This window comes from Meriones unguiculatus, chromosome 3 (assembly GCF_030254825.1).
Source record: "Meriones unguiculatus strain TT.TT164.6M chromosome 3, Bangor_MerUng_6.1, whole genome shotgun sequence".
NCBI lineage: Eukaryota > Metazoa > Chordata > Mammalia > Rodentia > Muridae > Meriones > Meriones unguiculatus.
Window position 1 is genome coordinate 182,109,558 of NC_083351.1, and position 72,089 is coordinate 182,181,646.

General features: G+C 41.7%; 1 protein-coding gene across 1 annotated transcript; it reads right to left on the reverse strand.

The window, feature by feature from the left end:
- Positions 1-23,665: 23,665 nt before the first annotated feature.
- On the reverse strand, positions 23,666-50,141 carry Tnfsf8 (TNF superfamily member 8). Its single transcript, XM_021660588.2, has 4 exons — positions 49,697-50,141; positions 39,720-39,762; positions 28,424-28,495; positions 23,666-26,135 (listed from the first exon to the last, which is right to left on the reverse strand). Exons 1-4 carry the CDS (start codon positions 49,904-49,906, stop codon positions 25,741-25,743), a joined length of 720 nt encoding a protein of 239 aa, XP_021516263.1. The 5' UTR covers positions 49,907-50,141; the 3' UTR covers positions 23,666-25,740.
- Positions 50,142-72,089: the final 21,948 nt, after the last annotated feature.

The following is a 72,089-nucleotide window of genomic DNA, read 5'->3' on the forward strand; positions in this document are numbered from 1 at the left end:
CATATTTAGACTTAAAACTACCCAAATAGGTACATTTCTTCAATGAGAATACTCCTCAAAGTATCTGAACCACTGGAACATAGTGTCAGTTTTACAGTCATGCTTGTGTGTGTGTGTGTGTGTGTGTGTGTGTACACTGACTTTTGAATTGACAACTGCTGCAAAGAATGCAAACCAATTACCAAAGACAATTCTCTACAGACACTAACAGTTTGGGTGGAGTGGAGTTAAGAATAGACATAAAATTTGAAAAGCTACAATAATCACAGAGTGAAAATCAGTTCTATTGCCTAGCACATAAATTATGTTCTTATATGTATGTGTATACTTATGTGTATGGCTATCAATTCTCTAAAATTTTCATAATTAGAACAAGTTAGAGGCAGTGGAAGACTGAAATAACCTAAATTCATGAAGCAATACTCTCAGTAACCTCCTGTCTCAGAATTTCCTTCTTTACCACACATTTCTGCAAATAGAACATCATTCTTGATCATCCTTTTGTAAGAGGAGAAAAGAATCAATATAGAAAGTTTTTGATTATAAGTGGAAGCAGCTTCTATTCAACTCACCGTGTGATTCAGAGAGAGACAGTGCTGGCAGCTTGTGTTTCCTGGTTGCACTGTGTTTCCCCGCTCAGGGATGTTTGAACAGGTTCTTGTGTTTGATATTATAATTTTGGAGGTCTGAACAGTGCAATCAAAAACTTAAAACATAGGGACAATTTTTAAATCTTCATAGGCTTCATTAAAAGCCCCTTACTAGTGTAAATGGATTTTTTTTTTTTCATTTTAATCTAAGTCACTATCTGCTTTCCGCTTCCTTGGTTAGGTAGGTACCTGAAAACCAAGACAATGGCTCGTGGACCAAAAAGCATTGTCTTCTTTATATCTTCTTAAAAGAGACTTTTATTTAAATCCATTGTTTTTGTTTTCCTTGGATGTTTGAGATGAGTTCTTAACATGTGGCCTAGGCTGGCCTTGAATTTACTGTATCTTCAAGTTCTTCTTCTGCCTTTATGCCCCACCCTACACCCAGTGCTGCCATCATAGCATTTCTTTCTCCTTCCTCCTTCTCTCCCTCCCTCCCTCTCCCTCCTTTTCTTCCTTGCCTCTCACTCTTCTCAATTTCTTCACATTTTGAAGATGATTATTACCAAGCATGTGGTTAAGGCCTATGGATTACACTCAACAATAGCAGACAGAATTGTAAAATACTTCGATGCATCCCTATCACAGCAGGCAGTCTTGAGGGGTTCAGGTAGTGATGGTGGAGTACAATTATCCTTGTGGGCAAATTTGTGGGTCTGAGTGTGTACTCTGAGCATACAAGGCACCAGCAATACGAACCGGGTAGGCTGAATTTTGTTGTTGTTGTTTAGATCAGAATAGTTAGCTTTTCAGGAATGTAGGAGTACTTGCATTCTGGGATAGCCACTTCCCTCACCACAGTTGCACAAAACTGGGCATGGATTCTGAGTAATGACAGATGAAGTTGTGTTCCTTTGACACTTTGTGGTCAGCCATTAGCAGAGGCTGCCTCTTGCTGGCCCCTAAACATAGCATACTGCTGGGTAAAAAAACAAAAACAAAACAAAAACAAAAACAAAAAAGTCTTTATCAGTGGACAGTATTGCTTAGTTCTCTCATCTGTCACTTGAAAGAATAGTTTCATAAACCTAAAAGTGTTTTGTAGGCATCTAAGATGGCATTTTCTCCATCACATTAAATACCCACTGTGTGTCAACAGCCTTCCTAGAATAACAATGATGCTAGGTACAGATGAGTAACATAAAATTTGCAAAAGGTACTAATACTGGAGTCTTGGATGTTTGTCAGTTTGGGCTCATAGCACTAGATGACAACCTGAAGGTGGGGGTGGGGTTTTACCCCAGAGGGAATTAGTTCTCAAACAGGCCCTCATGAAGAGAAGTGGTTTGTTTTGTGCAGGAAATGAGTACACACTTTGGGAAGGGGGTGGCCAAACTTCTTCCTCTCTCTGGAGCCCAGAAAAGTTGTACCAAGACTCCAAATTACAGAAAGATCTGAGTGATTCTGTATGGGGGTGTGAGCTATTTCCTGGCTTTGCCTGGGTTTGACTTAGGGTAAATGGTACTATTAACTTCATAATTTTCCACTCCGCAGTGTCAGTGGCAAAGAGGAGAGGTTCTACATTCCTAGAACAACCAGCATCAAAGCTCAAGATTCTGTAGAGGATCAAAGGAGCAAGTCCTTTTCTGGATCCCAGAGTAGAGTGTGAGTGCAGGGGGATCAGGCCAGAATAACTAGAATGTCTTTACTTTGTATACACAGGAGGGAGTGTATTCTGTATTTCAATGTCATTCTTAGAGAAGAAAGGCATATTCTGTAGGGTACAGAATATGAGTGGGTGGTGGTGAGACCATCAAGGCTCATGTTAAATATCTTAATTTAGTCTGAGAACGGTTCTTGAGAAATGATGTCTGATTTGAAATTTTATGAAAGACGTCAAGTTAACTAAGCAGAAAGGGTAGAGGTGGGGCAAAATCCTTGTGGATGACGCTTGCACAAGGTCAAGTGGCCTCCAGGCTGCTCTTCGAATTGTGGAGATAAATGACACTCTGGAGCCAGATGGAAAATGTTTATATCTACTTCTTCAGCTAAGAGGTTGTTTACCCTTGGAGAAGCTTTTTCACTTCTTTAAACTTCTGTTTCTCCAGTAATCTCATGTGACTGTTGGGAGGGCGAAATGACCTGTAGTGTCTGTAAGCCTTAGTGGGGTGCCTGGAACCTGGTGAACAAGGATTCAGTAAGCATTAGCAATCATGTGTTTACACTACAGAGCGGATTAAGTCAATACACCATGAATTACTTCAGAGGAACCTGAAAAGATCACAAATGAGGTCTGTGTATTTGTCAATATGCATCATTAGGAGGAAGGGAATCTCCTTCAGCATTGTCCATCCTGAAATGGATTAGGACTTTTCTCTATTGACCCCAGATATTCTGCTGACTGTATGAGGACAGCTGGCAAAAGGAAGCCAGAGAGACAGAATCGGGCAGAGTCAGAAGGTCACCACAGTTACGTCGTCTGTGGTCTTAGCTATGGGAATGGAATGGTGAATTACTTAGGCTGGTGTTTCTTGGAGGAAAACTGACCTTCAGCTTAGTGTTCCCAGAGACTCTTTTAGTCAACAACTCAGACTGGTAGTTCCCTCATCCTACTGATGGTGAAATCCTATCTCCAGAATCCCATCTGTGCCAGGGACCTGTTTCTGTGCTGCGTCAGAGGTGGATTCTTGCTTCATTTCCATATAGACAAGGAGCTCATCTGTGACATGTCTGGGGCTCCCTCAGGGAGACTTATGGAGAGGGCCCTTGGTGCTCCACCACGTAGTAGCAAGAAGCTGTTCTTGCTGTAGGGCTCATGAACAGACTTGCCCTTTGAGCGTTTTCTTCATAAAGATCTTGGCTGAGCCAATGGCTATTTTCTCCTGTTGCAGAGGGGAGCACTTTTGCACTTGCGTAACAATCTGTTCTTCCCACATCAAAGACATCATCCACCATGACCAAGTAGGCTTCATCCCAGGCGTGCAGGGGTGGTCCAACACACGGAAATCCATCCATGTGATCCACCACATAAACAAACTGAAGGAGAAAAACCACAGGGTCATCTCCTTAGACGCCGAAAAAGCATTTGACAAAGTCCAACACCCATTCATGTTTAAAGTCCTGGAGAGATCAGGGATACAAGGCACATATCTAAACATAGTAAAGGCAATATATAGCAAGCCTATAGCTAACATCAAACTCAATGGAGAGAAACTTAAATCAATCCCACTGAAATCAGGGACAAGACAAGGCTGCCCATTGTCCCCATATCTCTTCAACATAGTACTTGAAGTCCTAGCCAGAGCAATAAGACAACTAAAGGAGATCAAGAGGATACAAATCGGAAAGGAAGAGGTCAAAGTGTCACTATTTGCAGATGATATGATAGTATACATGAGCGACCCCAAAAATTCAACCAGAGAACTCCTTCAGCTGATAAACACCTTCAGCAAAGTGGCAGGATACAAAATCAACTCAAAAAAATCAGAAGCCCTCCTATATACCAAAGACAAAAAGGCTGAGAAAGAAATTAGGGAAACAACACCCTTCACAATAGCCACTAATAACATAAAGTACCTTGGTGTGACTCTAACCAAGCAAGTGAAAGACCTGTTTGAGAAAAACTTCAAGTCTCTGAAGAAAGAAATCGAAGAAGATATCAGAAGATGGAAAGATCTCCCGTGCTCATGGATTGGTAGGATTAACATTGTGAAAATGGCCATACTGCCAGAAGCAATCTACAGATTCAATGCAATTCCCATCAAAATACCAACTCAATTCTTTACAGACCTTGAAAAAAAGATTCTCAGCTTCATATGGAGAAACAAAAAACCCAGAATCTCCAAAATGATCCTGTACAACAACAGATCATCTGGAGGTATCTCCATTCCTGATCTCAAGCTGTACTACAGGGCAAAAAACTGCATGGTATTGGCATAGAAACAGAAAGGAGGATCAATGGAACCGCATAGAAGACCCAGAAATAAATCCACACACCTATGAATACTCGATATTTGACAAAGAAGCCAAATCCATTCAATGGAAAAAAGACAGCATCTTCAACAAATGGTGCTGGACCAACTGGATGTCTACATGCAGAAAAATGAAAATAGATCCATATTTATCACCCTGCACAAAACTAAAGTCAAAGTGGATCAAGGACCTCAACATAAAACCAGATACCCTAAATCAATTGGAAAAAAAAGTGGAGAACAGCCTAGAATTCATTGGCACAGGAGACAACTTCCTGAACAGAACACCAACAGCACAGGCTCTAAGAGCAACAATCAATAAATGGGACCTCATGAAACTGAAAAGTTTCTGTAAAGCAAAGGATACCGTCATCAAAACAAAACGACTGCCTACAGATTGGGAAAGAATCTTCACTAACCCTTTATCTGACAGAGGACTAATATCCAGTATATACAAAGAACTAAAGAAGCTGAAAAGCAGCAATCCAAGTAATCCAATTAAAAAATGGGGAACAGAGCTAAACAGAGAATTCTCGACAGAGGAATATTGAATGGCAGAAAAACACTTAAAGAAATGCTCATCTTCATTAGCCATCAGGGAAATACAAATCAAAACGACCCTGAGATATCACCTTACACCCATCAGAATGGCCAAGATGAAAAACTCAAGCGATAACACATGCTGGAGAGGTTGTGGAGAAAGGGGAACCCTCCTCCACTGCTGGTGGGAATGTAAACTGGTACAACCACTCTGGAAAGCTATCTGGCGCTTTCTAAGACAAATAGGAATAGTGCTTCCTCCAGACCCAGCTATACCACTGCTAGGTATATACCCAAAGTTTGTTCAAGTACAAAAAAAGGACACTTGCTCAACCATGTTTATAGCAGCTCTATTTGTAATAGCCAGAACCTGGAAACAACCCAGATGTCCATCAACGGTGGAATGGGTACAGAAATTGTGGTATTTTTATACAATGGAATACTACTCAGCAATCAAAAAGGAGGAAATCATGAAATTTGCAGGCAAATGGTGGGATCTAGAAAAGATCATTCTGAGTGAAATATCCCAGAAGGAGAAAGACAAACATGGGATATACTCACTTATATAGACCTATAAGATATGATAAACATAATGAAATCTATACACCTAAAAAAGATAATCAATTGAGCGGACATGGGGTAAGATGATCAATCCTCGTTTAGAAGGACAGATGGGATGTGCATTGAATGTATGACAGGAGTCTACTGAGCGCATCTGAAAGACTCTAACTAGCAGTGTTTTCAAAGCAAAGACTCATGACCAAACCTTTGGCAGAGTACAGGGAATCATAAGAAAGAAGGGGAGTTAGTCTGATGGGGAAAGGATAGGAGCTCCACAAGGACCAAATATATCTGGGCACAGGGTCTTTTCTGAGACTGACATTCAACCAAGGACCATGTATGGATATAACCTAGAACCTCCACTCAGATGTAGCCTGTGGTAGCTCAGTAACCAATTGGTTTCCCAAAGTGAGGGGAACAAGGACTATTTCTAACAGGAACTTTAATGACTGGCTCTTTGGTCTCCCCACCCCCTAAGGGAGGAGCAGTCCTGTTAGGCCACAAAGGAGGGCTTTGCAGCCAGTCCTGAAGATACCTGATAAAACAGGATCAGATGAATGGGGAGGAGGTCCCCCCTATCAGTGGACTTGGAAAGGGGCACAGTGGAGATGAGGGAGGGAGGGAGGGACTGGGAGGGAATGAGGGATCGGGACACGGCTGGGATACAGAGTTAATAAAATGTAACTGATAAAAAAAAAAAAAAAAACAATCCGTTCTTCCTTTCTTCGAAACCCGCCTTGACTCATTTTCTCCTGCTTTGCTCTCTACGTGTCGAGGTCTTCAGAGAAAGCAGCCATAGTAAAGTGCTCCCAGCTGCATAGTTGTCAAGCTTAGTACGTATGTTCTCCTGATGGCTTTAAAAATGATTCTTCTCATTTTAAAGCAACTGAACAATGAGTCCTTGAGGCTTGGCGAGATTGGAAGATTAGAAGCTGCTTGAATTAGGACTTACACACAAGCATGCTGATGCTGTAGCACCCATCCTTTTCTACTGGCCACCTCTATATGTTTCTCCCCTTTCTTTGCCACAGGGAAAGCACAGTCCTCACTGGAGCATCTGGATGGTGTCCAAGGTGTCACCACAATGGGTAGACTCTTATCCTAGCTCTAGCTCTTGTCCAAGAGTCCCACAGGAGAGAGCAGGCAAAAAGGTAAGGTTTAAAACTGATAATTATTAATGAATAATAGCATCATGTTGACTCACTGAAGCGTTCACTAAAGTCTAGACTATCATTTTTTCCTAGATGCAGAAAGGGAAGGAAGCCTCTGCTTCCCAAAGGCAGAGAAAGCAGGAGGAACAGAGACACAGTGGATTCTAAGCCATCTTCTTTACTGGAGAAGCCAGTATTCTCCAGACAGCATGATACTTGGGGATAGTCCATGATCCTTAACAAAAATTCACATTCTGTTTCATCTCTGTAAGATATGTTCCTTTTCCTACAAGTTGCCTGGTGATGCCAACACCAGGACATAATTTGAATGGTAAGCATGTCAACCATTAACTTTAACAAATTAATTAATTAATTAATTAATTAATTAATTTTAGTACACATTAACATTTTTTACTTAAATATTTCTATTTATTTTTTATAATTTTTTTTATAAATGTATCTTACTCATGGCATATTCCATTCACCTTCACCTGCTCTTCTTTTCTTGTTTTAATGACCCACTGAGTCCAATTTGTTTTGCCTGAATGTGTACAGGCCATCTACCGGAAGCTGCACCCACAAAGGGAAGGGCACTGCTCACTGTCAACTGCCAATAGTTCCTCAGCTAGGGTAAAGCCTCACAAGCCCTTCCCCTGTCCATACTGGATAAGCACACATTTGGCTTTTATGTACATGAGAATAAGTCAGGGGGATTCTCAGGCAGATACCGTCTGATTCTTTAAATGATGCCAAGAATTATTTTATGTTTAAAAAGCCTTAGTCATCATCTCATCAGAGATGAGAGAGAGAGAAAGGTGACTCCCAAGGGCTTTGTACATAGCTCTTTATGTTTTTCTAATAACCCCAGGAAATCATGTATTGTCTCAGGTACTGGAGTCAGGAAGTGGAGTGGGCAGGGTTTGAACTTAGCACAGTTGTTTCTTTCCAATTCTGGGCATCCAGAGTGACTACAATAACCTCACTTCATCATGGCATCTCCTTCCTTCCTGAAACACATGCGGAAGATCTAACAAAACACAAATGTTGTAAGACAGTACTGCACACTGCAAGCTGTCCCATGTAGAATTTTTAAATTAAAATTTTTATTAACTTTCTGAGAATTTTATATAGCTCATTTTAATCATATTTACCCTCTTCTTTAACTAATTCCGGATCCACTCCCTTTCCTACCCACCCAACTTTGTGTCCTCTAGGATCATTGACTCTTTTTGAACAATGTTTTATCTATTCTTTGGAAATTGCATACATACATAAAGTCTATTTGGTTGTTGCCGATTCCCCTCTCCAACTCTCCCAACCCATTTTCACGTCTCCTACTCTCTCCTCTTCCTCCTTCTCCCTTTCCATGTCTTTCTATCTCTGTTTCTTTGTAATATCCCATTGAGTACACTTAGTGCCATCCAAGCGTGGGGCATGGGGCCATACACTGAAGCATGGGTAACCAACTAGTGGCCACACCCCCAAAGAAAAACTACTTTTTCATTCCCATCAACGGACAATAGCTTCTCAGCTAGAAGTATGGACTTGTGAGTCTCTCCTCCATCCATGTTGGAATTTCGATTGGCTTGGTCTTGCACAGGTCTTGTGCAGGTCACCACAGTTACTGTGAGTTCATAAGCACAATAGCCATGTGTTGTGGACCTTTTGTTTTATGATATGTAAGCATGTTTTTGTCATAATCCCAAGTGGAGGATTTTAGTATGTTCATACCTGTTAATTGTCTCCTGCAGAGTGTAGTCTTTGGCCAGCTGGAATTAGTTGAATTTTGAGGACTTTGAGGGGTATAAATATGATAGCCCAGAGGAAGAAGATGTGGTGGCTTGGAGGAGACAGAGGAGGACTGCTTGCTGCTCTTGCTACTCTTGCTGCTCTTGCTGGTTCCCTGGACTTCTGGATTTCCTGATGATGAAAATCCTATGACCCTACCAAGTAGGAAGAAGGAAAGAAGGCTATGCCCCTTTTTCCTTGCAACTTTCTGTTCCCCCTGCCTGGGGTTGGGGGTTGGAAGGGAGGTATAAGCTTTAAGGGACCCTTAAATAAAGTATCATTTGAAAACCTAGCACCTACAGCTGTCACCCCAACATGGATAGGCACAATGGGTAACTTCACTTGTAATGTAGTAGAGAAATGATCATGTTTTGATGGTTGACAATGTTGTTTAAGGAGGTTGGCAAAATAGTGGCTATGGCCACTGGTAGCCTTCTGTCTTACTCCCAGAGGGGTTTTTATGGTTTTATTTTGCAGCCTTTATATATTCCATTTTGAAAACAGTTGGGAGGAAAGCTGAAAACAGAAGATTCACTCAATTCTCTGTATTGTAAAAAATTGCAGAATTGGATTTGCATCTAGAGAGTTTGGGAATAAAAGTTGAAGTGCATGGAAAGCAAAAAGTGCCAGTGGAAGGAGAACAAAAAGGTTCAGGCCTGGCGTCTGAGAGTGGAAATTTCCTACAGGATGGAAGAGGAAAGCAAATTAGTGTGGAAAGCACATTGCAGCACTGCCTTGCTCCATGTACTTTTGCTGCCAGGTGTCCAGAGCACCTGTGTGGGGCAAGAGGCCAGGAAGAGTTGCACAGAGAAAACAGGTTACTGTCGAGCTAAGTGCACCATAAGAGGAATCATTTGGGGGTGTGCAAGCATCTTCAGCTTTCCCAGCCTTTGTGCAACACTGCCTGCTAACGACGGTAGTGAGGCTTAGGATGAGAGGACATGACACCCAATAAAAATGACATATGTAAAGCATTTTGAAGAGTCTGTGGTAAAGTATGGAATGCATTCATATTTCGTCAAGCAGATGTTAAGTTACTGGACTACCCCAAATAGACTTATTTCCCAAGACTGGAAGGGATAGATGTCAGCCGTGTTTGAAGCTGGTTAGCAGTTATGATGGTTATCGTTGTGGAGAAATGAAGCCATGAAAATAAAACAGTGGAATATAGCAGGGTAAATAAATGTTGTTAAAGATCAATTGCTTGGTGAAGGGTGTTATGCTGATTTACAAGAACAAATCCAATCTGATGATGTCCTTAAATTTGGTGAATAAAGTACATTTACTCATAGATGGGAACAAGCAGATTCTGGCTTCCATGAAATACAAGTGCTCCCAGGGTTTTGTAGCTGTTGTGGCAAGGGAAAGCATTGGTCTAGGGATTGCTGTTCCAAGAGGGACATACAAGGTAAGCTCTTGCCATCAGGAAACAAACTGAGGGGCCTTTCAGCTCCAGGCCCCACAACAAACAATGTGAGCAGTCTTCCATTGGACAGAAAGGAGGTAATGCGCAGGCAGGAAAACCAAACTAAGAATCTTGGATTTGATACATGGTACTGAAGGTAGCACAGTTTTGGATCTGGCTACAGATAAACCTCTTATCCTACCCCCAACAGCTGAATGTTACAAATTAACCGCATGTGTTTATGGTCCTTTGCCTTCAGGGACAGTAGGGACAACTGTGGGAAGAAGTGGACTAACTTCTCCATGATTTATTGTGCATTCAGGTATTGTAGATGGGGGTTGCAAAGAAGAAGTTAAAATTATGGTCTATGTAAAAAAGGACATGCAAATTTAGGCAGAGGATAGCATCTCTCAGGTGTTACTGTTTCCCACTCTGGTAGAAAGAACAGGGGCATTGGAAGTACTGAAAAGCGTGTTTTCTGGCAAACAGTGGTTAAAGATCAGAGACCCATATCAATGGTACAAATGATTGGTGTTGAAATACAAGGTTTGGTAGATACAGGAGCTGACATCAGGATTGTTTCCCAAAAGTTGTGGAATCCAAAATAGCCACTTTAGAAGGTTTATACAGTTTATAGAAGTTGGTAAATTATCTCAAATAAGACAAAGTGTAACGGTGGATTAAATGTGTAGGACCAGAAGGGCAAACAGCAAAATTGAGACAGTATTGAGAGTGACACACCCATAAATTTATGGGAAAGGGATCTTTTACAACAATGGGGTATTAATATTTCTACAATTCCAGAGACAGTAAATGATGAAATTAGGGATGAAGTGGTAGGGAAGGCATTGAGTACTTATGAGTTTCAAACACTATAAGGAGACTCAAATTTAAACAGTCCAAGATGTCTAACAGCTAAAGCAGAAAAAGAGTTATTTCTGGTAGAACAAAGACTGCAAGACACATGTGTGGATCAAATTGATCCTAAACGTCATTGAATTTTGGTCATTTTGCCTTCAACTCATTCTCCTGCTGGGCTCATTTTGCACACGGAAGATAGTATTATGGAATGGATAGTTTGTTTTTTTTTTAGCACATAAACAAAGACAAAAATTAAAGATGTACACAGAAAAAAATTCTGAATTAATTATAAATGGTAGAATAAGACTATGTCAATTGTCAGGAACAGATCCAGCTGAAATTGTAGTGCCTCTTACTAATGCTGAAATTATGTCATTGTGGGTAATCAATGAAGATTGGCAAAGAGCTTGTAGTAAGTACTTGGGAGAAATTAATAACAAATGTCCTAAAAGCAAATGTACACAGTTTATAAAATAACTAATTGGATTCTTCCACGTATTGTAAAGGGAACACCAATTCCTGAGGCTCCAGCATTCTATCCTGATGCAAACAACCAAGGTGATCAAAAAGCTCACAGACCTCAGTTCAAAAGTTAGAATTGTATACAATCCTTGTGATATTATTAGAGTTTCCTAAATCTCTTGCTACAAGTGCTGACTCTCAGTTTGCAGAAAGAGTTCTTTTGCATATAGAAACTGCTGAATCTATTCCTGATGACTCAGAACTGACTTTATTTATTATTTATGCAACTGCAGCAGGCCATCGGAAGTAGAAACTATCCATTATATATTACTCATATTTTGTCTCATACAGGTTTGCCAAGCCCATTGGCACAAGGAAATGAGGAAATTGATCGGCCACTAATAGGAAATGTGTCAGAAGGCTCAAAATTTCGTGAAAAACACCATGTTAATAGTAAAGATTTAAAGAAAAATATTTCTATCACTTGGCAACAAGCCAAAGAAATAATTAAAACTGTCCTATATGTTCTCTCTCTAACCAAACTCCATTACCTGCTGTAAGTAACCCTAGAGGTACCTCCCCCTTCCCTCCAAAAAGGAAATCTGGCAGATGGATGTGTTTCATTTTGCAGAATTTGGGAAACAAAGGTATTTGCATGATACTATTGATACATTCTTAGGGGTTCAATGGGCAACTGCTCTAACTTCAGAAAAGGCAGACTGTGTAATTACACATTAATTTGGAAATAATGGCAGTTATGTGTATACCTGCACAAATTAAGATTGATAATGCACCCTCCTATGTACCCAGGAAGATGAAGCAACTCTTTGCGTATTATAATATAAGGCTCATCATTGGTATTCCATAAAATCCTATAGGACAGGCAGTTGTAGGAAGAGCCAATCGTACTTTAAAAGAGATGCTTAGTAAACAAAAAGGAAGGGCAAATACATCATGGACTGATTAAATTGTTAACTCTAAATCTTCTTTTTTTATAATACTTTTTTATTTTTTACACTTTATTCACTTTGTATCCCCCATAAGCCCCTCCCTTCTCCCCTCCCGATTCCACCCCCCTCCCCCTTGATCACGCATGCCCCTCCCCAAGTCCACTGATGGGGGGTCCTCTTCTCCTTCCTTCTGATCTTAGTCTATCAGGTCTCATCAGGAGTGGCTGCATTGTCATCTTCTGTGGCCTGGTAAGACTGCTCTCCCCTCAGGGGGAGGTGATCAAAGAGCAGCCCTATCAGATTGTGTCAGAGGAATTCTCTCTTCCCATTACTAAATGGCCACTAAATTGCCATGGATTACATCTGCACAGGGGTTCTAGGTTATCTCCATGCCTGGTACTTGGTTGAAGTATGGGTCTCTGGGAAGACCCCTGTGTTCAAATCTTCTAGTTCTGTTGCTCTCCTTGTGGGGTTCCTGTCCTCTCCATAACCTACTATTTCCCACTTCCTACATAAGATTCCATGCACTCTGCCCAACAGTTGGTCATAAAGTTGGTGAAAAAGCCGAGAGACACTGGGTTATGGAAAAAACTGTAGAACCAAATCAACCCCTTTACTATAAGGACATGTTGTCATTAGAATGGAAACCTGCAAAAGTTTTGAGATGGAGACCTTGCTATGTTTATGTGTCTACAGGGAATGAAAATATTTGGTTACCAACAAAACTTATAAAGATTACATTTGACCAGGAAATACCTCCTACTAGCTGAGACTAATGTTTTCTCATGGTAAATTGGCTACCTGGTCCTCATGATACAAAAATGTACTTGTAATTTAAAAGTTTATTTTCAGAGCAAAAGACCAGATAATAATAAAGATGAAGCAAGAAACCCAAGTGATTGGCCTCACAGAATGCTTCAGTTATGGTTTCCTCAAGAATCTACTCCCAGGTCAACTTCAAAAGGGCCAGATGATAAACAGCACAGAGACTGGACAGAAAACTCAGAAAATTGACAGAAAATTACAGAGACTGGACAGGAAAAGATACAGCTAGCTTTTCCAGTACTTGGCCAATATTCTAATTTATTAATAAATATTCTAATTTATTAAAAAAGATGTTTTCTCCCCAGACAACAAAAAATAATTTTAAGAACACAATGTTTCCATTCTCAAGAGGTAGGGTGTGTGTTGTTGGTTGTTTGATGGGTTATGGATTGGTCATGGTAAGGGAGAAAACAAAGTAAAAGTTAAAATCAGGGTTCTCTTTCTTTTTCTCCTCTATCGTTGTTTTCTCTTATCTTTCTTAGCTAGTTTTAGGGGGAAGAAGGGAAAAGGGGGGCATATAGGATTATAGAATAAAAGGTAGATTATTAAAGGTACAGTGTCAAATATTATGTGTTGGTATGGATTATTGCATATTGACAGAGATATAAGATTGTTTTGTTCAACTTCCGCTTAATGTATTGCACATGTGCAATTCATTTATGATATATTGACAGGAATTTAAGGTGATTTTGATCAACTTTTGCCTGACGTGTTGTGCATATACAACTCATTTGAAAATGTGGTGTGAAATTCTAGCCCCGAGAGCCAACTACTGCCAGCTCGTAAGGGTGAGTGGAGATACAAATTACTAGTCACCTATAGACAACCTTACTTGTAGCTTTGTTAGGTACTAGTTTTCCTTCATTACAGAAATAAGCGTTATTTAGTCTCTTAGATATGTTTTCAAAGTTAGCGAGATAGTACGTAGATAGAAACAAGCAATGCTGCTTAATAGATAGATGGTCTTCAAACACTTCAGAGATCTACAGAATGAGGCATTTAAAGATATTTTAATAATAAAAGGCTTTTCTGACAGACACATCTGCTCCTGACAGCACCTCCAATCTACTTCAAAGAAGTAAAAAACAGAAGAAAAAAAAGTTACCAGTTAGCCACTGGAGAAACAAACAAACAAACAAACAGCTGTCTGAGCATACTGTGAACAAGCACGATGCTGGAAAATTGACTGTTCAGATAAGGTCAACTAAAAGAGTAAGTGGTCAATCCTTCAAAATTCCTGCTTCACAGAAAAGCCTCTCAGATATTTTTGGCTGGTAGGCTGAAGATTGGGTGCCCCACAACACAGAGAAACCTCTGGCGACTGTCCCAGCAGTCAACTGTCTTTGTTGTTTCTATAGTTCTGGAAGCTGTTTCCTCTATGCTTCCTATATACTTAGATAATATTATTTTCTTCTAAGGTCTCAGATGAGGTTGAAAACTAAGTAGTCATAGTTTTACTACAATTAAGCTTGAGACAATGGACTTCTGGATTTTCTGATGATGGGTGGATATTCACACCACACCAACTCAGCAGGAAGAGGTACCGAAGGCTATGTCTCCTTTCCCTTACTTTTTCTCTCCCTGAGTTTAGGGGGTTGGAAGGGAAGTATAAGCTTTAAGGAACCCCCAAATAAAGTAGCATTTGAAAAATGTCATATGTAGAAGAAAGTATGCACATAATTTCTGCCATCCTCTGGCTCTTATATATTTTTCTTCCTCTCCTTTTGGTAAGTGATGGGGAGAGTCATTTAGAGCTGAACACTTATACTCACTTATTCCTAGACCAATTATAGTTGATTGTGCCCTCTGCAAAATGGAGTTTCTCTGACTAGTGTTGAGTGTAATACAGCTCTATGGGCATAAAAATAAATATTTAAAAGGCAGTTCGATAAGCTGACATTCAGTAAAATAACAATGATAGGCTCCTCCATAGGGCCAATGATCTCCTTAGCTATGGACTTTTGACTATGTTTACAGCATTGATGTGAGTTTCACCACATGGAGCAGAACCCAAATTCAATCAGAGAATGATTTCTATCCCCATAACAGTCACACCACCATTACACCAGCGGGCACATTTTAATGGAAGATAAGTATTGTAGCCTGCAGGGCCCAAGAACAGGTAAGATCAGTGATGTCTTCCTGCCACCCCCTGTGGCAGGTAAGGCACCTTTTGGCCCTGTGAAAGCTAGCCAGTGTAGAGGAAGGTTCCCGGTTAATTTGACACTGATTTCTTTGCATTCTGTAGCTAAAGTGTGTGATGTCTTCATTAATAGGGTCTTACCATTTAATTATGATGGGAAGCTAAGAACAATGACAATAAATTGTTGTTTGGAGACTGCTGGGGCCTCCCTGACAAATAACTCATAAAGAGATATCCCATTCCTGGCACTGAGATTTTTGTTTATTAACTCATGTCTTCTGGGAGCAGCATTATCTACCTCTGTCTAAGAGCCTTTATAATATATTTTGTACTTGTCTTAAGGAGCAGATCTCCATAAAGCTTCTTTGTACATCCTTAGTTATGGTTAATCCACTCCCCACCTCTCCTTACTCCCATCCTCCAAAACCATTAATCTGGTTTAAAGTTTGAGAACTTAAAATGATCCTAATGCTTAGATCCTAACCTCAGAGGTTATAATTTAATTGCTTTTTATATGTGGCCTGCGAGTTTTAGGATTATGAAAACACCAACCAACCAGCCACCACCACCACCACCACCAAAACCTTTCAATTGCTTCTCATACCAGATGACTGCTCCTTCTAGCTCCACAACACTGTTGTCAAGAACAGGAAACCACTCAATCAGGAAGCTTCTCCACTTCTGTGCAATATTGTATTGCCAGAATGGATGTTTTGCCTGCTCTTATCCAACCTCCCCTTGATGTATTCAACAAGTAACCAAACACTGTAACTTCTATCAATACAGCTGCCTCTCCACAGTTTTACTTGTTGACTGAATGGATAAGCTTCCCCAATCCTACCCATCTAGCACTGGAATCCTAGCTACTCTGGGGTAAGGGATGTATATGTTAGTTTTGCAACATCTGGACTGTATACTAAAATAGTGTAAGCATACTAAAATGAGAGTATCATATAGTCAAGATGGTAAGTACACTTTTTTTTCTTGGTCCTTGATGGCAATATGAGATATTTCTACTGGGTTGGAAAAATGCAATTTTGGAGAAATCACTGCATTGGCTGGTGCATGTCACTCCTCATTATACAGTTTCAGGAAAGAACCACGGGTAAAGCCCAATGGATGCTGAAGGTATGTGGCTGGATTTAAGAATAAAAGCAAGTTAGGAATGCATTTTTACAGGAATCTGAAGAGAACTGTCCCTGAGAGCCACAAAAGTGGATCGTCACCCAGTGAGATACCAGAGAAGATGAAAAGAATAACCTGGACCAGACACAAGGAATCTGGACATTTAATCATGGGAAAAGGGTGTCTTTCTGGGACTTTGTTTTGTACTTATGCACACTGATATTTTTCAATTACTCTCCAGAAAAAATGAATTAGAAAAGATCCAGACTACCTTGGGAAGACATGGTGTAAATGCACTCACCATGATGGGTCATACAGTGGCATCTAGCATGAGGCTGCTGTACACCAGTGCCTAGGACAGAGTGTTAAATGGGTGTACAAAGAGCAATTCTCACCAGAGAGAGAAAGACAGGTCAGTTTTTATCACTATTGCTCTGTAGTACAGCTTGAGATCATGGATGATGAACCCTCCAGACGATCTGTTGTTGTACAAGATCCTTTTGGCAATTTTTTTTTTCCCATATGAAGTTGAGAATTTTTCTTTCAAGTTCTGTTAAGAATTAAGTTGGTATTTTGGTGGGAATTGCATTGAATCTGTAGATTGCTTTTGGCACAGTGGCTATTTTCACTATGTTACTCCTACTGATCTGTGAGCACAAGAGTTCTTTCCATCTTCTGAAATCTTCAATTTCTTTCTTCAGAGACTTGAAGTTTCTTTCAAGCAGGTCTTTCACTTGCTTGGTTAGAGTCACACCAAGGTACTTTATGTTTAGCTATTGTAAAGAGTGTTGTTTCCCTAATTTCTTTCTCGGCCCTTTTGTCTTTGGTATACAGGAGGGCTTCTGAATTTTTTTTTTTTTGAGATAATTTTGTATCCAGCCACTTTGCTGAAAGTGTTTATCAGCTGAAGGAGTTCTCGGTTTAATTTTTGGGGTCTCTCATGTGTACTATCATATCATCTATGAATACTGATACTTTGACTTCTTCCTCTCCAATTTGTATTCCCTTGATCTCCTTTAGTTATCTTATTGCTCTAGCTAGAACTTCAAGTACTATGTTGAAGAGATAAGGAGAGAATGGGCAGCCTTGCCTTGTCCCTGATTAAAGTGGGATTGATTTAAGTTTCTCTCCATTTAGTTTGATGTTGCTATAGGCTTGCTGTATATTGTCTTTACTATGTTAAGGTAAGTGCCTTGTATCCCTGATTTCTCCAAGACTTTAAACATGAATGGGTATTGGATTTTGTCAAATGCTTTTCAGCATCCAAGGAGATGATCCTGTGGTTTTTCTCCTTCAGTTTGTTTATATGGTGGATTACATTGATGGATTTCCATTTATTGAACCACCCTTGCATACCTGGCATGAAGCCTACTTGGTCATGGTGGATGATATCTTTTATGTGTTCTTGGATTCAGTTTGCAAGTATTTTATTGAGTATTTTTGCATTAATGTTCATAAGAAAGTTAGGTCTGAAGTTCTCTCTCTCTCTCTCTTTTTTTTTTTTTTTGGTTGGGTCTTTACGTGGTTTAGGTATCAAGGTGACTGTGGCTTCAGAGAATGAATTTAGTAATGTTACTTCTCTTTCTATTTTGTGGAATAGTTTGAGAATCTATTAAGAAAATTGTCCATTTCATTTAGAGTGACACATAGGCTTTTGTAGTATGACCTAAAGATTGTTTGGATTTCCTCAGAGCCTGTTGTTATGTCCCCCATTTCATTCCTGATTTTGCTGATTTGGATAGTTTCTCTCTGCCTTATAATTAGTTTGGCTAAAGGTTTGTCTAGCTTGTTGATTTTCTCAAAGAACCAGCTCTTGGTTTCATTGATTCTTTAAATTGTTTTATTTGTTTCTAATTTATTGATTTCAGCACTGAGCTTGAATTTTTCCAGCTATCTACTCCTCTTGGGTATGTCTGCTTCTTTGTTTTTTCCCTAGGGCTTTCAGGTGAGCTATTAAGTTGCTTGTATGAGATGTTTCAAATTTCTTCTTGAAGGCACTTAGTGCTATGAACTTTCGTCTTAGCACTGCTTTCATTGTGTCCCATAAGTTTGGGTATGTTGTGCCTTCAATATCATTGAATTCTAGGAAGTCTTTGATTTCTCTCTTTATCTCTTTTCTAACCTAGCTGTCATTGAGTAGTGAGTTGTTCAGTTTCCATGGATGTGTAGGCTTTTTGCTTGGTATTGGCAAAGAAACAGAATGGTGGATCAATGGAACTGAATAGAAGACCCAGAAAATCCTACCGGCCTGCGCCACCAGAACCGGCATAAAGCATCTGAAAGACTCTACCTGGCAGTGCTCCAAAGTAGATACTAAGACTCATAACCAAACCGGCAGAGTGCAGGGAATCATATGAAAGAAGGGGAGTTTGATGTGGAAAGGATAGGAGCTCCACAAGGACCAAACATATCTGGGCACAGGGTCTTTTCTGAGATGGACACTCAACCAAAGACCATGAGAGGATAAAACCCAAAACCTCTGCTCGGGTGTGAACCATGATAGCTCAGTAATCAATTGGTTTCCCATAGTAAGGGGAACAAGGACTATTTCTAACAGGAACTCAATGACTGGCTCTTTGACCTCCCCACCTCTCAAGGGAGGAGCAGTACTGTTAGGCCACAGAGGAGGACTTTGCAGCCAATCCTGAAAATATCTGACAAAAGAGAGTCATATGAAAGGGGAGGAGGTCCTCCCCTATCAGTGGAAAGCGGCAGGGAGGAGATGAGGGAGGGAGAGTGGGATTGGGGAGGGAATGAGGGATACAGCTGGGATACAGAATTAACAAAATGTAACTAATGAGAAAAATAAAATTAATAATAATAATAAAAAAGAAGACCCAGAAATAAATCCACATACCTATGCATACTTGATTTTTGACAAAGAAGCCAAAACCATTCAATGGAAAAAAGACATCATCTTAAACAAATGATGCTGGTCTAACTGGATGTCTACATGCAGAAAAATAAAAATAGATCCATATTTATTACCTGCACAAAACTAAAGTCCAAGTGGATCAAAGACCTCAACATAAAACCAGACACACTAAACCACTTAGAAGAAAAAGTGGGGAAGAACCTTGAACTCATTGGCATAGGAGACAACTTCTTGAACAGAACACCAACAGCACAGGCTCTAAGATCAACAATTAATAAATGGGACCTCATGAAATTGAAAAGCTTCTGTAAAGCAAAAGACACTATTGTCAGAACAAAACAACAGCCTACAGACTGTGAAAGGATCTTCACCAACCCTATATCTGATAGAGGGCTGATCCAGAATACATAAGAACTTAAGAGATAAAAAGCAACACATTAAGTAATCCAATTAAAAAATGGGGTATGAAGCTAAACAGAAAATTCTCTGTAGAGGAATATGGAATGACAGAGAAACACTTAAAGAAATGCTCAACATTCTTAGCCACCAGGGAGATGCAAATAAAAACGGCCCTGAGATTTCACCTTACACCCAACAGAATGGCTAAGATAAAAAAACTCAAGTAATAACACATGCTGGAGAGGATGTGGAGAAAGAGGAACCCTCTTCCATTGCTGGTGGGAATGTAATCTTGTACAATCACTTTGGAAATCAATCTGGCACTTTTTCAGACAATTAGAAATAGTGCTTCCTCGAGATCCAGCTATACTACTCCTAGGTATATATCCAAAATATGCCCAAGCACACAACAAGGACCTTTCTTCAACCATGTTCGTAGCAGCTTTATTAATAATAGCCAGAACCTGGAAACAACCCAGATGTCCCTCAACAGAGGAATGGATACAGAAATTGTGGTAAATTTACATAATGGAACACTACTCAGTAATTAAAAAGAAAGAAATCATGAAATTTGCAGGCAAATGGTGGGAACTAGATAAGATCATCCTGAGTAAGGTGTCCCAGAAGCAGAAACACACACACAGAATATACTAAACCTATAATATAGGATAAACATACTAAAATCTGTACACCTAAAGAAGCTAAACAAGAAGGAGGATCCTGGGTAAGATGATCAATACTTACTCAGAAAGACAAATGGGATAGACATTGGAAGAAGGAGAAAACAAGAAAAAGAACAGGAGCCTATGACAGAGGGCCTCTGGAAGACTCTACCCAGCAGTGTATTAAAGCAGATACTGAGACTCATAACCAAACTTTGGGCAGAGTGCAGGGAATCATATGAAAGAAGGGGGAGTTAGTAAGACCTGGAGAGGACAGGAGCTCCACAAAGAGAGCCACAGAACCAAAATATATGGGCACAGGGGTCTTTTATGAGACTGATACTCCAACCATGAACCAAGGTCCATTCATGGATATAACTATAACCTAGAACCCCTGCTCACATATAGCCAATGACAGCTCAGTATCTAATGTGTTCCCTTGTAACGGGAATAGGGACTGTCTCTGACATGAACTCAGTGGCTGGCTCTTTGACCACCCCATCCCCCTGAGGGAGGAGCAGCCTTGCCAGGCCACAGAGGAGGACATTGCAGTCAGCCCTGATGAGACCTGATAAGCTAGGGTCAGATGGAAGGGGAGGAGGACCTCCCCTATCAGTGGAGTTGGAGAGTGTCATGAGAGGGAGGGAGGGTGGGATTGGGAGGGAATGAGGTAGGGGCTGCAGCTGGGATACAAAGTGACTAAAATGTAAGTAATGTAAAAAATAAAGAAAAAAATTAATTTTATTTAATTAAATAAAGAAAAGTAAAGAAAGAAAGAAAGAAAGAAAGAAAGGAAGGAAGGAAGGAAGGAAGGAAGGAAGGAAAAAAGAAAGGAAGGAAGGAAGGTCAGGCTCCCCGGACAGAGCTCCAGTTCTCAAATGTGTAGTCTTTAGGTGTTTAAACCCTCACTAGCCAAGGTGGACCCAGAAACCGTGGGGAACCTCTGCTTTCCTTCATATCGAAAAATGGCAGAGAGGTGGGACCCCCCCATGTCTGTTTCAGCAATGTGTGAGATAGTGAGAGCTTGGAAGTGAATTAGATGTTTATCTTTATGAGAATGCAGAAAGATATATTGAAACATTGAAATAAATATCTTATGTTTAAGTGAATGAACTAGATTTATATTTGTCTGTCTGTGTAAACTTTAAAACTTTAGTATTATATAAAAAACTGTATTCCCCACTTTTTTTTCTAACCAATTTAAGGTGTCCGGTTTTATGTTGAGGTCTTTGATCCACTTGGACTTCAGTTTTGTGCAGGGTGATAAGTATGGATCTATTTTCATTTTTCTACATGTAGACATCCAGTTAGACCAGCACCATTTGTTGAAGATGCTGTCTTTTTTCCATTGAATGGATTTGGCATCTTTGTCAAAAATCAGGTGTCCATAAGTATGTGGATTTATGTCAGGGTTTTCTATTCGATTCCCTTGATCCACCAGTCTGTTTCTATGCCAGTACCATGCAGTTTTTAGTATTGTTGCTCTATAATACAGCTTGAGATCAGGGATGGAGATACCTTCTGAAGATCTTTTACTGTAGAGAATTGTTTTAGCAATTCTGGGTTTCTTGTTGTTCCATATGAAGGTGAGAATTTTTCTTTCCAGGTCTGTAAAGAATTGTGTTGGTAATTTGATGGGAATTGCATTGAATCTTAGGAAAGATGTGGGAAATAATATGATCTGGAGAGGACAGGAACTCCATAAGGAGAGCAACAGAACCAAAAATATCTGAGCACAGGGGTCTTTCCTGAGACTGCTATTCCAACCAAGGACTATTCATGGAGATAACCTAAGACCCCTGCACAGACGTAGCCCATGGCAGTTCGGTATCCAAGTGGGTTCCATTGTAATAGGAACAGGAACTGTCTCTGACATGAACTGATTAGCCTGCTCTTTAATTTCCTCCCCCTGAGGGGGAAGCAGCATTACCAGGCCACAGAAGAAGACAATGCAGCCACTCCTGATGAGACCTAATTGATTAGGATCAGAAGGAAGGAAAAGAAGACCTCCCCTATCAGTGGACTTGGGGAGGGGCATGCAGGCAGAGGGTGGAGGAAGGGAGGGAATGGGATGGGAGGAGGGAGGGAGCCACGGGGGGAGGGAGGATACAAAGTGAGTAAAGTGTAATTAATAAAAAAAAGAATTAAAAAACCCTGTAAGTCGCAAATTGTTATACAAGTATATTTTATTAAAAATTTAAAAGCACACAAATTGTACTATATATTTTTATTAGAAAACAAATGTAAATTTATGTAAATGAAAGTCAGACATATGATTCCAGACAGTAGTCATGGATCCTCGTAGAGAGTGGAGGATGGCAGAGAAGGGCTAATGACTATCTGCATTTTAAAAAGTTTTGAAGCAGATGTAAGTATGGCACAATATTAATAATTATTAAATAAGCCGATAAAGCCTAGAAGAAATAATATTTTCACTTCTCTTCTTACTTAAAAATAAATAGAAACATATATATGCTTACAATTAGCAAAGCAAAAGTCAGGCTTCCTTCCCTAAACCAGGCTAAGCAGATGGTATGTAAAACATGACTGGAAGAGTATACACACACATATATGTGTGTGTAAGCACACATGTTCACTTATACATACATAGACGCATCGGTTCAAATTAAACAGTAACTTTTATTATTTTTAATCAGAAAAATATCGGCTTTTCATAAACACCTTTGGTGCTGAGGGTCATAACTTTATAGCTCTAGCCCTTTTCTGTAACTCAGCCATGGACCAAATCTAGAGAAGATGGAGATGAAATGGTTGGGGTAGAGAGAGGAGGGCCGATGATTCCCTAGATACTGGATGCTGCTTCAGTGTGGGGCTGGAAGATGTGGCCTGAAACTTTTCAGAAGGGCTTTGGGAGGACCAATAAATTCTGATGAGAAGCAGCAGAGCCAGAGTCAGGAGGCTGGGTGCAAATCCATGAGGGATGGATAAGGATGGCCACAGGGGCTAACTGTCCTTACTACAGAGATTACTCTGGCTGGCTTGTTTTTTTAATTGGAAAGCTTTATCTGTTTCAGAGTAATCAGTGATATTATGCTGAATCTGGACCTTTGTTCATTAAACTCTAACCAAATTCTCCCTCAGTATTTTTTCTACCCTTACCAAACATTTTCTGGACATCAGATGATTCTTTGAGTCTTTGAGTGTGTGTGTGTGTGTGTGTGTGTGTGTGTGTGTGTGTGTGTGTCTGGGGGATTCTGTATCAGGTCATGAAGTTTGCAGAAGGCACCCATGGGTACTGTACAACAGATGAAAATAGTTTCTGAATGCGGAGAAAAACACATTTTTTTCCCCTCAACACCAGGGATATGCTTATGTACACTAAAGGTGGAATTTCCATTAACTTATACATGATTTTATTTACACATGATTTTTCACAAGTTCATGAGTGCATAGTGTGTAAACTTACTGAACTTCCACTAAACAAACATGAGTCTTAGGTAGCCTAAATATCCAGTTAGAAAAACAATGTGCTCACTTATATGTGTGGTGCTAATTCTTTGTTTCATCATCAAGTTGACAGGATGTAGACTCTACTAGGAGACACTCACTCTGGCTGTTTCTGTGATAGTGTCTCTTAGAGAGATGTAACTAGGGATGGTAGACCCATATGAATGTGGCCAATACTAGTCTATTGGCTAGGATCTCAGACCGAATAGGTGAAAAAAGGAGGAATGAAGATGAGAACCAGAGTCCATCTCTCTCTATTTTCTGAGTGTGGGTGCAATGTGGCCACCCTCCTATACTCTCATTACCTGGCCCTCTGGCCATTCTGAAGTCCATCCGTTCTCAAAGTGTGAGCCACATGTTTTTTTTTTTTTTTTCAGTTGTGTCTATCAGGTACTCTGTCACATCAATGAAAAGTACCTAATTATTACAGATATGTCAGAAAGTCCTGAGGGGGGGCTGGCTAACCCTCAAAAGTATCATATTTTAGTTTTAAACTCCCTGGATTTCCCACTTCCTATTTACATTCCAGTTGACTTATTGTCTATTATTCATTTTCACTTTGCCACATTGCACTTCTTTTTAAATGAAGTGCCCTCCTGTCTTCAGTGTTTGGCTTCCTGAGCACAGTTTGACAGAGACCGTAATTAGGAAAAGATCAAACCACAGTGCAAACGTCAGGCACCTCTGCCCAGAGGACAGTCTGTGACTCTGAATCTAGAGGGGGCATTTGCTTAGTTCCCACTCAGGTTACAGGTGTCTTCTCAGTAACACATGTGTTGATTTAACCTAAGGTTCACTTGCCCCTCCTTTCAGTACAACACAAATGCAACAGGTCTCCTTCTTCTCCAGCAACGTGTCCTGCACACCTGACTGAATCTGAGAAAACACTGTAAATTGACCTGCTATTGCAACTACATTTCCAGTAACTATAGAGGAGGAGACCTAAGAGGTTAACATAGCCACTCTTCTTTGTCATTGTGTGTGTGTGTGTGTTCTGGGCACATCAGAACAGCTGGATTTTCTTTTCCCTTTAAATCTTTTCTAGCCTTTCTCTGAAAAACTTTGTTCTTTTCCTTTCCTCCAGAAAAGCTCCTATTTTACTCCATCCTTACATACAGCATGGGCAAGATTTGTATTCCTCACTGAAGTATAACTCCCAGGGACCCACACATCACTCAAATAATATGTCAGAAGTCTCCCACAATGCCGTAAAATTTCCAAGCTTGATGAGGCCAGGGGAACTTCGTGGCCTCTCAGGTCAGGAGAGGCTGTTAATGTTTGTTGTCCAGAAGTTCTCCACATTTTCAGGATCCTCATTGTCTGTCAACAGCTTTTTCTGGGAGTTAAAAACCACACAGAGAATGGAATGAGAGGTGTTGGAAGTAGAGAATGCCACCATGTGCATTTCAGGAGATGGCAACAGCTACTCTGTTGGTGAGAGAAAAGATCTCTTGCCTATTACAAGAGGGTGGAGTATCATTCTATAAGGCAGCATGGAAGTCCTATGACCTGCTGAGATGACAAGCAGACATTACTGGTACCATCAGTTTCATCATGTCTTGTGAGGTCTTCCTCTGCTTGAGAATCTCAGCTCACCAGTCTTTGGAGATGAAGGAAACATTGGAGAGATGTAAATTCTATCTTCTACCTTTTCAGATTCAGACCCCGAGTTTCAGGGGGAGAAAAAATGGCTCAAGGTCAGTGAATTAGTAGTTAGACTGGGTCAACCCAATCCCTTCTAGTGCCCATGTCGGTCTCTGTCCACACACCTCATTTCTTCCTTGCTGTCCTTCTGAAAGACTTCTTTTTAAACCTTGGGGCTATATCCTTATAAAGGACAGAAGCAGAAGTACACTAATTCATATGCTTAGTTTAAGTTGTAACGTGTTCTTTTGCCCATGTTTGGACAGATAAAGTACTACTATATGGTAGACAGCATTTTCATAAAGGTCAACAGCAACTATTCAGTCTGAACTACTATATAAGAAGATGGACAGCACGTTATCAAGAGGAAAAATGTTTGTATCAACATACTGGAAATTATCCACTTTGACTGATATGGTAGAGTTGACCTGTAAGTAATACAGCAGGAACTGGGAGAGATTCTGGTAGATTCTCTTATTTTGAATTCCAGACTCGCACACTGTTACCAGTGCCTGCTTTTTGACCTTGGCATTGATGAGGAGCTTCACATTCAGGTCCACCGAATGATTTGAGCAATCCACAAGAAACTGCAGTTGGCAAATGATAAAGTACCAGCCCGGGAACTGGACTACCAGGTTCCCATCCTGGTATCCAACTCCATGAATGGCACCATCTTGATTCCATGACAATTTGGTATTGTTGAGATGTTTTGAAACTGGAAAGATAGAAACAGGATTATTATTGCTCACATGTTGGGTACATGCTGGAAACCTGTTTTTCAAGGTTCCCATTCAGGATCTCTGTTTTCTAGAATGCTGCATGCTATCTAAGACATATAAGCATCTTCTGAGTACTCTTTCTAGACTATTCTTCCATAGCTCATTCCTTTTACTTAGAAAGGCACAGGAAGAAAACCATCTGTCTCTCCTTCTTTTTTTTCAGTGCTCAAAGCTGGAGGGTTGGATCACACACAACACTGCACAAGAAAAGGAAAGACCCTATAGGAAGATTTTCTAATAGAAGACATCTCCTATAGAAGTCTTTCTTTTAATTATTATCTATCACATCATATAGTTGTTAATATTTTCTTTCTACTTCTTTTCAGTGTGTCTGTATATATATCTGGCTGTATTAGACCCAGGCATGTGTGCAGGTGCAGGTGTGCTGGTGTGGAGGGGAGTGTATTTAGCTCAGAGGACAACCTTGGGTATCAGCCTTTACACAATGCCAGTACTGCTTTACCATTTGCCCCGTTTCTGTTTTTTTTTTCCCAAATGTTTATTTCTATTACGTATATGTGTTTTTGTCTATATGAGTATATGCAGTGTGTATAGGAGGGGTGGTGCATCAAATATCCTGAAGATGTAACTATAGGCAGTTTTGAGACATCTGATGTTAATACTGGGAACCAAATTTGGGTCTTCTGGAAGAGCAAGTGCCCTCAACTGCTGAGCCAACTCTCAAGCCCCATAACTTGTGGTTTTGAGGCAGGGATTTTCACTTGCCAGAATCTTGCTCAGTAGGCAGAGCTGGTCAGCCAGTGTGCTCCAGGGATCCCTCTGCTTCTGCCTTGGCAGCACTGGTATTTCAGGCATGAGATACCATGCTTGGCTTTTGAAAAGTAGGTTCTAGTTCTCCAGCTTACAAACCAGTCACTTGACTGCCTAAACCATTTCTCCAGCTCTTTTCTCTTTTAGACCATACCTACCTAGACTGTATTTTACAGTTCTGTGTTACCAGTCATTTGTCATGAGCAAGCACTTAGTGTTTTGATAGGCATTGCAGATGGGGTCAGAGCAGTGACACTCAATATTACTCAGGAGAATCTCTATTAACTTTCACATTTTAGATAAAATCAAAGTATGTTATGTACATGCATAAAGATATCAATAATAAAACCCATTACCATGAACAATTGATATGTGTTAATATAAAATAAGACACTCCCTTTAACATGGTCTGTGCTTTTGAATGTCTCCGTTCTTTACAGGACAGCCAAGCATCCTTACCTGGACCTTCATGTGAAGGACCCACCACATAACACTGTTAGGGAGGTGAGGAATTAACAGAGCCTCTAAGCTGAAATCTTCGTGTGAAAGCCAGTTCTCTGAATCCTAACAAATGAAAATCAGCACTGACTGGTAAAGGTGCCTTCAGCACTAGGAAGCTGGCATGCTGCTTTTAATTGATTCAATGCTTTTTCTTCAAACCTTGTTGCAATTCAATTGAAAGGCAAGAACTAATCTAACTGTAAAAATGGGAGTTTTTAAAATGAGCAAAATGGCTATTCAGAGAATCTTGGCCATCTCTTCCATGGCTCATTCTTTCATGCTCTTAGTGCCTCTTGCTGTCTCATTTACAAGGGACTCTTACCTGAAGTACACTGTCATATGCAAATAGGCCCTGTTCCAAGGAGCTCATTAAGCTGTCAATCTGGGGACCAGGCAATTTTGTAGTTCCCTTGTGAATAACTTCATTGAGGTAGAGATGGGGGCTATTCTTTGTATTAGGGAAAAGACTGTGCATTAGGCCCAAACTAATAAGTAGGTGCATGGTAGTGTGGGTAGTGGAGGAAGGGAGAGGTGGTGGAAGCAACAGGAAAAAAAATGTCTTCAAAGGCAAGGTTGGAAACATAAAGGGGTGAATGCAGTAGTTCCCACTGCTGAGGGAGCTGAGGGAGCTTTTGAAGGCCTGTGCATCTGTCCATGGTCACATGTACACATTACAATATTGCCCATAACATAGCTCCCTCAGAGCTCAAGCTTTTTTCTAGACAAACAAATAAAAAAATTTCCCAGCACGCTGGGCTGAGGAAAGAAGAGACTTGTAGCTATGGAGAAAAATACTCTCATCCTCTTCCTCTAAGACTTTCAAATTTAATTTATGAAAAGTATGATGTAGGCCATCTGCACATCATTTTCAGCTAGAGGATTCTTCTGGATTAGAAGTTGGCACAGGACATCATCTTCGTAGGAATATATTTTTCTGGCTTTGGCTACTGACCTTGGAGGTAGGCCCATGATTTCTTGAATGGAGTCCTTTTCAGTGTACATAAGAGGTCCTCTGAGCAATTTCCTAAAGACAAGATCAAGCACGAATTGAAATCTGCTCCTGTGAGAACTGTAGAAAACCACATATTTTCCTGTGACCCCCTGAGACCTGCATTTACTAGTCTGTTTCTGTTTGTGAGGTTGAATCTCTCTCACACACACACACACAGAGTCACACAAATAATAACAAACAAAAAACAAACATCTGTTTCATTTTGCTGTCAAACAGCCTAGGATTTTCACATTTTTAAAGCTTATTTTTTATCGATTACTTCTACTTGGGCTATTATAGAAGACTGTAGAAGTTAAACAAATATCTGAGTTTCCACGGGCTGTTGGGCACCATTCCCCTCTTGGTCACAGTCTTCATGCAAGGTGTTAATAAGCATGTCTCATAGGTTAAGAGACACTGGGAATCCCATATCCTTTAGCTCAAACACCAATCTCTACAACAGCAACACTGATGGAGTTATTGCTATCTATCATGCTCTGCAGACACTAGATTCTGTACTTTGACCTGCATCAACTAATCTGGTTCTCAGACTAATCCAGGGTCAACTTTTATGTCTGCAGATACTGAAGGACATACTCAAGGTCAAGTGAGCATTTGGGAATGTGAGGATTCCCACATCTACTTTGTTCCAGAGGATGGAATTCCTTCTTTAGGCTGCCTTGCAAGACAGCAATGATTCAAACATCTCACTCAATTTTAAGAGGACAAAGCATTAATGACATCTTAGCAGGAAGCCTCCCATCTGGATCTTCTTTAATAAAGACAAACACAGTATTTGTGTCATTATAGCATTTTAGAAATAAAAATATTTTAATATCATCACCAAGGATGATGGCTCTTTCTTATTATAACAAGCTATTTTGTATGCAAGGAACCAAATTATACATTTCCTGCAGTGACTCACAAATTGAATATATTTGGAGCAAATTTCTCTTCTGTGGGTCTTGGTTCCCCTATCTGAAAAACTGGAAGCTCTCTAACCTAGCATGGATGCCTTTTTGATGATATCACCAGGGATGACCACTCAGTCCATCCGTTTGAGACTGACAGATAATGCAATAGGGCCATGCCCTGCTCTGCTGCTTACTGTATCTCTGAATAGCATGTCCTGAGCTCTCAGTTGCTTTCTCTATCCCACTGCCCAGATTTGAGAAAGTCCCTGGGACCTGAGAGTGGTTAGAAGGTGAGTGAAGAGTTCCCTCTGCCGTCTGAGCAAGCTCACTACTAAAGACACCCCCAGGAGAAGCGGGGAAATTGTCATCTCTAGCTGCTCCTGACTCACAAAGAGCTTCTGGCCCATCAAGGGCTAAAGGCCAGCTTCCACTCTCTAGATCTTAGCCTATGCTTATCACCTACGCAGTGTTCTTGTGAGGGTTGCTGATGGCCTGCACATACTCATGGTGTGTATATAATCAGGACTCTGATACCAAAGTGTGATATTCTAATGGTTTGTGACTGTTGTCCAGTCTCTTCGAGACTGTAGAACATTAACCAGAAGAAAACAGGGAGGTGCAAATCTGGGTGACTCTCTTTGGGAATTACTGGGAATTACTCTCTGATCTATGTTACCCACAGCTCCTAAGGGCGGCATTCGTTACTTTTTGGGTTCTGACTCCTCCCAGTCTCCCTAGTCTCAGCTTGTACCTTACCTCATCCCATTTTACTCTGTCTTAATAGTAATCAGCATCATCACCACTAGCATCATCATAGCGAATGTTAACTATTTTTGTGATACTTTATTGAGCATGCTACAACCATGATTCCATTTAATATTCACAACTGTCCTGTGAGAGACAGCTTAGCATCATTTCTGTGATGTGTATAAGAAGCCCCAGGTTTTCAAAGGTTAACTAGCTTGTTCTCAGCCATACAGCTAGTTGTTGGTAGGGTAGAGATTAAAACTCTGACAATGTGACTTTAATCCTCAGATTTTTCCCCCATGCTACTGAGTTTGGAGGCTTGCAGTTCCCTCTAAATAACCGCATGGATACACTTTCATGTGAACACCTCTTGTTACTGCAACCTGTGACCCCTTACCTCTATCAAGCTAGTTGCGTTTTGAAACACACCCTGGCAGAGACTACAGTTCAGTCTCTCCTACTGCATAGCCAAGTAGATGCTTCATCAGCGTTTTCCACATGGAGTCAACTAGCCCACCTCTCTTATTTCCTTATGTGGTTCTGGCTAACCTCCTACTCAGGGGATCAGTGTAGTAAGTAGGGTACTAGGCTTCTTTCCCCTCTGGCAGAAATAACTCACCTCACAGATTCTGTCTAAGGAAGTTGGGAAAACAGGATTCATGCCCTGTACCAAAGCCAGGAGGTCACATCAAAAACAGGCTCTAATCTCTCTAGTCCAAAGGCCTCTCTGTATTGGGTGGCTCGTGACATTGTCATGAGCTGAGCCTCTACAAACCGATGGTGGCAGAAGTACAAGCCCAGGCTAGCCTCTCATACACAGACTTTTTTTTTTTGTTCCGTTTTTCCCCTTTGGTCTTCACATGCACAGTGGGGTGACCTCAGTTGTAATTCTGAGAAACCCAATGATGGAAAAAATTCAGCCTTATTTTGAAGCATTTGCATTTCCTGAAATCAAATGGCAGACAGACTAATTTTTCTTAAAGAATTGATTAGATGGTTTCATGCTAAAGGAGAAACACCTGCTTCTCATTCTAAGAATGACATTGCTGGGACGGGTTTAAGGAGGGAGCTGGTTATTGAGAGAGTAACACTGTGGAGCTTGAAGAAGATCCCAGAGGAGTGCACCATTTCTGTTATTTCACATTTGGAGAGGTCAACAGAGAGTAAAGGATGCTTGATGGGACCCAAACACTAAGCGTCTCTTAGTGGTTTCTGAAGGATTACAAAGCCCTCAGCTAACGACCAACACTGTAACCCTCTTTCCTCCACATGATGATGCCATAACTATAAAAAGGACATCCATGTTATAATGCAAGTCACAGAGATGGAGGGAAGCTTGAATATTTGGCCAGTTAGTGTTGATCAAGGAGTATGTTGGCGGCTCTGAAAGTCCCCAGGCTCTTGTTAAGACCTAGATAGTATTGTGTGCGGTACCAGTCATGCAGCTCAGGTCTTATCAACGTGTGAATCCATGATAAGACAATCTATTGTATATATAAAGAGTTTTAGGAGGTACCCATGCAGTAGAATCCTGCAGTGGCCCCAGAACTTGGTGGATCGTGGGCTGTATCTCTGCTATCTGTCTTCCCAGTGACTATTAGTCTGGAAGGGCTTAGTTTGAGAGATGGAATATGAGAGCTGTCTGGCCATGGTGACTAAGCTGATGTTTGGCTCTTGGGTTTCTGGAAGTTTTTTTTTTTTTAAATTTAGTATTTAGATCTCACTGTTTGCTGAGAGGTAGAGATGCCTTGCTAGACCATTCTAGCAGACTGTGCTGATGTATCCCTGCACTTCAGGTACTGATGTGGGCCAGGAGGTCAGCCCTGGATCCAGCATTTTGCCTTTTCGTGCATGCTCTCCAACCACAGGTAGAAGACACATGTTCAGGTCTTCCGAGACCCAAGGGACAGAAGAGAAAAGTTTCACCTCATGGACATTCTAAATTATGAACATTATGCTTCTGTGAGAATTTGTGTGGGTTTTAGAATAGAAGCTGCCTTCAAGAGTTCCTGGTTCAAATCTGGCAAACACATGGCTTCCATGCTCCCTGTGTTGTCCCCATTGCACCTTTGTCCTAGGTCACAGAGTGAGTTACTGACAGAGACAGAAGAAGAGTCTAAAATCCCATATTCTTTGGCATGCCATCTTATCTTCAGATCATTGCCAATTCTAAAATTTCTTTGAACATCAAAATTTTTGGAATAGATGCAGTCCTTGAGTCAGTGTTCTGTGTTTTGTCCATCAGCTCTGGTTTCTTCCAGAAGGATGGTGGACTATCCTTTCACTTTCTTTCAAAGACTGGAGAGGAAGGTGTGTCAATGACATCACAGTGGCTGGTTTCCCAGAGAAAGGAGGGAGGTGGGGGGAGAGAGATTGAGAACGCTACTACAGAAGGTGGTTGAAAGGTAAGGTAAGGATTATGGCGGTCTTAAAGCAAGAACCCCTCCTGGAGATTTTATGGACCCAAAGGATCATGCTAGTGAAGATTATAGATCTAATTTTGGGGGAGGCTGATCCAAGAGATGGTGGTTTTTAGGACGTCCTAGCAGGTAAAAGAGCAGCAGAGCTGCGTTCAAAACACTCATTTCCTGGCTCCTAGAGCTGACCTCTGCCCCTGATTTTTGGTCTTCCTGTGGAGCAGCGAGGGTTAAATGCAGGAAGAAAATGAGTCAGTAGCCATTTCACACACTGCAATTAAAGCCTCAAGACACAGCTTCAGGGGTTGCTCGGAAAGCAGCTCCAGTGAGCCTTCCTGGTCATTCAGTGTGAGAGAAAGCCCATAGATAACTTTAAGTCTATGTTCAGAACAGACACAGGTCTCAGCAACTGGGCTTTAGATCCAAATGACATGTTCCCTAAATCCTAGTTAACTTCTTCAGAACCTGACCTGTAAGGACCAGGCAGATGGTGCTTCTCAGAGAACATGTGGTTCTAGTGAAGGCATTGAATCCATCATTTCCTCTCCCAGGACATCAGTGACTGTACCGGTGAGGTAAGGACAGTAACAACCCGGATATGTAGCTGTTGTGACACACATCAAGACTACAGATGTCAAATAATTGGTGCAACGCATGGCTAACGCTGATTCTGCAGATTTGAGGTCCACTCTTGTCTTCTTTTCTTGTCTTGGCACAGCTCTGTGATACTCTACAGAGAGGATTGGCTAATAAGATGCTAAAATGAAGCTCATTGTATTGCCTGTCAGATTAGACTTTCTTGCTTCTGTACACAATTGTTTGAGGCTCTCTTATGCTTTTAGGAAAGGATGAACACCTCTTGGAAATATCTTAATCTTTGAAAAAACAGAGAAACTTGTATATTTCAGTTTCATCTCCCTTGCAGAACACCAGAAAAGTCCCAGCAGCGACACCTGGAGGAGTCTACTCTCAGCACACTAAACAGCATTCAGGATCAGTGTGAACCCTTAACCTGGTGGGGATTGGGGGAAGGGTCACTTCACAGGTCTTCAAGAAAATCTAACCATTTTCTTGATACCACCAGGTTCAGAACGTGTATGATGCAAACATAAACCCAGAGAGGAGCCATTTGGAAAAGGAGAGGTGGGCGACTCTGGATGCACACCAGTACTTGGGAAACACCTGATAGACAGCATGCTTCTTGTTGAACACAAAGAAAACAAAGGATAAAAATGGGTTGAAATCAAGATGGAATTCACTTCAATACTGTGAAGCTTTTGGGAGCTGAAAGCCTTTTAAGTCCTGACCTGTTGTGGTATGTAAGGTAAACATATCAGGCCCTAGGCTTATTTTCCTTCCTTCAATGCACGTTAAAGGCCGATTGAACTGACATTTTTGGGAGGGGGTGTTTTGGAAACATCTTAAAGTTCTTTTAACATTCTAAATAACCTTTACAATGCCACAGCTTATTTTCAATGTGGAAGTACAGAAGCAATCCCAGAACGGCTCAGACATACGTGAGTCCAAATCCCACCCTGCCTACCTACTGGCTGTATGGCATGGCACAAGTAAGTAGGCCTCTTTGAACTGTTCTTTCCTCCTCAAAGTGAAAATAATATACACCTCAACAGCTGGCAAGAGGACTAAATGAAGTAATGTACAACACTGAGTCTATTATATACCACACAAAGAATACCAAATAGTTGGTTTTCTTTCTCTGGTCTGGGGCCTGGGCTACCTGGCTGGCGCAGAATCAATACTGCAGATGTTCTGTCTAGGGCTTGAGCTGAATATAAAAAAGAACCAGTTTGAGGTCTAGGACTATTTGTCCTTCTCCCTCTTCTCCCCCTCCCTGCTTCCCACTTCTTTTCCTCCTTCCATCCTCTCTTAAAGTGTTAGGATGGTAGGGAAAGCTGACATATCCTCTGGAGTTAGAGACTGGCAAATTGTGTCTGCCAAGTCTAGTACCAAACCTCAGCCTTTTTGTCTTCTTTTGTTCCTTCCTCTCCCCGCAGCTCATCTCTTCTCCTTCCTCCTCTCTCTTTCTTGGGTGTGAGAATTATCAGTGATGGCTTTAGAGCCCTATCCAGAACCTCATTCCACTTCAATCTGGGTATTTCCAACAGAGAAATTCCTGATTCCTGTTAGTGCTGCCTTGAGAAAAAGAAAATGAATTTAAGAGCAAGTTTTATTGAGTGTGTTCAGAGCAAAAGGAGGAACAAGCAGGTTCCTTTGTAGCAAGCGAAGTGACCAGCTGAAAAGTGATTTACCCTTACCCCCAGGAAAACATTCTACAATGCTGCAAAGGGGAAGAAGAGCAAATGGAAACTAAAAGTAACAAACTGGATCCAGTCCCGTCCCTCTGAAGAGTGGGGCTCTGCCAGACAGCGTTTATTTTCCTGAGGGTGAGTGGTTGTGAGGAAAAAGAAGGCTGCCATTCCTTGTCTCATCTCTCAGCCACCAGTCATGGCTCCCAAATGGCACAGACCATTTGGGTCAGTGAAGTACTGGGGAAAATTAATCTGCTTGGCTGTGCAGCTCTCTCACCCTCAATATTTCTTGTTCTTGTTGTTTTCCTTTCTATTCTTGTTCTTGACTTGCTTTGTAGACTAGGCTGGCCTTGAACTCACAAAGATATGATTACTTCTGCCTCCCTGAGTGCTGGGATTAAAGGCGTGTGCCGCCGCACTCAGCTCTCAGTGTTTCTTTATTGAAGAGACCACCTCTTCATCTCTTTGATGCCCATAGTTTTCTTTTAACTTTGAGGGGTATGGGGTTTCCTTAGGTCATCAGGACCTCTGGGTGCCATGGGCCACATAGCATTTTCAGGGAAAAAATTATTTTTCTACTGAGTAGATGAAATCACCCCAAGTCTCACTACCCACTCAAGCCTGCCCCACAGCCCCAGAACTTAGTGATAGAGTACGCTAGCCTTTGAGAATTTTCTAGTGGCTGAAGTAGCTTTGACCTATCCCGGATAGAGCCCCGGAGGTTCTGTACCGCGGCGCTCCCAGCTTTCCCGTTTGTCTCAATCCTTCTGCAGACATGCTACACCAACAGGCAGGATTTTGTTGTCTCAATCCTTCTGCAGACATGCTATACCAACAGGCAGGATTTTGTTGTCTCAATCCTTCTGCAGACATGCTATACCAACAGGCAGGATTTTGTTGGGATTCCTGAGAAATCTAGGTAGAGGGGCTGTGATCTGAGATTTGGACAAATGAGCCCACAGCATGGGCACCATAAGACAGTCAAAATTCAGTGGAAGCAGAAGATTAGAAAAAAAATGATGAGGTGATGTAGGAGCCTTGACTCCAGCCTGCATGTGGAGGAGGGAGGATCATTTCATGGATCATGGAAGAGCAGGTGGACCAGATGGAGGTTCAGCCAAGTGGGAAAATGTATTTTTTGTTCCATTCATGTTCACAGTGGCTCCCTGCAGGAGGCACGCTGCCTTTTTCTGCTAGAGGAGAGACTAAAACCCAGCATGAAGTGTGTAGAAAGGCTTGCCTTCCAGCATTCCTGCTTGTCCATGAATCCAGCTGAATGACTGACAAGTCTTAAGCAAAGCAGGGTGAATGCAGAACCTATTCTAGCCAGGAATGGCAAGTTTGTGTTAGGACTCGTTACCAACACGGGTGTGGCTTTCTGCGGTTTCCCTGTAGCTAAGGATATCCTGTGCTGGGCTACCTCGGCATGTGTACAGAGCCCTACATCCCTGGCTCTGGTCAGTGCTGGCTTCCTGTAGGTGATGGATTTACAACAGCTATCATACAGAGATTTCCCATCCTTGCAGCATCTGTCCTGTGACAAACCTCATGGGACCCTTGGGACTTCCTCCCAGGAATTTTTGGAAAGTAGCTCTACCCTGCCTGAGATGTCTCAAAACAGTGCTATCTTTCTCCTTGCCCCCTTCTTTTCTTCTCAAAAATGGACAATTTACTTCTTGTGTAGGCATAAGATTAGCTTGTTGGTGAACAAGGTTATTACTTCAGAGTTTTGTCAAACAATTGACAGGGTTTTTCTTTCTGTCTTTAACTACCCAACAAGAGAATTCTAGTCTCAGGAAGTATGAAATAAGTGGTATGTGTGTGTGTGTGTGTGTGTGTGTGTGTGTGTGTGTGTGTATTCATCTGTGTATATGTATGTAGAGGCCAGAAGTCAACATGGGGTGTCTTCCTCATTTTCTTGCTGTATTATTTTTTTTTAAGACAACATTTCATTCCTGAGGTCTTTTATCTGTTGTAGCTTTGTCTTTTTCTTTTTCTTTTCATTACATCAGGTATATTGCCCTGTAAATTGTGGTAATGGTACCAGGAATAAAAAATTAAAGAATTTTTAACTTTTCAAAAAAAAAAAAAAAGACAAAGTTTCTTACTGAACCCAGAGCCTTTCAGTATGGCAAGACTGGCTGGCCAGTGAGCTCCACAGATCTTCCTGTCTGTTTTCTCAGTACTTGGATAGAGCTGCTCCTGCTTTTCCTGTGGGTGGTGGGGATCTGACTCAGGCTCTCACGCAGCACAAAAAGCATTTACCTACCCACAAGCTTGTGAAATAAGCACTCTTCTTGGCCTCAACTCCAATGCATTTAGTATATCGAGAACAGTAATGTTTGGAGAGGAGGAAAGATTTCCTAGAGTCCTAGCCTTGGTGTGCAGAGCCAAGTTTTACCTTCACATGCTATTTTTCTTCCTTATACTGCTGCAGTGTCCAAAGTTTGTGGAGCTAAGGCAAGTGTAGCTGTGCATTAGAAGGGGAGTCAGGGGCCACAGGGTGCCGGCTCCTCAAAACTGAAGTAGGGGCAACAGAGGGAACTGTGGAGTCTCATATTTGCTCTACTGTTGGTTGTTGCTTTCTGTAGAGCCCTGGCAAGTCACCATGACCTCTTGGCTCTCAGAAACTTACCAGCAAATCAGAATGTTAATGGAAATAAGCCCCAATCTCTCTCTACCCTGTACTGCTAAATCTTGGAGCTGGTAATCAGACAAGCCTGAAAGGTTTAACCGAATTTTCATGTTCCCAATGAGAAGTATTATCAGAATTGACAAACAGAATCTGTCTGTAGAAACACTGAATTTGAAAACAAAGGTTATTTGTTGTTCTTGTTGGTTTTTTGTTCTGATATTCCTAGTCATGGACCAGGTAAGGAGGGAACTGGTAAATGCTCAAATCCTCAGTTCCCCAAATTTGGGATTTCATGAACTTAAAAAAAAATTTCCTCAAATGAAAAACTGAGGGGCAATATGAAAAAGACAGATTTTATTTTTGCCTCTTATGCTCATTAAAACAAAATAAGTGACAAAGAAAATAACCTAGCATCCATCTGTATCAATTCTTTCTGTGAAGGGAAGCACCTGAGGATGTTCTCTCCATGAAAGAGTGTTTTCACCTGCAGTGTAGCTGACCAGCTGATGAGAGGACAACTTTGTTCTTGGTTCTTATTCCCTGTGATATGGTGCTAGCTGAAATCCACTAGTTAGAGCTTTATACTCTGCAACCTGTGATTGGAGCGCTCTACAAACAAATAGAACCGCTGCTCAGTGTGGTACCTAATCACGGCTATCTTTGCCACTGACATTATGTCTATGAAAGGTGGCTGCTGACCTTTGCCAAATGAAAACTCCCATCTTACTCAGAAAACTCTAAGTGGAGCTGGTGGCATGACAATGGAAGCATAGACAGGGAATTATGTTTGATCAATGCCAACTGTTCTTTGCAAGGCTCTATGGGAATATATACAACAAGCTAGCAATAATGTCTAACTCCAAAGCCTATACTGTCTTTACCACAGAGTCTGCTATTCCCGTATATGGGCTAAGTCCAGCCACTGCTCATTCTGTAAATAAGATCTAGGGGAATGCAGTCATGCCTGTGCATTCATGTATTGTCTAGCTGTGATAATCACAGTAATTGCAGAACCAATTTCAGCCAAGATAAGAAGGCACTTAAAGCCTGGAATAGTTACTATCTGGATCTTTTTTAGACAATGTCTGTGGCCTCTACACTTTACTTTGCTCCTTGATCACATAACTGGTTATCTACACAGGAAGGGGAAATGATACCACATACTAGGGACTAAGTGATTTCGGCCAATATTAAGCTATTGTTTATCAACCTAAGGTTATTAATCTGTCTTAAAAGGTTTAGAAGACCCTATGTCCACTCGGGGCTCCTTGTCCATACTTTCCAAGTCTTCAGTACAATATCCAGAAGGAGAGAAACTACAAGGGTGATGCATTCATTGTAAGGAGCTGTGTCCTCTGGTCTCAAGGATGCCTAGCATCTCTACCCTGGTGTCTCTGAAGTTCTACCTACCCATCCCATCTTCTTCCCTCCCCTCTTGCAGTTCTGTGGTTAGCCACCTGTGATTGCTACCCAGGCTCCGAAAATTGTGAGTGGAAATGGGTAGAGATTGATGTTTAGAATGCAAAGACACTGGATCAGAGTCAAGGTCCTTTTGTGTCAATCCATATGATTCTGAGCAAGACACTTTTTCTCTAAGTTTGAATTTTCCTTCTCTAGGCCATGAAAACATTAGATGATCTTGAGTTTAATCTTAAATGTTAACTGAACTTTGCATATATCCCCTTAGGGACTAGTGGGGCAATAGGTTAATCAACAGCTTCTGTGACCAGCAGAGCAGAGGGAAGTAGTCTGTGGTGACAGGTCTTCAACTTCATTAGGGGTTTTGGCTATTTTCAGTTATTTGAACATTACTATATGCTGGCTGTCATGCCAAGCAATTATGAGCTGACCCTGATTGGCTTCTCTAAAATCACAATGAGGTGATCACTGTGATTCCCATTTCATGGATGTGTAACCGAGACTTCCCTATGGGAAGTGGAGTCCAGATTCATAGTTCAATTTGTTCAATTTAGGGTTTGCAGATCAAAATACAAGGCTGCCTTGCGTCCCTGCCAGGGTCTGTAGCTTGGCTACAGCAATGGCGTTACTAGTGAGAGTGTTACTGGCAGGTGGGAGGTTTGTGTGGATAAGCACAGTAATCAGGGTCTACCCAGATGAGTCAGAAGCATCAGTTTAACCCATCCACCCCCACCTCCATCCACCCCACTCCTGCTGGAGACAGCCACAGCATTTCTTCCTGATAAGTAGGCATTATACCTTGTGGTGTCATCTGCATGATTCATTACACATTCATTCCTAAAGTTGAGATCTTACCTCCTTTAAGGGGAACCTTGTCAGTTGTTTTTGGAGTGGAGTCCTGGAAGGAAAGAGAGAAGAGCAGGGTGAGGACACCATAGAGACAGAACAGATTATCTTCTTTTTTACTTTGGGAGTCCTCAAAGTATTGTGCAATTTGGAATCCACCCTCCATTTGACTCTTAAAGCGTGAACATTCATTGATTGATTGACTGTAGTGTGCTTCCTATCCATGCTAGACTACCTGTCTATCAGACATCCTAAGCAGGGGTCACCATACACATCTCAAAAACAAGAAACAAGACAAAATGGCTTGTTCAGGGGCACACAGCAAGTTTGGAGCTCAGAAGCACAGCTGGAGCCTCCACTACCAGCCAAGACCTTCTTCCCCTCCGCACATGCTACTGTTTTTTCTCCTTAACTCAACATATGATCAAATGAAGTGAATAAGCATATGTACTTTTGTCTTTCCATATCTAGCTCATTTTAAAGTGTTATAAACATACCTGGAATAAATCTTTCTACCTCGACTGTGGTTGGAATTTGTGAATTAATTAGTGTTTATATTCCAAACATTGTGATGATATTGTAAATATGTTGAGTCTCTACCTTCATGCATTTATTACAAGTTCATTTCCAGATATAATTGGCAAATTTATAAATTTGTAAGTATATGTAGCACAAACAGAAGTATATGTATTCATACATTCATTCATACATTTATGATGCTTTATAGAATTTATGATGCTTTATAGAATCATTATAGATGTCTCTCTTACTGATTTTTATGTACATGAGTAAGAAGTTGATGGTAAAAGCTGTTGACTGAAGAGAAAACTGTGCTGGGGGTCAGATGAGACTGAAGAAAGAATAGTTGCGGTGTTCTGAGAAGGTGGCCCACAGAGGTGGAGGGGCACTGGTACCCAGCAGATTCCTCAGATATTAGCTTTCCAGTGTTCACCACTTTTCCCATGTCAACCTAGAGAGGCATGTAAATAGCCTTCCACAAATGAACAGAACGTCACATTTGCTTTTTAGCCTATTATATAGGTCATAGTCTAGTACACTTGACTGATATAATAATAAAGACTAGAAAGGGGTGACTATTTTTTTCTTTTTTTAATTAATTACAGTTTATTCCCTTTGTATCCCACCTGTAGCTCCCTCCCTCTTTTCCTCCCAATCCCATCCTCCCTCCCTCTTCTCCACCATGCCCCCCCCCCCAGTCCACTGATAGGGAAGGTCCTCTTCCCCTTCGATCTGATCCTAGTCTATTTTTATGGGAAAAGATAGTTTCCCAGTATCTACCAAAGCTGGAAGTTGACAACTAAGAGCACCTGCCTTTCTCAGTGTTCTGTGCAAGAGCTCTATCATTCTCTTTCTGTGGACACATTTGTATCTGAGAAGTAGGGCTCTGCTCTAGCCCAAGAGGAGGAACTCAGAAATACAGCTCAGGAGGCCTCTGTAATACCAGCCTCGATGGCACAGTAATCTGGTGAAAGTCTATAACTTGGGGTCTCAGAATTTTAGGGGAAGAGGTGTGAATCTGGTTTGGAAACCTTTTTCCCCTCTGCTTGTTTTGTATTGCCTTATTTCCTGAGAGCTCTTGACGTGGGTAACAGTGTTGTGCATCTGCAATCACACGATTACCCATACGCTTCTTAGGAAAACCTGACATCACAAATTTCCCCTTTATGTTGCCTCTTGTAACCAGCTGACTTAATGCCAAGCATTACTTTCGATAGCATGAAATACAAACACAAAGAAAGCATTTCCATTTAGATGAAGCCTGACATAATTGAGTGCACCAATGGCCATGTATCCACCTAGACACCTAGAGTGAATAGTAGAAGAGTAACACTGGCAGAGCCATCCCAGTGGCAGAAATGCTAGAGAATCATTCATTCAGCTTTGGATGATCTGTGGTGTGCATTGTGTCACTCACTGAAAGATATGCCATGGACCAGTTCATTAAAACAGTCATTTCAAAACTAGTAATAAATATAGAATCAGAACAGTGAGTTTTGGCACAAGCCATGAAATGATCAGAGTGCTTAAAGAAAGAATTTCTGGTGCTTTAATGTTGAGACTCTTAAGCTGCAAATTTCCACTTAGCAAGTTGGGTTGACATTATTTCTCACAAGTTCCCAGGTGATGCTGATACTCCTGGATTCCAAAACACCTTTGAGCCTCAAGGATATAAGAGGTGTATCTGGGAGGAGGATCTAAATATATGGAATGGGGATGGGATCATGAAGGGGAAGGCCTTGTTTTTGCCTGTCAGCTGAGAGTTCCTTCTATCTCTTCAGGCAGGGAGATGCCAAAAGCACTGGCAGGGAATCCTAGAGTCCAGGGAATCTCTCACAGAAGTGGGACTGTTCCTATGTTGAAGAACACAACGTCTCTGGGGCTTCCTCTGGCTGCCCACAGTAGATGTTATTCCAGAGTCAAAGCAAGAGACAAGTCCAGACATCTTACAGAACTTTGGGTTAATTTTGTAAGGAAGAATGCCAAAATACTTGAGTCTAGGGCCAATTCTAGGCCAAAATTCTTCAGTGAACTTTCCACTTGGCCAATGACAGAGGGGTTCATTGCTCTCTCCTTGCTGTTTCATGAGCATCTCCTGAATGTGAGAATGGAGAAGCAAGGCCTAAGGACATGATGACAGCTTACATTTGTCAGGCATAATGATGGCTGCTAGAGTTTGTCAGATTGCTTAGACCCCAGGCACTATGCAGAGTTCTGTCTGTAAACTGTTCTAATAAACCTTGTCCAGGAATTTGAGACATCGGCTAGGCAAAATGAGAACTATCCTGCTCGGTGACTCAGCTTTGAGTAAGGTAGGACATAGGCTTGACCTAGATGCAAACAAATGGCTCCCCCCAGGCTATAATTTCAGCTCCATAGAGTAGCTCAGGAAAACAATCACCATGGTTACCAGCCCCTGCTGTATTTCCTTAAGCATACTTTCTCTTTTCTTTCTGCCTCTAGGACACCTGATGGGCATTCCAACAGTTCCAGAGTTCTTTCCATGTAATGGAAAGGATGGCCATGCTTAGTCTGTTTATCCCTAGGTGCAATGACCCCCATCCCAATCATTAGCTCAAAAAGTTTTTTTTTCTCCCCTTTTCTTTAATTACTGTAAGTAGAGGACCAATAATTCCTACTCTGGGCTTTTGGAGTCATAACAAGATTTTTCATGTAAATTATTAGCAATTGTTTGAAAACAGTAGGTGTTTAAGAGGAATTGCCTTATAATGTATTTAATTTATCACAATCCCCCCAAAGGTCTATTTCCTCAGAGCAGTGATGTGGCAGGTACCAAACATATGTGTGTAAGTTCCCAAACTGGCTTTTCAAACAAAATCCTCTGTTAGTACAAATTATCAAAGACAATGCAAATGTGGAATATTTTAGAGAGAATTCTACATCATCTTCCTTTCTGACTTTCACTGTCTTTGGTCTTTGGTTCAAGGCACATGGAAATCTCTATTATCTCTATTGAAAACACTCAATGCTGGTTACTCTGGAGCCAAATCTTTTCTGGGCCTTATTCTATTGATCTTTAAATTAACTTTAAGAATTAGGAGTTGTCTAAGACATAGAGAAATGATTTAATCATTACAGAAGATCCCAGAGATAAGAAAGTTGGTCCTTCTGGCTGCGAATGTCAATGCCCTACAGCATTGTCTCTATAGATTAAGGCAGACAAAACAGCAGCATGTTCTCTCAAGAACCAAGGAAAGAGCAAATGGCACTTACAGAAGACCCCCAGGGGACACATTTTAGTTAGGAACTCTTGGTTTGGCGGATTTGGGATTTGGACTACAGTGACTTGTGTTACTCTCACTTTCAAGGATATATATCCTGTGGATATTCATGAAAATAAGTATTCTGATTCAGTGGGTTTGGGATAGGCTCCAAGCTGTTGTAATTCTAGGCAGTCTCCCGGATATGCCATCATGTCTGGTCCAGAAGATACTCTTTGGGTAGCACTGGCTTCAAGACATGACACAATAGGCAAGCAGGTCACTTACGGTCTTGAAAGGGAGCTGGACTCAGATGTTAGATTAGAAAATCTTCCTGCTCTGAAGATGGAGTGGGCACTTTGTCTTCTGGGCCTCCTCCATCAATGCATTTTGTCATCTAGTCCCACTTCCTGCTCTGGAGTGCTGCTCTGGAGGCTGACCATTGTTCATACCCCAGTAACTCCCACAGTCCAGTTCATCTCCCTCTAGGCCATGCCTCAACTCATTGTCTGACTTGATGGGTCCCACCTCCACCTGCTTCCATTCTGATAATGGAGAGCTCAATATATAGCTAATGAGTGGAAAGAACGACAACATTTAATAATACCCCTTCATAAATCCTCACAGTGTTAAAAGATTCAGATAAGGATCAAGAAATGCCAGACTGCTGAGTAGAAGACATTCATGTCTTCAGAGTGTCACCCTCTAGATTAGATACTCATGAAAAGAGAGATTGTTGCTAGCTGTTCTCTTAAAAAGTGAGTAAACACACGACCATATAAACAGATATAACCAGCTATGTCCCTAGCTGTTATAATAATACCAAGCATGGATTAACCTCAGGCAGACCCAGAATTGTTCTACTAGAGTTTTGGCCTGGCTCTTGCACACTAGTCAATGTCACAAACACTAACAATCAAGGGTGGGTATAATGGTTAGCTTGGGGCTTCTCAAATTTTACTATTCTTACACATGTTCTGGGAAGATTATTAAAATGCAAGTCTGACTTAGTAGCTCTGGGTGGGAGCTGGTAAGTCTTAATTTCTTTGTGTGTGTGCTATGTATGTGGGTGTGTTTGCTGTGCATGTTTATCAGTCTGAGTGTGTGTAGGTAAATGCGATTATGCACATTTGATAGTCAAGGGACAACCTTAGGTACCAGTTCCACACCTAACCCAACAGTTCTTAGCCTTTGCCATATCTGTCTCTTCATCGGTCAGTATTGTGTTCACTACATACTAGCTGGCCGAGGAACTTCTGTGATTCTCCTGTCTCTATCCCATTTTGTTCTAAGAGCAATGGGTTTACAGTTGTGGGGCTGAATTCTGGGCATTCAAACTTAGGTTATCACATTTGGTAGCAGGAGTCTCAGCCGGGGAGACAGTTTCATAGGCTTCATTGTCTCAAGTTCGGGGAGTTCCCAGAATGGGTCCTATGTGTCCATGTGAGTCTTCCCTTTAAAGTCCGGCATATGGCTTGTTCCTTAGAAAATTCCTGCTGAGGTTGGCTACCCAGAGGCTATTTAAGCTGTGGGCTGGCTTTACCCAGGGTCAGATGATTGTTCAAGGTTCCTGAATAAACTGCATTGAAAAAAAAAATAAATAAAACTCAGTTTTGTCATGTGAAAAAAATATTTGAAACAGAAGCCTGATATGTGCCCTATTAAGTTTGTGTTGTCACTTAGCATTTAAATTAAAACAAGTTTCTCGATTAATTGTAGTTATGTCTGAGTTGTAGACATAAGCCTTTATCAGCCAATCACTATTAACTCAAGTTTAGGAGAACTAAATCAGCAGCAGTGTCTTAAGATCTCAGTACCTTTTAGATAATTAATTCACAAGTTAAATTGTATATTTAACCTACACATTTTTGCTTTCAGATATATTATGTATAGTCCAATGTAAGAACTACTCATGTTGATCGTATTTCCAGTGTAAATTAAAATTCATTCCCATAAAAAAAAAAAGAAAATTCCTGGCTACCAGAAAAGGCTTAATTAATTAATTAACTAATTAATTAAACAAATTCTTAAATAGAATGCACACCAAATACAGGGAGTCCCTGAAGAAGAGGGAAGTGTCCTAGGGCACTCCTACCATCTGACTTTAAAAGGTAAGACTCCTTCAAACAGTTGAAACCCCGTCTAACCCACCAGCAGCCGCCATAAAGGTTAGACTCCTCCAAGCAGTTGAAACCCCGTCTAACCCACCAGCAGCCGCCATAAAGGTTAGACTCCTTCCAAACAGTTGAAACCCCGTCAACCCACCAGCAGCCGCCATAAAGGTTAGACTCCTTCAAGCAGTTGAAACCCCGTCTAACCCACCAGCAGCCGCCATAAAGGTAAGACTCCTTCAAACAGTTGAAACCCCGTCTAACCCACCAGCAGCCGCCATAAAGGTAAGACTCCTTCCAAACAGTTGAAACCCCGTCTAACCCACCAGCAGCCGCCATAAAGGTAAGACTCCTTCAAACAGTTGAAACCCCGTCTAACCCACCAGCAGCCGCCATAAAGCCAGTGCTCTGTCACTCTTGGCTTGGACTCACTGCCTCCCCTAAAGAAATTTTTTAAAGAGAAAGGTAGCCTTCTCTGCTTTCTCTTTCTAAAAATGGTGTATAAAATGTGAAAGTCAAACAGCCTGAGGCCCTGTTATTCCACTCTGGACAGTTTGTGTTCTTGCCTAAGCCTGGGTAAGCCCAAACTCCTGGCTTAGGAAGCAAAGGCATTCCTAAGGTTGAGAGTCTATTAAAATGCAAACACAAATTTGTGAAGTGACTGGGAGACCAGTGTCATGATGGATTCCTCTTTCCAGTGGGAGATATGAGAAGCTCTGATGCTTTTTTTTTTTCCTTTTGCTTTCCTCTCTGTGTTGACAGTTCATCTTACCTCTACAGTCTTTCCCAAGCTACAGGTTAGTGTGCATACTTTAGTAGTTACTCAGCTTTTTTTCCTTCCTTCCTTCCTTCCTTCCTTCCTTCCTTCCTTCCTTCCTTCCTTCCTTCCTTCCTTCCTTTCTTCCTTCCTTCCTTCCTTTCTTTCTTTCCTTCTTTCTTTCTTTCTTCAGTGATGTAAAGAGATATGCCTTTGATGGTAGATCTTTCCTGCCTCAAGGTGGTACCATGTCTGTGGAGGCTGATAGACAACATTTATTCAAGTGAAAAATACACATTCTATCTCCATTTTTAGGGCTTTATTTATACATATCTATTTGTAAGCATGCACAAAGGGTGAAACATCCTAGGGAGAAATGTAACAGCCCCCTATAAGGTCCAGACAAATCATGAAGCATCAGCATAACAGGATAAGATATGACTGTACAGTGTCACAAAACAGACTTCTACATAACATGAAAGGATCTCTAAGGCAGAGCACCAAGTGACTGAGGTCAAGTTAGCAATGATGTCTGTGTGCTATGTATTTGCAGACGCTCAGATTTATGTGAGAACACACAGGAATCTGCTTATGGTGCCTCTCAGCAAAGACAGGTTGCTGCTGGGAAGACAAGGCGTGATAAACTTCTAGTTTCTTTCCCCTTATTTGTTGGTTTGTTGCTCAAGCAATTTGATATATTTCATACTAAATATTTTTGGCTTAAATGTGAAGAAAACTACAGTTATCACAGAATGCTTCAATGACATCACTAGAAAGCTGTATAAACAATGCATGGAAAGGGGCTTTGCTAATGGTTTTCTTAGGGGAATATACCCCGTGTCTACAGCAACGCCCTGTGCCAAGCAGATGCTTAGTAAATACTGAGTCCGATACCTTTATTTCCATCTTGTCTCCTCTATGGAGTGTTTACTTGGAGTCATTTGTTCCTCTAGCCAAGTCTCAAGGACCCTGGCTGATTTTCCTGACATGGCTAACTGCCCCTTCTTCATCTCTTTTCTCAAACTCTGCCATTGTCCAGGTGAGGTCACTCTTCTCACCCCCTTCACTTCCATAAAAGTATTCATATTTCTCACTCTGACCAGACACCCTGTTTTCCAGTGATATTTTTCTCCAGTCTGCTGGGAAAACACTCCTTCACTGGTGATCTCAAGGTGGTCCCATATGGGAAAGTAAAGTAATTGTCACAGTTCCCCACCAGGTCTCAGTGATTCACAGAGGATACTGCGTGTTCATTGCCCATTCCATGTTTAGTATTAAGATGTGCGCTGAACGCCTTGGACCCTCTCTTTGTTTTTTTGACAGGTTCTCCCTGAGCCTGTTCAGTTGCCAAGTTCACCTGTTAGAAACAGTCCCCATCTCTCTTCTTACCTGCCATTCTCCTGATGACCCAGAGCCAGGGGATATACATTTCCCTAGCTCCTGCCTCAATTAATTCTTGAGAATGTACTAGAAATGATATGTACAAAGCATTAGATTCTTTATATCATGGCTATTAAAGCCATGGAAACGGAAAAAAAGTGGAAAAAATGGAAAGCCCTAGCTGTGAGCAAGTTCCCACCATTTAAGAGATCACAACATACCAAAGTGCAGACACAGACTGTGAAAAGTGGCTTTCCATACCCAGGTAATGAGGTCAGTCAAAGAAATAGATACAGCAGAAGTCAAATCATTGAAGAGAAGAATGGGAAACAAGGTTCTTCAAGTTTCTGTCACCATCTGTGCAAGCCAAGGGAACAACATCCTCACAGAGCAACCAAAAGCAACCAAGCAGCCCCCACTGTACTCCTTGCTTAGGGTGATTGACTCCATGCCCTGTCCCCTACCTGTGCTTCATTTTCTGCATCTGCAGAAACATGGCAGAAAAGGTTCATCAGCTTGCACAGGAGGAATCATTTCAACAACTGATTGGAACTGGTTCTGCTACAATCCTTCCCCTTCTTGGTTTCTCCCTCACATCCAGCAGTTCTGCATGTATCCTTCATCTGAAGAGCTCCTTATGGCCACTCCATCTATCTTACTGGCCATTGCTATGAAACAGCACAGTCCTAGCACATCACAGTGACAGAAAGTGGAGGCTGTACACAGAAGAAGAGGTGCACAGAGGTTTGTCTAGTCATCCTTAGTGGTTGCAGATGGTCCCCTGAAATGATGATTCCCACCAGCTCTGACAGCCAAGTGGGAACAACTCCTCCTTACACTCTCCTGGAGGAAGGAGCTATAAAGCTTCTTTTAAATTTCAATACTTGATGACACTTGGAAGGCCCTAGTTTCTCTCAGCATCTATTTAATTGCAGAGCCTGTGGTCAAAGACAACTGACAGAAAACCAAGAAAACCCAGAAGATTATAATATGACAAGTGAGAATTATGAAATAATAACAGATGCATTCACACTTGGGCAGGGTGTTGTATATGTGGCTACAATTCATACAGTATCCAAATCACCATGACTCTCTCTCACCCCAAGCCTGTGAGTCTTGTGAGCTGATCCTACACCCTAGGCACTTTGTGACAGTTCTCTCTTAATGCTACTTTTCTAGACTACAATTTGGCTTTCTCCTTCAGGTCTTCTATATTACTCCTTATTTCAAACAAAGTAAACCTCTCAAGACAGTCTAGCCTTACATGTTGTATGTGTACCTCAGACGGTACAAGTGCAAAAAACATTGCTACTTTCTGTCCTTCGGCTCAATCTCTTTCAACACGCTGAGGTCTTCAAAGCTTGTGAGGAAGCTTTCGATTTCTTTTATGGGTTTTAACTTTGAAATACCCAGAGCTCTGGGGAGCCTTGGCTTCTCTTCCTTTTTTCTTTTCTTCTTCTTCTTTTTTTTTTTAATACTACACTCTCTAAAACTTAGCTCCTTGCTAAAAACAAACAACAACAACAACAAAAAAACCCAACAGCAACAACAAACTCTTGGCAACAGAGAGGCCTCAGATACTCTGAGAGCATGGATTAAGGACACAGCCTTAGAATTAGGCTGAAAGCTTTACAGGGAGGATACATGTATGCACCAAGGCTGACTGTGGCTGCCTCCCTCCATTCTGTGAGGCTCTGGCCCCACTGAACTGAAATAGTAATTTCTCAAGGTCAGCAGCTCCTCTCTGCTCTTTTGGCTCAAGTATATCTGGAAAATTTTGAGCTCATGTCCAATTACATTCCTCTTAAAAATTCCAAATGAGTATATAAAGTTCACTTCTATTTCTTTCTCCCTTTTGTCTGATATGACATTTTTTATATGCATAGTTTTATTTGTTTTTGCTCCCAATCAAACTATTAATTAGCTCGCATAGCTGTTCCTCCAGGGGACATAGATAATAAAGAAGAAAACAAAAGGAAAGCAGCGAAGTTTACTCACCTTCTTCTGGACTACCAGGACCAGGATGATAGCCACCGCAACGACAAGGCACACGAGTGCCGTGGTGCTGAGGCAGAAGTAGCTGCGGCTTGCAGTTCTCCAGGGACCTGTGCTTCTCCAGGGACCAGCTACGGAGCTGGGCGGCAAGTGCATGGCTGGGTCAGGGGAAGGCTCCCCACGGCTGCCTGCTTGCTGCAGCCCTGGCTCCATGCTTTATATAGTCTGCTCCACATCACACCTTATCTCTCCTCATCTGCCTCGATTCTGCACCCAGCTCTGTTCCAACAAGGATTTTCCCCCTGCATCCTGGATCATGTGATTTGGAAAAAAGCCTTCACCAGTTGCCGGATGGAGAAACTCTTCTCTGGGGGCGTGAGGCGAAGGGTGGCTGCAAGGGTGGGGGAAAGGTTCATATTTTCACCGCCTGGGATTAATTTGAGTGTAGAGAAATTGTAGCGAGAGATGATGGCTGATGTCAGCGGGCGGTAGGAAGGAGGCAGTTCCGCATGTGTGTGCACCAACCACTTCTGTTTCCTTTAGCTCAGCCACAGACCGCCTTCCCGTGGGCACTGTGCACACTGCATGCTCCATGCTGCTGGCCCAGAAAAGCCTACAGATTATCTCTTTGCTGGATCCCGGTGAGACAGCAATCCTTTGCCAGCAGTACAAGGATTGCGGGATTGTCCAACAATCACAGCCATTACTGGTAAAGAAGAGACACTGTGGACATTCGCTTACCTGGTGACAAGCTTGTAGCAGCAGAAAAATTGAGAATAGCTTCAAAGATACTGTGAGAGAACAGGAATTTGGAAACAATTTTCTTTTGAACCTAAAGCTCCTAAAACTCTTGCCCTGTGATTTTGAGGTCTGTTAAACTTGATGGAGCTGGCATGCCATAGAGTTCATAAAATGGGGAGAAATTAATGATGGTCAGGAAGGGGAGGCTGAGGGGTGTGGGACCTGTGTGAGTTGTCTGGGGTGTGTGGGGTGCAAACGGCCCTCCAGGTATTTGTGAGGTGTTTGTGCACAGATTTCACACAAACCCAACATTCTGACTCAGGTCCAGTCTTGGGAATTTGCGCTAGTGGCTGACTTCCCATTTCCCCCCACCCTCAGCCTCAGAGGCAGGTACATTTCTTCTTTGCAGAAAGGAAAACCAAGGCCCAGCAAGCATGAAAACTTCCTCAGGAAAACTTACCAGTGCTAATCTAATGGAAGAACTTGGTCTTAATTCAAACTAGCCTGGCCTCAAAGCCTACAGGAATCTCCCCTCACAGGCTGAAAACCTTTTGTCCCACCTTGCCTTTCCTCTTCTCAGCTTTGCTCCTTGAATAGGTCGCCACAGTCCTTGCTTTAACCCCCCTCTGTCTAACAGTCATTGAGAAGATCAAACAAGATGATGTAAGAGAGCTTCCTGAATGGGAATAGTCTTGGCAGCTGCCGTTGAGCAATTCCTGTTAAACAGCCCAAGTTGCCCTCTGGGCCATGGCTGGAATTTAATATAATAAATAGATTCCCTGGGACACAGAGCTGGATTCACATTTGTGGATATGAGTGATCTTTCTTTCAGAAGACCTCTAGAAATACTTACCACTGTGTCATAGCTGTCTGCAGATATGGTCTTCAGAAACCTCATTTGCTATTTCCCTAGAGATTGACAGCACCCTTCCCTTTTGGCTGTAGTCTATCTCTGTGAGCCATAGGAGGGAGCAGAAGCCTCAGAGAAATGCCGTATACAAAGCCAAGTTTGGATGATTCTCCTTTCTGGATCTGTGTAGATTTCTCTTCAAGGCAGCTTAGACTTAGAAGATGGCCCTTTCTGCTGAGTTCATAAAATCAAAAGCCATGAGGCAGTAGGAGAGGCAGTAAAGGGCTCAACTGGAAGACATGTGTCCTTACTCATTTGTCTTTCTGACTTAGATAGGGCGAAGCAAGCTAGTGTTTGGGGTACACTTGGTTGACTTGGGGAGAAGGCCTTGTGTCTTGCTGGGTACGGACAAGGAGTGGGTGGCAATTTGCCCAGAGCTGCTGAGAATCCGCTGCTCCCGTGGCCTTCTCTATTTAGCCCCTTTGATCAGAGTGGAAAACTTCTGATTGCTGAATGGAAGCTGTGGGTGTTGAAAAATAAAAAGGCTTTGCTTAAAGTTCAGGTCTTCCTGAAGGCCCGTGGGGTTGAGGAGGCAGTGGAAAAAAATGTCTTATACTACAGTTTTGCATATTGTACAATGTCCTAGGAGGGAAGGCTGACAAGGGGAAAATCACCCTTTGTTCTTAGAACCTTCTGAACAGTTGAGATTTTCAGATCAGTCACTAACAGTTTGTGGGCTCAGCTTCACTTTTCCTGCTGTACTCCTCTTCTCGTGAGATTTCAAAGGCTCCCTATTCCCTATTTCCACTGTTCTCAACTCTATGCTTTCCACCTGGTACAAAGTTTGGTCCAGTCAACCTAGTAGTCAATTTCCTATGATAACAGCCTCCTTTCTATTTCTACTTAAGCCAGCCACATGATGTGTAAATGGAAAGATCCTACGAGTTCCTTGTTGAGTTGTTTTCAAATCCTTCTTGGAAGTAAAACTTCAAAGGAAGCGTGAAATGCAACAGAAGCAGAACTTGCTGACTAGAGTGGAGGAGGCCAGGCAGAGAGGCTAAGCTGAGCTGATTGCTCACTTTCTCAGGCAAGACAAATGAAACATGTCGTAATTCTTTAGCTTCTGTTGTCCGTTTTGCAAAAAAGAAAATGGAGACACTGAAACGAAGTGACTTCAAGGGTTTGAGACCTCATTCAGTGATAAGGAACGAGGACCCAAGTTTGCTCTCCAAAACCCACGTATAAAAGCTGGGTGTTGTGGTTCATGCTTATAAGCCCAGTGTTGGGGAGACAAAGACAGGTAGATCCCTGGGATTTGCTGTTCAGTCAACCTAGCCTAATTAGTGAGTTTAAGGCTACTGAGAGTCTCCATCTCAAAAAGAAATGAAAACAGGAAAAGATGGCAGTGTCTCCTAAGGGATGGCATTGGAAGTTGACCTGTAGCCTCCATTGTGTCCTTATGTACACGTGCGCGTGCACGCGCACACACACACACGCACAAGCATGCATGCACTCACGCATAAACAATCGCACATGTACTTGTACCGCTCAGATGAATATGCACACCATGTACACACATACACATCTCGAAATGGAGTGACTTGGTTCATGTGGGAAGGGACAGAAAGAGGCTTCTTCTTTCTTCTACCTCTTCTCCAGCTGTCTTTGCTGATACTATGCTGGGCCCTTTCAGGCATCCTCGAATATTTTTCTCACCTTGCTCTTCCTGTCTTTCAAGTCTTTCCAAACTGTGGCCATCTGGCTTTATTTCCTCAGGTAAAACCTGCTTCCATCTCAGCAGCCCACCAACACACTCTCTAGATACCCAAGTCCAGGCCATGTAACCTAATGATTTAATTACTTCCCTGGTTATACTTACCTGTGTGTGAACTCGTGTAAATTTTGTCTAGCTTGTGAGATGATAGAGTCCCAAAGCCACTTTGTACTTTCTCACTCTCTTCATCCTATCTGCATGATTTAGGGCTGGGCCCTATGAATGGCCAAGCCTCAATCAATGATCATCTTGACTTGGTGTCTATGGAACAAGAAAGTTCTAGAGGATTGTGCATACAAAAAATTGTGTGATGGTATTTCTTCATTTTTTTCCTTTTTAACTCATTTCTATGCTGCCATTTTCCTTCCTTATCTGCCTAGCAGCAGTTCCATTCTAGTACGTCCTAGTGAAATTGCCAATTAACATCTTTCTAGTGTATCATAGGTTGCTATGATGTGGTTCCAGTACCTGACAGATTGCTAAAGGAAGCTAATCTCTCATCCTCTGATGAGTAAACCCTACTCTGAAATACAGAGGTCATAGCTGTAGCTCCCCCACCCTTCAGTGCTTCTTAATAAGTATAGGCTTTGGGAATGCCATCATGGGAGCTCTGAAGGGGTGTTCTCTACTTTAGCACCATCAGCACCAGCTTCTCTAGGAGAAGAGTGAACGTTAGAACCTTCTGGGGATGCTGATACAGATGCTCAGGTTGTCACCAGGGAGCCTATGTTTGGAGAAGCACCCAAGAACACCCTGGGAACATTTGACGAACAGTGCTATAGCGAGTAAGAAAGAGCATCCGAGGTAGCTCTGGGAAAATATTCTACTATTCTACTATCTAGGTGTGAAAAGCAAAAAGGAATAAAAGTAGTTTATAGCATAATATGTTTGGGAAGTGCTGGTTTGAGTACTATTTTCCAGTGCCTGGTCCGAGCTATCTACCTAACATCAATTACAACTATGGAATCTAAAGCTACTTACTATTGGTTATGAGGATAGATACATACACATACACACACATTTAATGTGCACATATTTATATAAAATGGGATGATTTTTCATCTGGAGTTGTCTTAAATTATTGCTGTATAATAAGGAGTTTTAAAGAACTGTGTGGCATCTGTGAAAGGGAACAAACTCAAATGGGGTATGTATTAAGCAGCAAATTACAGAACTAAAATGCCTTTTGAGGAAGAAGTGTCTGTCCCCTTAAGCTGAGAGCCTTCAGTGTTCCTGGGGCTAACTTGAAGAACTTGGACATTAGACATCAGTCACAGTGACACTTCACTCAGAGGGCAGAGTAAACAGCTGAGAGCTTTGGAGTCAGGTCACCAAAATATGGCCCATTGTTGTATCTGGCCATCACCCATTTTAGTTAATAAAGTCTTACTGAAATAATCATGAACATTTGCTTCCGTACTTTCTGTGGCTGTATCTTCTATAATGGTAGAGATGAGTAGCTGCAATAAAAGCATCATAGTTCATAAAACATATATTCTTTACGATTAGGTCTATAAAGGATTTTCTGATCCCTGGTTTAGAATACTAAAATGAACTTAAAGCAAAACAATCAAAAAGACTTGGGGGGCTAACAGAGACAGGTTCAAGCTTCCTTTATAAAATCCTTGTTTAGCATGTTTAGCATGCTTAGCATGTTTAGCTGACTAACTCATGCTTTTGTGTAAGAACACTCTTTGGACAACTGTAGAGAAGTTCTGAGTGCTGGTTGGTGCATTACAAAGACTGACTATTGGAAAGCATATAAGATCTGAGAAGAAGAAGGTGGTAAAAAACACTCGGGAGATACATGCAAAGATACTTTCAGTATTCCATGCATTTGTTTATACATTGTGTGTGGAATTTTTAAGACGATTTAATGTAAATTTACAGGCTATATTGGAAATGATTAATATATAGCCAGAGATTTGTGGGTTTTTTGTTTTTAACTTATTAATTACAGTTTATTCACTTTGTATCACAGCTGTAGTCCCCTCCCTTGTCTCTCCCAATTCCACTCTCCCTCTGTCATTTCCTCCCATGCCTCTCCCCAAGTCCACTGGTATGGGAGGTCCTCCTTCCCTTCCCTCTGACCCTAGCTTATCAGAATTGGCTGCATTGTCTTCTTTGTGGCCTGGTAAAGCTGCTCCCCCTTCAAGGGAAGGTGATCAAAGAGCCAGCCACTGAGTTCATGTCAGAGACAGCCCCTGCTCCCATTACAAAGGAACCCACTTGGACACTGAGCTGCCACGGGCTACATCTGTGCAGGGGTTCTAGATTATCTTTATGCATGGTCCTTGGTTGGAGTATTAGTCTCAGAAAAGACCCCTGTGCCCAGATTTTTTGGTTCTTTTGTTCTCCTTGTGGAGCTCCTATCCCCTCCAGGTCTTTCTATCTCCCTCTTCTTTCATAAGATTCCCTGCACTCTGCCCAAAGTTTGGCTATGATTCTCATCATCTGCTTTGATACATTGCCGGGTAGAGTCTTTCAGAGGCTCTCTGTGATACGCTCTTGTCCTGTTTCCTGTTTTTTTCCCCTCTTCCGATGTCTATCCCATTTGTCTTTCTGAGTGAGGATTGATCATCTTACTCAGGGTACTTCTTGCTTAGTTTCTTTAGGTGTACAGAGTTTAGCATGTTTATCCTATATTATATGTCTAATATCCACTTATAAGTGAGTATATACCATGTGTGTTTTTCTGCTTCTGGGACACCTCACTCAGGATGATCTTTTCTAGTTCCCACCATTTGCCTGCAAATTTCATGATTTCCTTGTTTTAAATTACTAGTGAAATTCCATTGTGTAAATGTACCACAATTTCTGCACCCAGTCCTCAGCTGGAGGACATCTGGGTTATTTCTAGATTCTTGCTATTATGAATAAAGCTTCTATGAACATGGTTGAGCAGATATCCTTGTTGTATACTTGAGAATCTTTTGGATGTATGCCTAGGAGTGGTCTACCTAGATCTTGAGGTAAAGTGGGGAAGAGCCTTGAACTCATTGGCACAGGAGACAACTTCCTGAACAGAATACCAACAGCACAGGCTGTAAGACCAACAATCAATAAGTGGGACCTCATGAAACTGAAAAGCTTCTATAAAGCAGAGGAAACTGTCATCAGAACAAAACGACAGTCTACAAACTGCGAAAGGATCTTCACCAGCCCTATTTCTGACAAAGGGCTAATATCCAGAATATATAAAGAACTCAAGAAATTAAAAAGCAACAAGTCAAGTAATCCACTTAGTGGATATTAATCTTGACAAGGTGGATCAATCACAGGTTGAAGAGGAGAAAAGATTTTTAAAAGGGGTGCCTTGAACTTGTTTGGAGGTTCTAGCAGGTGAGTGCAGTAACTCCTATACCCTTGACTGAAGACTGGTCCTCCTCTATTCTGGGAAGGTCGTCCTCTTCAGACAAGTACGCAGCTTTGGGAGGGACACACATGGAGAGGTGAGGGAGGAAGGGGTCACCCACCTGAACAGCCAGATCAGCCCAATCAACTCTGGTGATCAAAGGGGTGACAAAGACATCACAGCCAAAGCCAAAACAATACAATGGAAAAAAGACAGCATCTTCAACAATTGATGCTGGTCTAACTGGATGTCTACATGTAAAAAAATGCAAATAGAGCCATATTTATCACCCTGCACAAAACTGAAGTCTACGTGGATCAGACCTCAACATAAAACCAGAGACACCAAACCTGTTAGAAGAAAAAGTGGGGAAGAGCCTTGAACTCATTGGCACAGGAGACAACTTCCTGAGCAGAACACCAACAGCACAGGCTCTAAGATCAACCATCAATAAATGGAATCTCATGAAACTGAAAAGCTTCTGTAAAGCAAAGTACACTGTCATCAGAACAATATGACAGCCTAGAGATTGGGAAAGGATCTTCACCAACTCTATATCTGTCAGAGGGCTAATGTCCAAAATATATAAAGAACTTAAGAAGGCAAACACCAACAAACCAAGTAATCCAATTAAAAAATGGAGTATAGAGCTAAACAGAGAATTCTCAATAGAGGAATATCGAATGGCAGAGAAACACTTAAAGAAATGCTCAATGTCCTTAGTCATCAGGGAAATGCAAATCAAAAGGACCCTGAGATTTCACATTATACCCATCAGAATGGCTAAAATGAATAACTCAAGTGACAACACATGCTTGAGAGGATGTGGAGAAAGGGGAACCCTCCTCCACTGCTGGTGGGAATGTAAACTTATACAACCACTTTGGAAATCCATCTGGTGCTTTCTCAGATAACTAGAAATAGTGCTTCCTCAAGATCTAGCTGTACCACTCCTAGGCATATACCCAAAAGACGCTCAAGTATACAACAAGGACATTTGCTCAACCATGTTTGTAGCAGCTTTATTTGTAATAGCCAGAAGCTGGAAACAGCTCAGATGCCCCTCAGTTGAGGAATGGATACAGAAATTGTGGTACACCTACACAATGGAATATTACTCAGCAATTTAAAAAAACAAAAAACAAGGAAATCATGAAATTCACAGGTAAATGGTGGGAACTGGAAAAGATCATCCTGAGTTATTCCAGAAGCAGAAAGACACACGGGGTATATACTCGCTTATAAGTGGATATTAGACATATAATATAGGATAAACATACTAAAATCTGTATACCAAACGAAGCTAATCAGGAAGGAGGAGTCTGGCTAAGATGCTCAATCCCCATTCAGTAAGGCAAAGAGGATGGACATCAGAGGAGGGAGAAAACAGGGAACAGGACAGGAGCTTACAACAGAGGGCCTCTGAAAGCTCTACCCTGCAGGTTATCGAGGCAGATGCTGAGACTCATAGCTAAAGTTTGGGCAGAGTGCAGGAAATCTTATGAAAGAAGTGGGAGATAGTAAGATCTGGAGAGGACAGGAGCTCCACAAGGAGAGCAACAGATCCAAAAAGTCTATGCACAGGGGTCTTTTCTGAGACTGATACTCCAGGCAAGGACCATTCATGGAGATGGCCTAGAACCCCTGCACAGAAGTAGCCTATGGCAGTTCAGTATCCAAGTAGGTGCTCTAGTAATGGGAATAGGGACTGTTTCTGACAGGAACTGATTGGCCTTCTCCTTGATCACCATCCCCTGAGGGGGAGCAGCCCTTCCAGGCCACAGAGGAAGACAATGCAGCTACTCCTGATGAGCCCTGATAGACTAGGATAGGAGGCAATGGGAGAAGGACCTCCCTTATCAGTGGACTGGGAGAGGGACATGGCTGGGGAAGAGGGAGGGTGTGATTGGGAGGGAAGGAGGGAAGGAGATACAGGTGAGATAAAAAGTGAATAAACTGTAATTAATAAAAATTAAAAAATGAAAATCTTCAAAAAATAATTATTTTGGGATTCAACAAGTTTGTGTGCATTTTGGTGAACTCCAATTTTATATCATTCACTCACAAATATGTTTATTCCCTGTTTTGCTAATTTTACAACAACTGCCTGTGTGCTGGCTTCTATATCTGTTACCCAGTGCTGTTTCTTCCCATGGTAGCCCTTCCTTTACATAGAAGCAAACACGTCTTCTAAATAGAGCAGACAGAAACTCTCACACCTCTGAGAGAATGGACACCTGATAACTGCTGTGAAAACAGTTTGGACAAGCCAGTGACATTTCCAGAGAGGGTGAAGTAAGGAGGTGGAGGGGAAAGAGCCAAGACATTTTGGAAGTTCAGAACCTGAGGGTTATTTATTTTACTTTATCATTTTTAAGACAGGATTTACTCATTTACTTTGTATTTAGGCTGGCCTTAAACTCATGACCTCTTGCCTCAGAAACCTGTGTGCTACAATCACAGGCTTAGGCAACAACACCCAGCAGAACTGTTTTCTTTTTATAGAAAGTGGCTCATTTAAGAACCCACTGTTAAAGTGTTTCATGTGTACAATCTGACCTGCACATTGTATTGCATTTGTGGAGAATTGTGGAAGGTGAGAGTAGACACCCATGCCCTACAGAAACATCTTCTAATACAAGCAGAATCAGGAAGTGGCATTTTTCTCTTTAAAGTGGGCTAAATTTTCTTCTTTCAATTTCTAGGAAATATGTAAGCTCAGCAATCATGGCGTTGAAGTGAAAACCAATTTATCTCCAGATAGTTAGGGCAACCCAGATGGTTAGGGAAAACCCTTGGTGGGCTATCCTAGCTATGCAGGGGCACATATTTTCACTTGAGAATGGACAAGGCAGGGAGAAACAGGTGAACCACAACAGATTACACCAGCGCACTTTGTACAGCAATTATTTTTACTGGGAACAAAACATCCTGAGATAACTTTGCCTTTTAATATCGAGCTTTCAGCTCTGGAACGCAAGGAGCACAGACAAGCTAAAAATGCCCAGCTGTACATATCTGCTGGATACCAATGGGTCGTGGGGCTATAGAGGCCACTTTGTGGGGCTTCAAATTGGAAAGCTTGGGTAGAGTGTCTCACTGCGATATCCTGCCTTGATGGAGTGAGAGAAGATGGTGGGTATTTAAAAACCATTTATAAGGAATCCACATAATACAGACTTAAGCTCAAGTCCTCTTCTCCTTCCATTTCAAAGCAAACACTTGATAAGAGCCTGGAGTGGGGCAGGTACTTGTAACGTTTGATCTGGGAAAGCATTCAGTCGCTCCGAATTTTAGTTGCTTTCATTGGTATATAATGATTATTTTTACTTTTAGTATCATTCAGAGGTGGATGTTGTGGGGTGGAGAATCCTTGGGATATCTGCAGGTATAATGTGGGTACCTGATTTACCTTTTTCAGAATTTGCCTGGGCTTTTCTTTGTTGCTTTGAAGTGTTAGACACCATGTTAGCAAATCATTCCATCCAGTCTACATATCCAGACAGCTAAGGCCCATCTCCCCTCCCCCTCTCTAGTCATTTCCTCTCTTCCTTTTGCTTTCTTCTGTGTGTCCATGTTCTTCCCTTTTTGCTTCTTGATCTCATTCCCTTCTGGTTCTTATATCCTATCCCATTGGCTAACTCCCCAGTTGCGATTTTACCAAGTATATTTATGACTTCTTTTTTTGCATTGCATTTTCTCCAAAATGCTTAGGTGTTTCTTTTTATAAATAAGGTTCTAGAAACAACCAGTAATTTCTATACTTAAGGAAGGCTACAGATGATATCTTGGAACCATACTGAATTGTATTTTTCCTTTCTTGATATGTGTAGTTTCCTATGTGTCATAGGAAAATCTAGCATTTCCTTGTCTGAATACCATGTACCACTTTTCACTACCTCTTTCCAGGGAATGAGAATAAATAGAAATGGAATTAAGCCTTTCTCTCTAAGCCTCGTGCACAGTGGTGACCAAGCCCTGTGTATCTTTTTTCTTTCTCTATAAAGTTACTTTCCCAGGTATCCCTTTTATTCTTCGGTTCATGAAATGTCGACATAGCTGACCAGTAGCTGGACAGACTGCAAACCCTGGGGAAATGGGAGAGAGGCTGTCATGCTAGGAGTTTGGTCAGGCTAATTTGATCAAAAGCTAAATGATTTTTCTGTCCTTGGAGAGCTGGAGACAGCCAAGGCTGAACAATGCCATCTTGGCTTAATTCTCCTCCTGTGAGTCCAGCTTTGGTCTCTGTACATTATCATGGAGAGTCCAGGGGAACAAAACTGACCTAGCTTTCAGGTTCTACAGAACCAGGAAAACCTCCGTCTCTCAGACTGCCTGGTTTTGCCTTCTACTCTCTCCCTTCTTTTGATGTGATAGAGCTTGGCCAGCAATGTGGGGTCAAAAATGAAGGGTGAATGCACGTAAACAGACAGGAAAATGGCGCTGCACTGAGACCGAGAGCTAATTGTAGGTTAAAACGGGTCTTAATTTCTTTGTTTACTGAGTTTCCTGGAGAATATTAGTAATGCTGTCATTAGGAATTAAAGATGGAAACTGTTGGGCCGGCCTAGATCCTTGATCCAAAATGGAGCCACTCTAGACCTCAAGATAAATGATCTGTTTGGGTTACACGCTCTTCAGGAAATGGAAACATGAACACTCTATACTTCTCAGAATCTGCTGGCCCCTTCTCTTAGCTCCTGTGATCTTAATGGCCAGACGCCACCTGTTAAAAAATTTTACTTATTGCAGTCCCTTTTGCCTGGGACAGTTCCTTTTTTTTTTTCCCCCTTAATGCTCTCCTGTCACACTCCTAACAACTAAAAGCACCCTATAAAACCCCAAACTCATTTTTTGGTGGAGCTACATTTCCTTCCCCTGGGGCAGTTTGCACCCTGAGTAAAGCTTTGCCTTTAGGCCTCAGCATGGCTGTCCTGGTCTGGTTCTCATTACGCTATACAGAAATTAGAAAAAAATAAGAGGAAACACATACACAAATACTGATTCTGTGTACAAAGAGGTAAGCGCTGGTGTTCATTGCTGTGCCTGGTCGATGTGACCGCTGACCTGACATTGGTTTATGCATATTCCTGACTCTCCAATTATAATGGTGCATGTGAGAATTGTTCAGGAAGTTTCTGAGCATGCAGATTCTAACTCTCACAAGCTGGGTGGAGGTAACTGCATTTCTAAGAAATTCTCGGGGCATGCCGATGCTGTTTTTCCAAGAGCCACACTTAAAAGAGCAAGGAGAAAGTCAAACATTCACACAGTGACTTGTTTCATTTGGAAGAACAAGGCAGAGGCAATCTAGCAGGCCAACAGGATGGCAAGTTGTGCTAACATTTCATCTGTTCATAAGAGCCTCTCTAACAGGTTGACAGGGACTTGCAGGAAGTTTGGGGCCATGGACTGTGAGAGGAACCTACAAATTCAATCTGTGAAGAGCTTCTTATCTAACTAGGCCCTTCTTCCTCTACCTCGAAACTTCACTCTCTCCCAGATTCTCCCCTGGACTCCTTTACTTGGTCTTCCACACTCAGGCAGCTAGTTAGCACAATGCATCCTCCATCCCTGCGGGAAATGACTTGGGTTAGTCTTACAGCCTAGCTTATTCCCTAGAATCTATGTCTTGTTATAAATAGAACAGCATCATTAAAGGGGGGAAATTACCTTAATCAATAAACTGCCACTGAGCTAGGAATACCTGGTGGGAGAAACAGCTTTGGATTTCCCACAGAGCAGGGCCTAGAAGCTGATATGGTGGATTCTGGATCCTATGGAATTCTTAAGTGGAGTGTGGTCCTAGGCACACCATATGTGGTGTCACGACAACACCACACCTGTGTCACCAGGACCTGGGGGTAACAGCTTCATAACTGCTGTGAAGACTTTGACTGACAAGATGTGCTGGATGCTGTGTGCACTATAATTAGCTTACATCTACAAACTATTGTTTGAACCAGAATACCTAAGAGTCAAAGGGAGCTGATGCGTTTCTACTTCCTTTGAATGGAAATGCTCCTTCCCGGAGGAAGAACAGAGGCTCTTAACACTGCAGAGGTAATTGAAACATCCAAGGCCCAGGAAGTAAATGAAACTTACAAGGTTTGAAATTCACAGAGTCCTTGGCTTGAGCCATGTCATCAATGGATGGTGGAAATGCACCCTTGCTCCAGTGCACTGGCAGATCACACTAGCTCAAAATAAGGCCAGGCTTCGCAGGGTAGGGGCAGCAAGTAAGAGCCCTGTGGGCGTGCATGGGGTGTGTTGGCAGCCTCTCCCTCTGTGTCTTCATTGGAGTTGTCCACAGCAGTTGCTCCTCTAAGCATTCCGGGGCCTCAGGAGCTGTGCCTGTGCTTGGGAAATAATGAAGTCTCTTCCCAGGTGGGGTGTTGTTTGTCACCCTGCCTGTGATCTGGCCTGCTGGACTTCTTTTGTAAAGTAGCAGGGAAACTGAGGCTTACAGAGGGGAAGAACATGCCCAAAGTCACACTTTTGGCTAGGTGGTGCCAATTGGAGAGGACTTGAATAAGGTTTTAGTTCCGAGCTGACAATGCAGCCTTTGTGTATTGGGGTCTGTGAGTTTACTGGGGACCCAGGCTGCCTGGAATGCCCTGTCTCACCTGGGCAAGTTCCAGGATTTAGACTCCCAGGATCCTCTTTAGGCCATACCTAAGTTTGGCCAAGCCTGTGACGAAAGCTTACATCCCTGCCCTGCAGACTCGAGGGTTCTTTCTTATCTGGCACATCTGTACGCAGGAATAGGAAAATCAGTGAGATCCTTACCTCTAAACATCACTTGAGCGGTTGCCAGGGCACCTTTTGACTCTCTGAGAGGGAAGAGCTCAGATATCAGAGTTCCTGCTTTTGCTGTTACTAGTTTGTGGCCATGAGTGAAGCTACACCTCTGAAGCTTTGCCACCAAGTTCTTAAGACATACCTGGAGTCTCAGCTCTGCAGTCTGGGGCTCAGTTTAGGCTGTCCAAGTGGTTGGGGGAGACTGAGGCCCATAAGAATGAGGTGGTCTGCCTGACATCTATCAGCTCGCTGTTGGAAGTGCATTGAGTCTAGTTCCTGAAAATGGTTCGAGGAAACACACTCCCATACTTGGTGCGTGTGTGTGTGTGTGTGTGTGTGTGTGTGTGTGTGTGTGTAATGGATGGAGAAACGATTGGTTTCAGCTTTACCTGTGAGTTCCACATGAAATGCGTGGAAAGAAGTCTTGCTGGCTTTCGTGTCGCTTAAAGTTGAGCGTCCAACTATAATTTTCCAGAGAGCTTGAACACAGTGTTTACCGCCTTTTAAAGGCATCACCTTTGTAAGAAACTTCTCCGGAAAAATGCTTTGTTAAACACCCTCCATGTAATTTAAATGCCGTGGATATAACTGTGCTTTGTACATAAAATGAGTAAATTTTTTTTTGCCTTCTTTGATCACAATACATTCATATTATACGTTAGCACTGCTTTGAGATGCTCTGTGGGCCATGTGTTCTGCTTTGAGTTTGCCAGTGTACAAAATAGACTTGTTGCTGCCCTAACTGGAAGCAAGAGGGGAAGAAAAGCAAAATAAAGACACACCCCCTCCCACCCCCACGAGGTTGTGTCGCAGTGTTGGGAGACTAGACTCTGCTGGGTCCAGCTGGCTGATCTTGTACCTCCCTGAGGGATGACCCAACACTTATGGTGGCTGCGGCGAGCTTTTCGGTGAAACTGTTGTCTTTGAGTCATCTGTGACTCCATGAGTAACCCCCACCTATACTCCTGTGAACAACATCAGGGCACTTGGTGATTCACTGCTTCGGTCTGTCCAAGACAAGGCATAAAACAGGGCTCTTGCGGTAAGCACGCTGAGTCACATTGAGGACATAGGTGTAAAGGGGGGCTGTCCCAGTCAAACTGTAGAACATGTATGGTCACTCTAGGTGTAGTCTGGTTTGTTTTTGTTTTGTTTTTTTGTGAAACAACATGATTCACTAATGCGTGGAGAGCCTTGTCTATGTGTGGGAGAGAAGGCTGTAATGAAACATTGACTTCGGCTTCCAGATAAAGATGGGGAAACCAGGGGTCATCTATTCTGACCTCTTCATGTGTAAGTAACACAGGTGAGTAATTTGGGGCTAGAGAGCCTGTGACGTTCTAGTCTCACTGTGTATGTTGAGGAAAGAGGTGGGCCTGAAACCTTGGATTCTTTCCTTTCCTTTTCTAGCATTCTAACCCATGTTTTCAAATGCATCTAGAAAGTACAAGGATAAGCGTCCTCAAATTGTTAACCTTTAAGTATCTGGACTTAAGAAAATAACTAATTCTCATTTTTTTTTGAGGTGTAATGAATGGCAGGTATCTCTGGTAGCATTAAGAGTGGGGACAGCCTTACCAGGCCACAGAGGAAGACAATGCAGCCAGTCCTGGTGAGACCTGTTAGGCTAGGGTCATATGGAAAGGGAGAAGGACCTCCCCTATCAGTGGACTGAGGAAGGGGAATGGGAGGAGAAGAGGGAGGAGGATGGAATTGAGAGGGAGTGAGGGAGGGGGCTACAGCATGGATATAAAGTGAGTAAACTGTAAGAAATAATTTTTTTAAAGTGCACTGCCTCCCTAGTGCTAGAATTAAAAAAATGTGCCATCTCTCCTGACCTTCTTTTCTCTTCTCTTCTCTTCTCTTCTCTTCTCTTCTCTTCTCTTCTCTTCTCTTCTCTTCTCTTCTCTTCTCTTCTCTTTTCTTTCCTTTCCTTTCCTTTCCTTCTTTTTTCTTTTATTCCTCTCTCATATACTACATCTTGACTGCAGCTTTCCCTTCCTCTTCTCCTCTTCTCTCCTCTCACTCTCCCACTCCCACTGTCCCTCTCCCTCAAATCTACACCTGCTCTTTTTACCTTTAGAAAAGGGCAGGGTTCCCAGAGATATCAACCAAACATGTTATATAAAGTTGCAATAAGACTAGGCTCATCCCCTCCTATTAAGGCTAGACAAGGCAACCAAGTGGGAGGAAAAGGGTCCCAAAAGCAGGCAAAAGAATCAGAGACAGCCCCTGCCCACTATTAGGATCCCCACAAGACTACCAAGCAACACAACAGTAACATATATGCAGAGGATGGAGCACAGACCCATGCAGGCTCTGTGACTGTCAGTTCAGTCTCTGTGGGCCCTTATGAGCCCAGATTGGTTGGTTCTGTGGGTTTTATGTGGCTCCTGCAATCCTTCCTCCTCATCTTCTGTAGGATTCCCTGAGCTGTGTCTAATGTTTGGCTGTGAGACCCATTTCTTTTATGGCTCCAGTAGAACCTAGGGTGGAATAAACTGCTCCCTTCATAGTCAAGAAGCCAAAGAGGAAAAAGAAGGGAATGGGCCACAGGTTCCCTCCAGAACATGCTGCCAATGACCTCAGGGCCTCTCACTATTTCCCACCTCCTAAAGGTTCTACTGCTTCCCAGAGGCTCCAACCTGGAAACCAAGCCTTTGCCACGTAAGTGTTGGGCAGCAATGGATGTTCAAATACTCGTAGCAAGGAGACTGTGGATATAAACACGGAATATTCTCTGGCGCACATTTGAGGGTCTTTGTGTAACTGCTTCCTGAATTCTATAGGCTGGAATGCAGTCATCTGACTTCAATTAAAATACGAGGGAGGCTGGGAAATACAATGTGTGTGCGTGTGTGTGTGTGTGTGTGTGTGTGTGTGTGTGTGTCCTGCAATAGGAAATACTGTGGTGACCACATAGCATTTTTCACTTTTTGAGAATTATGCATGAAGAGTTGGCCTTACCAGCTATACTGGAAACTCTTTAATAAGGCTGAATACTTACAATAAAGAATATCTCACTGTATTTTCAATAGGAGACCATGAGCATGCTTGAGCTTCTGTAGTAAAATATGAGGGTATCGATGAATTAAATACCAAACATTTATTCTCTCTTGTGCTAGTGTGCTTGGCTTCCAGGAGCCTGTCCTCTGTCTTGAAGACAACTGTCCTCTTGCCATACTTACAGGGTAGCAAAAGGGCTTACACTCTCGTCATGAGAACCCCTCACTCACAGCATTATGTGAACTTAGGCACCTCCAAATTCTCTACTTCTGAATCAAAGCACACTGGAATGAGAACGTCAGCATATGAGTTTGAAAAAGAGGTAAACACTTCATAAGATGTTTTCTTTTATTTTATGCACATCCACAGGATAGTCATGATTTGAAATGTGCATCCTTGGGCTCTGGCCTTCCTGTGATTCTGAGAATTGGAACTTGTACTCATGTGGCTTTTTGATTCATCAGTTCCCTGAACTGTCTATCTTGAAAGGTCTTCAAAGAGTCATCAGGGAGGAGTTGATGTAAACATGGTGATTTTCATGACACGGGCAGAGAAAAAGAGAATTGGCTGTTCTTCTCTTCCTCCAGTATCTTCTAAGTCCAAAACAATTTTTCTAGAAATACCATACAATGGTGACCAATAATTTGTGCATTTTCTGAACAATCCTCATGAAATTTTCTTCCTTAGATATCTGTATTACTTTTGTGCCTTTTGTTTAACAATTTAAGTAATTCTGTGTAGAAAGGGAAACAATTCATATACATGACTATGATAAGGGTAACTGATCTAGGAGACATAGAAACTTTATGGAGTGGGAGTAATACTTGCACAGAGACCTGTTGGGTGCATTTATTATACTTTTAACCGTTGTGACCAAATATCCAACAATAACAACTTAGGGAAGGAAGGATTTATTGTGGCTAATTACTGGAAGAAGGCATGGCAGCAGGAGGTTGCATCTTCCCCCAGGGAGCAGAGAGATGAATGTTGGTATCCATGGTTTCTTCCCTATTTATTCAGTTTAGGATTTCTGGCCCATGAGATGGTACCACCTACATTCAAGGTGGGTCTTCACTATTCAATTAAACTTTCCTAGAAATTCCCTGAGTGGCATACCCATAAGTGCTATCTCCTGATGATTCCAACTGTCATCGACTTGGCACTAAGGCTTAGTCATTGCAGCAGATAATTTGGAAATGAGGAAATAATTTATGATGGTGATAATAGCATTTATTGAGCCTTTGCTATGTTCTGAGCCATATACTATGTAGTTTTATGCATTTTAAGTATTTCTCATAATCACCATGGCCTAATTATTAACCTTTTTGTTCATAGACGTAGTTGGAGGAAGAAAGGTACATTTTACAATAAAAAGGAGGAAATGATTAGTTCCTGTGGTTGGAAAGAACATAGTTCATAAGTCATTTGAGGAACTGAAGGGAAGTATCTGGAATCATACTGTGTAAAATGCTAGATGAAAAATTGTTTGCTACCCATCAAACAATGATTATATTGACTGGGAAGGGAGGAAAAACATGGACATTTGTGCTTATATGTCAAATACAACTGTGTAGAAATGTATTAATATATGTGCTGCTCAACTTTAACCGTGAAGTTGGTATATCCTAGAAGCACCTGCAAAGAGAGTCTTCATGGGAAATTATTAGATCAAATCAAGTTGATAAGTTGTGCATTATCTTGATTTTTAGTTGACATAGAAAGATCCAGCCCACTGTGGGTGAAACCAGTCCCTAGGCTAGTCCCTGAATGAAGAAAACGAGCAGGAAAACAAGGATGTGTTCTTGTTTGTGGATATGGTACCTTAAATTACAGCCTCAACTTCTCCAAATTTATAGAATATAACCTGAAATGTAAGCCAAAACACATAAACCTTTTCCTTCCCTAGTTGCTTTTGGTCAGTCAGGGTATTGTTTTTTTAAATCACAGCAATATAAATGAAACTAGGATGTAATGTAACATGAAGTTATGAAGAATTTAATTTAGAAAATTTTGTGTACAGATTTCTCACAACATTACTACAGTCCCTAGAGAAATATAGGTTTGGGAAATATCTGTTATGGCTAGAGTTTTCTAGTACCGTTCTTCATTAGAAGGGGTAAGAGCAATGGTGGTGTTACAAAGATCAGAGTTGGAAGCGGAATACTTCCACTTGACTTAAATCTGCACTGTGGATGGAAGAAGAGAACAATTTAGTATAATGTGATGGGTCATAGCACATCTAGTTTGGTATTTTCATGGGGAAGCAATAGGAAAGTTTTGTTTTCCCCATCAGTTTTTAGAATATAGTCCACTGTATTTGAAGTTAGAGTTTAAGTCTTCGCACCAGAAAGCAAGTTTCTTGCTATCCACTTGACCAAAGAAATGTTCTGGCATTTCTTAACTTCATAGACTTAAAAGCTAAGATTTCTACATGTATAATTACCTATGCAGGACATGCCTGAAGATGACGCATGTCAGTATTGCAGACAAATCCATCACATGGCAAATATTAGGCTAGATTCTGGGGAAGCCATAATGTGCTCATGAAGCAAGGTTCATGGCATTGTGCCCATGAGATTCACACTTGGAATTATAGACTTAGTTGGATTATAGAAAATAATCCCAAAGGCAAATATAGAAGTGGAAATTTTACTGACTACTAAGAAGAAAAAGAATGAGATGATGGGAAACAGAAAGCCAAGTGAGTCTCTTTAGACTGAGTGATGTTCTAGGTAGCTGTTTATGCCAGTTTCTTTCTTTCACCCCTCCTTAACCCTGGGTGCCTGATCAATGTGGGACTCCCTGAAGATCTCTCCACTCTCTGCCATAAATTTGCTATCCAGATGGGAGTAGAGTCGGGCTGAGTATTGTTTATCAGATCCCTATAACATCTTCTGCTTGAGTGAAATGCTGTACTGGATGACACAAATTTGTTTTTTAGACAGGTTATCACTATATATCTCTGTATGCCTGAATTTCACTATGTAGATCAGGCTAACCTCAAACTCACTGAGTTCAGAATGTTTCTGCCTCTCAACTGCTAGGACTAAAGGCACACCACTATGTCCAGCCTGCTGCTGACATTTTGAGGTGTCCCTCTGTTTGCACTTTTCCTGTTTAGGTTCTTAGGTATAGTCCATTCCTCCTGCTTCAGGCTTCCTCCTGTTGTCACTGCCATGGGCAACTGCATTGTCCCTGTCTCTCCTTAGTGTCTCTAACCTTCATTTATACTCCTGTTTATAGCCCTTATGAACATTTTACCCCATTGGTCTACACCTGGTTCCTGACATTACCCAGATGGATTTATACTTCAAAGAGACTTTTGAGGATGTGGCTTTTTGTATTGAAACCTGAAATGTCAGAAATTGTAGATCATGTATATAATGTGAGGAAGTGAATTTTAGAAATGAGTAAAAATGTGTGTGATGGTCTTAAAGCCCGACAACTTTATATGTTTGTGGGACATATCAGGGAGTGATAAATGCATAGGGACAGAGAGGAGGTAGTGCTGGATGAGACTAAGAAATGGACAGTGACATTGCAAAGAGTACAATTTTAGTCTGAGTAAATGATATTAAAAAATGTAGAAAGGATGGTGTCATGATCAGGCTGAATTCATCATCCTAATAATTGAAGTGCTCAAAGTCACCAAAAACACTAATCGTATGCCAGGATCTATGCAGAGTACTGGGGAGGGAAAGACATTTACACAGGTGGTAAAGGCCTAGCCCTTCCATGTAGCAGAATCCTGGGACTGTAGGGAGATAGATGAATACGATGCTAACCGGAGACAAAGTGCAAGCAATGTAGAACAACCACAGCTGGGATGAGAAGGGAGGATTTGGTCAAGACGGCGGCACTTGTCTGGGACCTTGTCACATAGATGGGTTTAAGCTAATGACAATGTGAACAAAAGAGTCCAGAGAGAGGAGAGCTGGGTTGTTGATTGCCAATCAAAGCAGCTGGTGGGTATACCAAAGAGACAAGAAATACGTTTTCTTCATCAGAAAGTTTTGCCATGGGCTACTTGGAATCTATAGAAAGCTTGCTAGAGGAGTTGTGAGATAAAGAGATGGACAAACTAACATGAGATAAAGCAGACCACTTATTTGATAATTACATGGCAAGGTGTTGGGGCTTTTTATGCTAAATGGGCAGTGGCAGGACATGAAACCATTTGTTTTCACTTAAAATTACATTTATTTACTTACTTTTGACAGCTTCATAGACGAGTACATCTTTGACGTCATTTTCACCCAACATCCTCTCTTCAAAATCCGCATCTCCCTACTCTCTTTCTCTCACTTTGCAATAACTTCTTCTTCTTTAGTTATTATTGTTACATATGTATGGATACATACGTACAACCTACTGATTCTACTTGGTGTTTGTCATATGAATGTATGTATTTCTATCTGTTAATTTAGGAATAGATAAGGGGACTGAATCTCCCCCTCTTAGCAGCTATTGGTTGCCTGTAGCTCTTCATGTAGTGGCCGTATCCCATGAGAATTCCATAGTCTTCTGTTGGGATTTCAACTGGTATTATCATTGGGTCTTACTTAGTCTACTATATTTTTAAGATTTCTTGGGTCTAACTTTCTGTCATTTATAGAAGATGGTATCCTGTAGCAGATGCTCTGGTCCTTTGGCTCTTACAATTTATCCACCCATTTATTACCCCAAATAGCATAATTTCATTTAAATTATATATGTGTATATGTGTATGTATATGTATATATGGACACACATATGCATGTATACATTTATTTATTTTTAGGTAGGGTTTCATATATATATAACATATATGCATACATATATGTACACATATACATTACATGTATATTTAACACATGCTTCCCTGTGGCTTCTTCAGTCATGCTTAGTGTTCTTCACTTCTCCTCCCTCCCTCTTTCGCACTCTCTGTCAGAATTGCTCTCCCTTCCCCCCTCCCAAGATAAAGTCCCCTGTTGTTGTTCTCTGCTTTTCCCACTTCACAGCTCCTATGTCCTACTACCTCCCTAGGTAGAGTTTCTTCTTGCTTCCACCCTGCCCCCTTCACTTCTCATTTGTATGATTAAATATTGATATCTGAAGATTTAGGATTGTGAACCACAAATAAACAAAGAATATTCATTTGTGGGGGCATAAACTCTAAGTTAATTGAACTGCTTCTTCTTATTTCCTTAAACACCTTGAATTCATTGATGAAGTTTGTGGTTTAAGTTCTGTATCCTGAAGTTCATCTGCTTAAATCTCACTGGGGAATATTTTTACATCATTGGTGGATTGGGAGTGAGGCATGATTTCTTGGCCTTTAATATTGTTTGTGGTTTTGTGTTGAGACCTGGACATGTAGATTCATTTCTTTTTTTTTTTTCAATGCAGTTTATTCAGGAACCTTGAACAATCATCTGACCCTGGGTAAAGCCAGCCCACTTTAAATAGCCTCTGGGTAGCCAACCTCAGCATGCCATGTGGGCAATGCAGATAGGTCCACATACATGGAAGCAAGCCAGATCCTCAGCCTTAGCCAAATGTGGAGTTGTTTGTGACAGAGAGCACTCACCATCGGGAAGGTGGAAGGCGGAAACCAGCTCCATCTTTCAGGCTCGGCATTCCGCAGCTCTCTACAGTTCCCCCTTTTTGTTTTAGATGCATCAGGCAAGAGTAGAGGTCTGATCTCTGATATTAGAAATAAATTGGGACTTTGTACTGATGTTCATTTAGGTATCATCCACCCAAAGAGCATCAGACCCGTCCAATACCTTTTTCTCAGAGGCAGGACCTGGGGCATCAACCCGCATGCAATCAGACATGCTCTTCTCTGGGTCGAAAGCTGCTGACCCTGAGTGCAGTGCTTAGCCTC

Excerpts from the sequence above, each read along its gene's own strand:
- Tnfsf8 (XM_021660588.2), bottom strand. The coding sequence starts at position 49,906 with ATGGAGCCAGGGCTGCAGCAAGCAGGCAGCCGTGGGGAGCCTTCCCCT. Across the intron at positions 28,496-39,719 it reads CAAGGTTCCCCTTAAAGGAG|GAAATTGCTCAGAGGACCTC; the intron begins GTAAGATCTCAA and ends TCTTGTCTTTAG. Across the intron at positions 26,136-28,423 it reads ATCATGGGCCTACCTCCAAG|TTTCAAAACATCTCAACAAT; the intron begins GTCAGTAGCCAA and ends CTATCTTTCCAG.